Source organism: Schistocerca gregaria, chromosome 4 (genome assembly GCF_023897955.1).
Source record: "Schistocerca gregaria isolate iqSchGreg1 chromosome 4, iqSchGreg1.2, whole genome shotgun sequence".
Taxonomy (NCBI): domain Eukaryota; kingdom Metazoa; phylum Arthropoda; class Insecta; order Orthoptera; family Acrididae; genus Schistocerca; species Schistocerca gregaria.
This window is the reverse complement of record NC_064923.1, coordinates 7,212,532-7,284,620: the sequence shown is the minus strand read 5'-3', so window position 1 is coordinate 7,284,620 and position 72,089 is coordinate 7,212,532. Positions and strand designations below refer to the sequence as shown.

Genomic DNA, 72,089 nt, shown 5'->3' with positions numbered 1-72,089 from the left:
CAGGCTAATATTTTCAGCTATGGCGACCCATTACTGCTTGGCTACACATCTGACACGTAACCGATGTGCTCTCGAAACAACAACACTTGCATTTCAGAACATGTCTTTCACACATGTCTACAAAATCACCTTCACCTTCAAATACAGATTCCTTGCGACTGACAGAGACGTAGGCAAAGTTAACAGTTGCTATTTCCATTAAATATCGTTAATCAGAAAAACGGTAATTTACATCTGCAGCGGAACAAAATTCCGTTCCGCCCAGCGTGTGGCTCGAACCAACGACCCTGGGATTAAGAGCCTGACGCTCTACCGACTGAGCTAGCCAGCTACCGCGGTGAATACCTGCCGGGTAGCACGTGACACAGTACTCGTTTCGGTTGGGTGGTCCCATACAGTTTCTCTCCATGCAGCCTAATGTTTTCCTAACGTCACACTCGTCACGTACTTCACTTTTATGTCATAATCATTTCTGAGAGGTAAAGAAATTGCATGACAACATGCAGAGCTAGTGGCGTCAAAATTAACACACATACTTTATGTGACTCAAAAGCCGAACGAGTTACTTTACGACCTTGTTTTATATGTGCAAGTGCCAGTCAAAACTCGCGGTGTCGGCACTCTGCCGACCATTTCGCTAGTTAACACCGCTCTTGTTGTGTGTGTTTCAAGCTCAAGAGCATCTCCAAGCAAAAAATGGTCAACAGCAACATTCAGACGGTTTCGTACTGCTCAATTGCTACATTAAAACGGTGTTTCTTTTTCAGAACTGGAAAAACACAAGCGCGACAGCATTCGATCCTGTAATCTTCAGATCCGAAGTCCGACATCTTATCCATTAGGCCACATGGTCACTGACGACCAACATTTACATGTATGCGACTCATCTCGAAACGCTCACACCCCTGAGGATTTGTGTTTCCGTTCTACACAGCCGCTGCCCCTTGCTCTTTCCCACCCATTCGTTACATTCAACCTCTTACGAGACCGATAAAATATAGACTGAGAAACAAGACCACACACTTTGTGCATTCGGAATCGAAGGAAGGGCGTCCCTCGCCGCATTTGCTACGATGGCCATTTGCTACTTCTGCAGAAGCGGCGGCGGCGACGACGACGACGACGACGACGACGACGACGACGATGACGACGACCGCGAGAGGCTCTGAGATATGTGAGAAATACATCTGTAAAATGTAATTCAGACTGCCTCGTCCCACCTTCTGCTGTACCGCTTTTTCAAATGCTTTATCTGCGCCATTCGCCTTAATCACATCTGAGAGTAATTCTTAAAAAAACGCCTGTTGCTAATTGTTCGTCATCACAGATACTGTTTGCTATACAGCCACGACGCGCAACTGATTTCCAAAATTCATCTTTCTCCTGTGAGGATGGAACTTACGACCCCTGGATTATTAGACCAGTGCTCTACCACTGAGCTAAAGAGGCGCGGCCTAGCGGTACTCTTGGGTACTTCGTCCTTACGGTCGTCTGCATCATCAGACTTCAGCTGACAACACTTCATATTACAGGCTAATATTTGCAGCTATGGCGACCCATTACTGCTTGGCTACACATCTGACACGTAACCGATGTGCTCTCGAAACAACAACACTTGCATTTCAGAACATGTCTTTCACACATGTCTACAAAATCACCTTCACCTTCAAATACAGATTCCTTGCGACTGACAGAGACGTAGGCAAAGTTAACAGTTGCTATTTCCATTAAATATCGTTAATCAGAAAAACGGTAATTTACATCTGCAGCGGAACAAAATTCCGTTCCGCCCAGCGTGTGGCTCGAACCAACGACCCTGGGATTAAGAGCCTGACGCTCTACCGACTGAGCTAGCCGGCTACCGCGGTGAATACCGGCCGGGTAGCACGTCACACAGTACTCGTTTCGGTTGGGTGGTCCCATACAGTTTCTCTCCATGCAGCCTAATGTTTTCCTAACGTCACACTCGTCACGTACTTCACTTTTATGTCATAAGCATTTCTGAGAGGTAAAGAAATTGCATGACAACATGCAGAGCTAGTGGCGTCAAAATTAACACACATACTTTATGTGACTCAAAAGCCGAACGAGTTACTTTACGACCTTGTTTTATATGTGCAAGTGCCAGTCAAAACTCGCGGTGTCGGCACTCTGCCGACCATTTCGCTAGTTAACACCGGTCTTGTTGTGTGTGTTTCAAGCTCAAGAGCATCTCCAAGCAAAAAATGGTCAACAGCAACATTCAGACGGTTTCGTACTGCTCAATTGCTACATTAAAACGGTGTTTCTTTTTCAGAACTGGAAAAACACAAGCGTGACAGCATTCGAACCTGTAATCTTCAGATCCGAAGTCCGACGTCTTATCCATTAGGCCACATGGTCACTGACAGCCAACATTTACATGTATGCGACTCATCTCGAAACGCTCACACCCCTGAGGATTTGTGTTTTCGTTCTACACAGCCGCTGCCCCTTGCTCTTTCCCACCCATTCGTTACATTCAACCTCTTACGAGACCGATCAAATATAGACTGAGAAACAAGACCACACACTTTGTGCATTCGGAATCGAAGGCAGGGCGTCCCTCGCCGCATTTGCTACGATGGCCATTTGCTACTTCTGCAGAAGCGGCGGCGGGGACGAAAACGACGACGACGACCGCGAGAGGCTCTGAGATATGTGAGAAATACATCTGTAAAATGTAATTCAGACTGCCTCGTCCCACCTTCTGCTGTACCGCTTTTTCAAATGCTTTATCTGCGCCATTCGCCTTAATCACATCTGAGAGTAATTCTTAAAAAAACGCCTGTTGCTAATTGTTCGTCATCACAGATACTGTTTGCTATACAGCCACGACGCGCAACTGATTTCCAAAATTCATCTTTCTCCTGTGAGGATGGAACTTACGACCCCTGGATTATTAGACCAGTGCTCTACCACTGAGCTAAAGAGGCGCGGCCTAGCGGTACTCTTGGGTACTTCGTCCTTACGGTCGTCTGCATCATCAGACTTCAGCTGACAACACTTCATATTACAGGCTAATATTTGCAGCTATGGCGACCCATTACTGCTTGGCTACACATCTGACACGTAACCGATGTGCTCTCGAAACAACAACACTTGCATTTCAGAACATGTCTTTCACACATGTCTACAAAATCACCTTCACCTTCAAATACAGATTCCTTGCGACTGACAGAGACGTCGGCAAAGTTAACAGTTGCTATTTCCATTAAGTATCGTTAATCAGAAAAACGGTAATTTACATCTGCAGCGGAACAAAATTCCGTTCCGCCCAGCGTGTGTCTCGAACCAACGACCCTGGGATTAAGAGCCTGACGCTCTACCGACTGAGCTAGCCGGCTACCGCGGTGAATACCTGCCGGGTAGCACGTCACACAGTACGCGTTTCGGTTGGGTGGTCCCATACAGTTTCTCTCCATGCAGCCTAATGTTTTCCTAACGTCACACTCGTCACGTACTTCACTTTTATGTCATAATCATTTCTGAGAGGTAAAGAAATTGCATGACAACATGCAGAGCTAGTGGCGTCAAAATTAACACACATACTTTATGTGACTCAAAAACCGAACGAGTTACTTTACGACCTTGTTTTATATGTGCAAGTGCCAGTCAAAACTCGCGGTGTCGGCACTCTGCCGACCATTTCGCTAGTTAACACCGGTCTTGTTGTGTGTGTTTCAAGCTCAAGAGCATCTCCAAGCAAAAAATGGTCAACAGCAACATTCAGACGGTTTCGTACTGCTCAATTGCTACATTAAAACGGTGTTTCTTTTTCAGAACTGGAAAAACACAAGCGTGACAGCATTCGAACCTGTAATCTTCAGATCCGAAGTCCGACATCTTATCCATTTTTTTTTTTTTTTTTTTTTTTTTTTATCGGCCTCCTTCCTCCCCTTCAGTCCTGCCTTGCGCTCGCCATAAATCGCCTTCGTCGGCTTCATCTGCCATGATTTCTGAATTACTTATTCTTCTGAACTATTCCGATTTCCAAACCATAGATAATTTTTTTATAGAAAATGATAAAGGAACTCTGGTCCGCTAGAAAAACAGAAGAAAATAAAATAGTCCTTGTCGTAACACTGTTCAGTATACGTCACTGTGACATTTGAAGAAGAAAAGAAAAAAAAACAAAGCAATGTAGAATGAAGGAAAGAAAAAAATACTTCTTTCATCGAAGAACGACTTCTAAAAAATTCGCATATCGTTTCCAGTAATGTCTCGTCTGTGAAAGTATGTGAAACTGTAATGCCAGGTAAAGACAGAACGCCGCCTCACTCTTGGGTTCTTGCGTCTGTAAATAATGAACATAATGACCCTTCAACCAATTGACAGAGTTCCGTTTGGTGTTCGGGTACGGCACTGAATCCGGATACAGGAAATCTTCAGGTTTAATACAAAGCTGGGAAGTCCTCATAATCGTAGCCAGTTTTCGGCGAATGCATGGCCAAACTGCTTGGACAGTGGTGCACAGAAAACGATGTTCATCAGTATCAGGCAAGTTGCACGTTAGGCACAAAGGTGAGTCAGCCAAATGTAGAGCATGAAGTCGTGAATTGGTACTTATTTTACGGTTCACGACCCTGTACGAAGAGGCTTTCACTGACGTTGGTAAATCACGGCTATGTATGTTTTTCCATATCACTGGCCAGCGATGATTGGGGTATTTGTGTTCGATGTTGTTCCTGTTCTTGGTTGCCAGTAGTTTATTATAAACTAACTTCACCACGGGAAGCTCATTTTCTGGGAGAGTTGACCGTACGTAACTGAACTCAATGAAAAAGCTCTTAAAGTGAGTCAGCGCAGGCGGAATATGTTGAACAGAGACGGGAGGCTGCAGGCAGGCCGGCGCTATTTCGGTTAACAAGTGAGCCGTTAGACTGTTCGGTAACGACCTCCACCGTTTGTAGGTGGTGCATACGTACAAAGCTCGTGACTTGGAACGAACATCTGTTAAATTTAAGCCTCCATCGGTCGTGGAGAGAGTGAGCGTATCGTACTTGACTTTAAAAATGTGTCCACGTGTGACAAAATGGCCTAGAGCGGACATCATACGCTTCGCTGTCTCCTGTGGCATGGGCAGTACTTGTGCAACGTAGTTAATCTTTGAGGTGAGGTAGACATTAGCGAAGGTGACTTTCTGCAGTTCATCAAGGCTCCTTAGGTAGTGGGTCTGCATGCAAGCACGCATACTTGCCAGGAGATTCTTATAGTTCACCGCAATTGTGTGCTGTATGTTGCTCCTGTACTCAATACCAAGGCATTTCATTTTAGAAATTAGTTGCAACTGACCGTGATGGTGCAGCGAGATGCCGCGTCCTATGTTCATAATGCCAGATTTCCTGGCATTCAACTTCGCACCCGCAACAAGTTCGTACTTTTTGACGATCTGAAGGGCTTCCTCGACTTCACCTTCGTCCATGACCAAAAATCCGACGTCATCCGCATATGCAGTACAAACAATCTTAATGCCGTGGATGGTTAATCCTTGTAGACGCTGTGTCAAGGTGACAAGCAAAGGCTCAATGGCAATGGCAAACAAGGCCATTGACATAGGGCATCCCTGTCGCACTGAATTAGTAATATTAATTGATGCGCTCAGCTGGCCATTCACCATGAGTCGAGTTACTCCTTTACGAAGGAGCTCATGTATAAGATTGATAAAACGTAGTGGAAATCCCATGGCATGCATCGTCCGGATGAGAAACTGATGGTTTACTCTGTCGAATGCCTTTGAAAAGTCAAGGGAAACTAGCGCACACCGTATCTTGCACGCATCTGCAATGGCTATAACGTCCCTGTATTGAGACAAATTTTGGAAGATCGTCCTACCGACACCTACACTGGTCTGGTACTGACCAATGACAGTATTCATCAACATTTTCAATCTATTAGAAATAATACGTGCTAAAATTTTGTAGTCACTGTTCAGTAAAGTAAGCGGCCGAAAATCGTCAACAGAACTGCACATTGGGCGTTTAGGGATTAAAACCACGATGCCTTCCACGAGAGCCTGAGGAACATTAAAATCAGGCCGTAAAATTTCATTAAACATACTCAACAACTTGGGCTTTAATTTGTCGCAGAAAGTAAGATAAAATTCGGCAGTGAGACCGTCGGGTCCGGGCGATTTATTTTTTGGACTTCGTGATAGCGCAGAATCCAATTCGTCTTCATCAATTTCTCGCATGAGAGTTTCGACTTCAGCAGCACCCAAAGTCCTTTGCAAGTTATTGAGTAATTCATCGTGAGTTCCATCGTCGGTATGTGTCGTTGCCAGGAGATCTGCCAGGTGATTGTGAAGTGCGATCCGTATGTCTTGTTGCCGCGTGAGCGCAACGCCTTCACTCAACTGAAGACGAGTTATTAATCTCCGCCGCCCCCTCTTATTTTCACGAATGACGTGAAACATGGATGTCATTTCGTCGTCTATCATATTCTGGGGCCTGGACCTTATTTGAAAGCCTTCTGCCTGCTGCCGCTGAAGTTTTAATAATTTTGCCTTAATTTTTTTAATCTGCATAAAATTTTCAGGTACAGTCACATCGGACTGGTAAAGCTCCCTGAGACAAGTAAAATAAAACTCAGACGTTTGCCGTTGCCACCAGGATTTGTCCCGAGCGTAGCGTTTAAACATTTTTGATAAAGTTGGTTTGGCATGTGTTATCCACCATTCAGTAACGGAGGCATACTGTGCAACCCGTCGTTCACATGCCTCCCATGTTGCGTTAAAGACACGGTGACAGTCAACATCGTTAAGGAGAGCATTGTTAAGTTTCCAGAAACCTCTGCCGCGAAATGTGCCTTGCTTGACCATGTTAACAGTACAAATATATGCGGCATGATCGGAAAAAATTGTGGGCCAAACTTCGGATTGGAGGACTTGAGTCTTCATACACGCCGATACATAGATTCTGTCTAGCCGGCTTGCAGAGTGGTTCGTGACATGAGTGAACCCAGGTGCCGCTCCGTGCGTATGCTCCCATGTGTCAATGAGGTTCATTTCTTGGACGATACGTTCTAGTTCTCCAGATTTGTTAAAATTAGGCGTCTGGTCTTTTGGACTTAAGACACAATTGAAGTCACCCGCAAAAATTATACGATCGTAGGTTCCCCTAAAAAGAGGGACTATGGCGCTTGTGAAGAACTCAGCCCTAGCACGCCTATTGCTACTGCCGGACGGGGCGTAAACATTGATTATGCGTGTCCGATGGAAAGTGACAGCGATCCCTCTATGATCAGGCAGTTTTTCTGCGTCGGTCGCTACAATCCCTTCTTTTAACAGAATCGCTGTCCCTAAATTCGCACCGCTCCCGGAATTGGAGAGAGTAGTATAACCAGTTATTCGGTCAAGTTCAATCGCAGCGACTTCTTGAAGTAACAGAATATCGATATCCGCTGCGTATACAAAATCTTGTAAATTACGGAGCCGCCAGTACGACTGTATCTTATTGATGTTTAACGTGGCAATTTTATAGGCTTGGGGCTCGTTCATGGGAGAAGGCACATACTATTAATTAAACAGTCTTAGAAGGATGGCTAACGAAATTGAGGCCAAGCGCGTCAGTCGGAGTTCCTGTAGTTCCCGGTACGGTTGGTGTATGCTGCTCTATGGGGGGTGCCGAAGATTCCGTCTCAATGGTCCGCATGACAGCCGCATCATTGCTCGCATCCAATATTTCCATTTCCTGTGCCCAATTCCCAGTGAGAGTGGCCTCTGACAATAGCGATCCTGCGTTTCCTTGAGCGTGGGTATCCGGCAAAACGACTCTACTCGAGGTATCACTATCTTCCACCCGTCGTGGATTCACAGGGGGAGACACTACAGGATCAATGTCCATTCGACCAGACGCAGGGAGACCAACTTCAGAGGGTTCGGAAGTGTTCTGACTCATTTGGCTGCTTATTCGTTTCGCTTTGTCGCGGAGCTGTGGGGCGAGCTGATTGGCTCCTTGATGTGCAAGTCTCCGCTTCTTTTTGGAAGGCTTCCTGTTAGGGTTCGCAGTATCATCAACATCCGAAGTGGACTGTTGACTCTGGGGTTGATCCGCCGGGAACACAGCGTCTGCTTCATCCTCAGTACCAGTGGCATCAACCACTGGGAGGTCATCCGTCGTTACCTCCATCTCTGAGTGTGGTAGCGGCGGTGCCGCGTCAGCACTCGGTTCTTTGACGTTATCGGCCAAAACATCATTCAAACGAGGGGCATCTACAGGCGGGGTCGCGGGTGGAAGACCAGAAGCCGCGACAGCGTATGTCAGTGGCAGTGCCGTCGTCACAGGGGGGCTAGCGGCTTCACCGACAGGTATCTGCGTCACGCGTCTTTGTATACATTCAGAGCGCACGTGGCCGGGCGCACCACAGCCGGCACACGTTTTTGGCTGCCCATCATATATGACAATTCCGCGATGTCCACCTACGTAAATATATGAAGGTATGTGCTTCTGTAGATCGATCTTAACCTGCCTGACGCCGTTAAGCACCGGAAATTTGTGGGCTTTGGACCAACGCTCCGCAAAATTGTTAATGACCCTCCCGTAAGGTGTTAATGCAGAATTTATTTGCGCGGCTGATATTTCAAACGGGAGTTCGAAAATACGTGCCGTTCGGATGCCCAGTCCAGCATGCGTAATGCTGACGTCACTGACGGTACCATCGCTATGTTTAAACTTCAGTACACCTCCACTGGACTCCACAATTCTATCACACAGTTCAGAGGACGTTAATTTCACATAAACAACACTAGTCACGATAGAGAAATTTATCCCTACAATGTCATCAAAAGTAATCTTAGCTGTTTCCTCTAACCATGCTTCAACTTCAAACGAAGTTGGTTTCGAAAAGTTCCTATCAAAGGTAAACTTCAAGGTATCTTTCCTGTTAGTCGGATTCATAATTCCATATCAGATCCTACAGAACGGAACGAATACTAATAAGCAGACGCTGTAAGCACGCGACTCACCGCCTGACGTAAACACTTCCTGCCGCAGCGCGCTGGCCCTGGAGGTCCGCTCACCACCGCTGCCGCAGGCAGACTGTATCCATTAGGCCACATGGTCACTGACGACCAACATTTACATGTATGCGACTCATCTCGAAACGCTCACACCCCTGAGGATTTGTGTTTTCGTTCTACACAGCTGCTGCCCCTTGCTCTTTCCCACCCATTCGTTACATTCAACCTCTTACGAGACCGATCAAATATAGACTGAGAAACAAGACCACACACTTTGTGCATTCGGAATCGAAGGCAGGGCGTCCCTCGCCGCATTTGCTACGATGGCCATTTGCTACTTCTGCAGAAGCGGCGGCGGCGACGACGACGACGACGACGACGACGACGACGACAACCGCGAGAGGCTCTGAGATATGTGAGAAATACATCTGTAAAATGTAATTCAGACTGACTCGTCCCACCTTATGCTGTACCGCTTTGGCAAATACTTTATCTGCGCCATTCGCCTTAATCACATCTGAGAGTAATTCTTAAAACAACGCCTGTTGCTAATTGTTCGTCATCACAGATACTGTTTGCTATACAGCCACGACGCGCAACTGATTTCCAAAATTCATCTTTCTCCTGCGAGGATGGAACTTACGACCCCTGGATTATTAGACCAGTGCTCTACCACTGAGCTAAAGAGGCGCGGCCTAGCGGTACTCTTGGGTACTTCGTCCTTACGGTCGTCTGCATCATCAGACTTCAGCTGACAACACTTCATATTACAGGCTAATATTTGCAGCTATGGCGACCCATTACTGCTTGGCTACACATCTGACACGTAACCGATGTGCTCTCGAAACAACAACACTTGCATTTCAGAACATGTCTTTCACACATGTGTACAAAATCACCTTCACCTTCAAATACAGATTCCTTGCGACTGACAGAGACGTAGGCAAAGTTAAACAGTTGCTATTTCCATTAAATATCGTTAATCAGAAAAACGGTAATTTACATCTGCAGCGGAACAAAATTCCGTTCCGCCCAGCGTGTGGCTCGAACCAACGACCCTGGGATTAAGAGCCTGACGATCTACCGACTGAGCGAGCCGGCTACCGCGGTGAATACCTGCCGGGTAGCACGTGACACAGTACTCATTTCGGTTGGGTGGTCCCATACAGTTTCTCTCCATGCAGCCTAATGTTTTCCTAACGTCACACTCGTCACGTACTTCACTTTTATGTCATAATCATTTCTGAGAGGTAAAGAAATTGCATGACAACATGCAGAGCTAGTGGCGTCAAAATTAACACACATACTTTATGTGACTCAAAAGCCGAACGAGTTACTTTACGACCTTGTTTTATATGTGCAAGTGCCAGTCAAAACTCGCGGTGTCGGCACTCTGCCGACCATTTCGCTAGTTAACACCGGTCTTGTTGTGTGTGTTTCAAGCTCAAGAGCATCTCCAAGCAAAAAATGGTCAACAGCAACATTCAGACGGTTTCGTACTGCTCAATTGCTACATTAAAACGGTGTTTCTTTTTCAGAACTGGAAAAACACAAGCGTGACAGCATTCGAACCTGTAATCTTCAGATCCGAAGTCCGACGTCTTATCCATTAGGCCACATGGTCACTGACGACCAACATTTACATGTATGCGACTCATCTCGAAACGCTCACACCCCTGAGGATTTGTGTTTTCGTTCTACACAGCCGCTGCCCCTTGCTCTTTCCCACCCATTCGTTACATTCAACCTCTTACGAGACCGATCAAATATAGACTGAGAAACAAGACCACACACTTTGTGCATTCGGAATCGAAGGCAGGGCGTCCCTCGCCGCATTTGCTACGATGGCCATTTGCTACTTCTGCAGAAGCGGCGGCGGCGACGACGACGACGACGACGACGACGACCGCGAGATGCTCTGAGATATGTGAGAAATACATCTGTAAAATGTAATTCAGACTGCCTCGTCCCACCTTCTGCTGTACCGCTTTTTCAAATGCTTTATCTGCGCCATTCGCCTTAATCACATCTGAGAGTGATTCTTAAAAAAACGCCTGTTGCTAATTGTTCGTCATCACAGATACTGTTTGCTATACAGCCACGACGCGCTACTGATTTCCAAAATTCATCTTTCTTCTGTGAGGATGGAACTTACGACCCCTGGATTATTAGACCAGTGCTCTACCACCGAGCTAAAGAGGCGCGGCCTAGCGGTACTCTTGGGTACTTCGTCCTTACGGTCGTCTGCATCGTCAGACTTCAGCTGACAACACTTCATATTACAGGCTAATATTTGCAGCTATGGCGACCCATTACTGCTTGGCTACACATCTGACATGTAACCGATGTGCTCTCGAAACAACAACACTTGCATTTCAGAACATGTCTTTCACACATGTCTACAAAATCACCTTCACCTTCAAATACAGATTCTTTGCGACTGACAGAGACGTAGGCAAAGTTAACAGTTGCTATTTCCATTAAATATCGTTAATCAGAAAAACGGTAATTTACATCTGCAGCGGAACAAAATTCCGTTCCGCCCAGCGTGTGGCTCGAACCAACGACCCTGGGATTAAGAGCCTGATGCTCTACCGACTGAGCTAGCCGGCTACTGCGGTGAATACCTGCCGGGTAGCACGTCACACAGTACTCGTTTCGGTTGGGTGGTCCCATACAGTTTCTCTCCATGCAGCCTAATGTTTTCCTAACGTCACACTCGTCACGTACTTCACTTTTATGTCATAATCATTTATGAGAGGTAAAGAAATTGCATGACAACATGCAGAGCTAGTGGCGTCAAAATTAACACACATACTTTATGTGACTCAAAAGCCGAACGAGTTACTTTACGACCTTGTTTTATATGTGCAAGTGCCAGTCAAAACTCGCGGTGTCGGCACTCTGCCGACCATTTCGCTAGTTAACACCGGTCTTGTTGTGTGTGTTTCAAGCTCAAGAGCATCTCCAAGCAAAAAATGGTCAACAGCAACATTCAGACGGTTTCGTACTGCTCAATTGCTACATTAAAACGGTATGTTTCTTTTTCAGAACTGGAAAAACACAAGCGTGACAGCATTCGAACCTGTAATCTTCAGATCCGATGTCCGACGTCTTATCCATTAGGCCACATGGTCACTGACGACCAACATATACATGTATGCGACTCATCTCGAAACGCTCACACCCCTGAGGATTTGTGTTTTCGTTCTACACAGCCGCTGCCCCTTGCTCTTTCCCACCCATTCGTTACATTCAACCTCTTACGAGACCGATCAAATATAGACTGAGAAATAAGACCACTCACTTTGTGCATTCGGAATCGAAGGCAGGGCGTCCCTCGCCGCATTTGCTACGATGGCCATTTGCTACTTCTGCAGAAGCGGCGGCGGCGGCGACGACGACGACGACGACGTCGACGACCGCGAGAGGCTCTGAGACATGTGAGAAATACATCTGTAAAATGTAATTCAGACTGCCTCGTCCCACCTTCTGCTGTACCGCTTTTTCAAATGCTTTATCTGCGCCATTCGCCTTAATCACATCTGAGAGTAATTCTTAAAAAAACGCCTGTTGCTAATTGTTCGTCATCACAGATACTGTTTGCTACACAGCCACGACGCGCAACTCATTTCCAAAATTCATCTTTCTCCTGTGAGGATGGAACTTACGACCGGTGGATTATTAGACCAGTGCTCTACCACCGAGCTAAAGAGGCGCGGCCTAGCGGTACTCTTGGGTACTTCGTCCTTACGGTCGTCTGCATCATCAGACTTCAGCTGACAACACTTCATATTACAGGCTAATATTTGCAGCTATGGCGACCCATTACTGCTTGGCTACACATCTGACACGTAACCGATGTGCTCTCGAAACAACAACACTTGCATTTCAGAACATGTCTTTCACACATGTCTACAAAATCACCTTCACCTTCAAATACAGATTCCTTGAGACTGACAGAGACGTAGGCATAGTTAACAGTTGCTATTTCCATTAAATATCGTTAATCAGAATAACGGTAATTTACATCTGCAGCGGAACAAAATTCCGTTCCACCCAGCGTGTGGCTCGAACCAACGACCCTGGGATTAAGAGCCTGATGCTCTACCGACTGAGCTAGCCGGCTACTGCGGTGAATACCTGCCGGGTAGCACGTCACACAGTACTCGTTTCGGTTGGGTGGTCCCATACAGTTTCTCTCCATGCAGCCTAATGTTTTCCTAACGTCACACTCGTCACGTACTTCACTTTTATGTCATAATCATTTCTGAGAGGTAAAGAAATTGCATGACAACATGCAGAGCTAGTGGCGTCAAAATTAACACACATACTTTATGTGACTCTAAAGCCGAACGAGTTACTTTACGACCTTGTTTTATATGTGCAAGTGCCAGTCAAAACTCGCGGTGTCGGCACTCTGCCGACCATTTCGCTAGTTAACACCAGTCTTGTTGTGTGTGTTTCAAGCTCAAGAGCATCTCCAAGCAAAAAATGGTCAACAGCAACATTCAGACGGTTTCGTACTGCTCAATTGCTACATTAAAACGGTATGTTTCTTTTTCAGAACTGGAAAAACACAAGCGTGACAGCATTCGAACCTGTAATCTTCAGATCCGATGTCCGACGTCTTATCCATTAGGCCACATGGTCACTGACGACCAACATATACATGTATGCGACTCATCTCGAAACGCTCACACCCCTGAGGATTTGTGTTTTCGTTCTACACAGCCGCTGCCCCTTGCTCTTTCCCACCCATTCGTTACATTCAACCTCTTACGAGACCGATCAAGTATAGACTGAGAAATAAGACCACTCTCTTTGTGCATTCGGAATCGAAGGCAGGGCGTCCCTCGCCGCATTTGCTACGATGGCCATTTGCTACTTCTGCAGAAGCGGCGGCGGTGGCGGCGGCGACGACGACGACGACGACGACGACGACGACGACGACGACGACGACGACCGCGAGAGGCTCTGAGATATGTGAGAAATACACCTGTAAAATGTAATTCAGACTGCCTCGTCCCACCTTCTGCTGTACCGCTTTTTCAAATGATTTATCTGCGCCATTCGCCTTAATCACATCTGAGAGTAATTCTTAAAAAAACGCCTGTTGCTAAATGTTCGTCATCACAGATACTGTTTGCTATACAGCCACGACGCGCAACTGATTACCAAAATTCATCTTTCTCCTGTGAGGATGGAACTTAAGACCCCTGGATTATTAGACCAGTGCTCTACCACTGAGCTAAAGAGGCGCGGCCTAGTGGTACTCTTGGGTACTTCGTCCTTACGGTCGTCTGCATCATCAGACTTCAGCTGACAACACTTCATATTACAGGCTAATATTTGCAGCTATGGCGACCCATTACTGCTTGGCTACACATCTGACACGTAACCGATGTGCTCTCGAAACAACAACACTTGCATTTCAGAACATGTCTTTCACACATGTCTACAAAATCACCTTCACCTTCAAATACAGATTCCTTGAGACTGACAGAGACGTAGGCAAAGTTAACAGTTGCTATTTCCATTAAATATCGTTAATCAGAATAACGGTAATTTACATCTGCAGCGGAACAAAATTCCGTTCCGCCCAGCGTGTGGCTCGAACCAACGACCCTGGGATTAAGAGCCTGATGCTCTACCGACTGAGCTAGCCGGCTACCGCAGTGTATACCTGCCGGGTAGCACGTGACACAGTACTCGTTTCGGTTGGGTGGTCCCATACAGTTTCTCTCCATGCAGCCTAATGTTTTCCTAACGTCACACTCGTCACGTACTTCACTTTTATGTCATAATCATTTCTGAGAGGTAAAGAAATTGCATGACAACATGCAGAGCTAGTGGCGTCAAAATTAACACACATACTTTATGTGACTCAAAAGCCGAACGAGTTACTTTACGACCTTGTTTTATATGTGCAAGTGCCAGTCAAAACTCGCGGTGTCGGCACTCTGCCGACCATTTCGCTAGTTAACACCGGTCTTGTTGTGTGTGTTTCAAGCTCAAGAGCATCTCCAAGCAAAAAATGGTCAACAGCAACATTCAGACGGTTTCGTACTGCTCAATTGCTACATTAAAACGGAGTTTCTTTTTCAGAACTGGAAAAACACAAGCGTGACAGCATTCGAACCTGTAATCTTCAGATCCGAAGTCCGACGTCTTTTCCATTAGGCCACATGGTCACTGACGACCAACATTTACATGTATGCGACTCATCTCGAAACTCTCACACCCCTGAGGATTTGTGTTTTCGTTCTACACAGCCGCTGCCTCTTGCTCTTTTCCACCCATTCGTTACATTCAACCTCTTACGAGACCGATCAAATATAGACTGAGAAACAAGACCACACACTTTGTGCATTCGGAATCGAAGGCAGGGCGTCCCTCGCCGCATTTGCTACGATGGCCATTTGCTACTTCTGCAGAAGCGGCGGCGGCGACGACGACGACGACGACGACGACCGCGAGAGGCTCTGAGATATGTGAGAAATACATCTGTAAAATGTAATTCAGACTGCCTCGTCCCACCTTCTGCTGTACCGCTTTTTCAAATGCTTTATCTGCGCCATTCGCCTTAATCACATCTGAGAGTAATTCTTAAAAAAACGCCTGTTGCTAATTGTTCGTCATCACAGATACTGTTTGCTATACAGCCACGACGCGCAACTGATTTCCAAAATTCATCTTTCTCCTGTGAGGATGGAACTTACGACCCCTGGATTATTAGACCAGTGCTCTACCACTGAGCTAAAGAGGCGCGGCCTAGCGGTACTCTTGGGTACTTCGTCCTTACGGTCGTCTGCATCATCAGACTTCAGCTGACAACACTTCACATTACATTCTAATATTTGCAGCTATGGCGACCCATTACTGCTTGGCTACACATCTGACACGTAACCGATGTGCTCTCGAAACAACAACACTTGCATTTCAGAACATGTCTTTCACACATGTCTACAAAATCACCTTCACCTTCAAATACAGATTCCTTGTGACTGACAGAGACGTAGGCAAAGTTAACAGTTGCTATTTCCATTAAATATCGTTAATCAGAAAAACGGTAATTTACATCTGCAGCGGAACAAATTTCCGTTCCGCCCAGCGTGTGGCTCGAACCAACGACCCTGGGATTAAGAGCCTGACGCTCTACCGACTGAGCTAGCCGGCTACCGCGGTGAATACCTGCCGGGTAGCACGTCACACAGTACTCGTTTCGGTTGGGTGGTCCCATACAGTTTCTCTCCATGCAGCCTAATGTTTTCCTAACGTCACACTCGTCACGTACTTCACTTTTATGTCATAATCATTTCTGAGAGGTAAAGAAATTGCATGACAACATGCAGAGCTAGTGGCGTCAAAATTAACACACATACTTTATGTGACTCAAAAGCCGAACGAGTTACTTTACGACCTTGTTTTATATGTGCAAGTGCCAGTCAAAACTCGCGGTGTCGGCACTCTGCCGACCATTTCGCTAGTTAACACCGGTCTTGTTGTGTGTGTTTCAAGCTCAAGAGCATCTCCAAGCAAAAAATGGTCAACAGCAACATTCAGACGGTTTCGTACTGCTCAATTGCTACATTAAAACGGAGTTTCTTTTTCAGAACTGGAAATACACAAGTGTGACAGCATTCGAACCTGTAATCTTCAGATCCGAAGTCCGACGTCTTATCCATTAGGCTACATGGTCACTGACGACCAACATTTACATATATGCGACTCATCTCGAAACGCTCACACCCCTGAGGATTTGTGTTTTCGTTCTACACAGCCGCTGCCTCTTGCTCTTTCCCACCCATTCGTTACATTCAACCTCTTACGAGACCGATCAAATATAGACTGAGAAACAAGACCACACACTTTGTGCATTCGGAATCGAAGGCAGGGCGTCCCTCGCCGCATTTGCTACGATGGCCATTTGCTACTTCTGCAGAAGCGGCGGCGGCGGCGGCGGCGGCGACGACGACGACGACGACGACGACGACGACGACGACGACGACGACGACCGCGAGAGGCTCTGAGATATGTGAGAAATACATCTGTAAAATGTAATTCAGACTGCCTCGTCCCACCTTCTGCTGTACCGCTTTTTCAAATGCTTTATCTGCGCCATTCGCCTTAATCACATCTGAGAGTAATTCTTAAAAAATCGCCTGTTGCTAATTGTTCGTCATCACAGATACTGTTTGCTATACAGCCACGACGCGCAACTGATTTCCAAAACTCATCTTCCTCCTGTGAGGATGGAACTTACGACCCCTGGATTATTAGACCAGTGCTCTACCACTGAGCTAAAGAGGCGCGGCCTAGCGGTACTCTTGGGTACTTCGTCCTTACGGTCGTCTGCATCATCAGACTTCAGCTGACAACACTTCATATTACAGGCTAATATTTGCAGCTATGGCGACCCATTACTGCTTGGCTACACATCTGACACGTAACCGATGTGCTCTCGAAACAACAACACTTGCATTTCAGAACATGTCCTTCACACATGTCTACAAAATCACCTTCACCTTCAAATACAGATTCCTTGCGACTGACAGAGACGTAGGCAAAGTTAACAGATGCTATTTCCATTAAATATCGTTAATCAGAAAAACGGTAATTTACATCTGCAGCGGAACAAAATTCCGTTCCGCCCAGCGTGTGGCTCGAACCAACGACCCTGGGATTGAGAGCCTGTCGCTCTACCGACTGAGCTAGCCGGCTACCGCGGTGAATACCTGCCGGGTAGCACGTGACACAGTACTCGTTTCGGTTGGGTGGTCCCATACAGTTTCTCTCCATGCAGCCTAATGTTTTCCTAACGTCACACTCGTCACGTACTTCACTTTTATGTCATAATCATTTCTGAGAGGTAAAGAAATTGCATGACAACATGCAGAGCTAGTGGCGTCAAAATTAACACACATACTTTATGTGACTCAAAAGCCGAACGAGTTACTTTACGACCTTGTTTTATATGTGCAAGTGCCAGTCAAAACTCGCGGTGTCGGCACTCTGCCGACCATTTCGCTAGTTAACACCGGTCTTGTTGTGTGTGTTTCAAGCTCAAGAGCATCTCCAAGCAAAAAATGGTCAACAGCAACATTCAGACGGTTTCGTACTGCTCAATTGCTACATTAAAACGGTATGTTTCTTTTTCAGAACTGGAAAAACACAAGCGTGACAGCATTCGAACCTGTAATCTTCAGATCCGATGTCCGACGTCTTATCCATTAGGCCACATGGTCACTGACGACCAACATATACATGTATGCGACTCATCTCGAAACGCTCACACCCCTGAGGATTTGTGTTTTCGTTCTACACAGCCGCTGCCCCTTGCTCTTTCCCACCCATTCGTTACATTCAACCTCTTACGAGACCGATCAAATATAGACTGAGAAATAAGACCACTCACTTTGTGCATTCGGAATCGAAGGCAGGGCGTCCCTCGCCGCATTTGCTACGATGGCCATTTGCTACTTCCGCAGAAGCGGCGGCGGCGGCGACGACGACGACGACGACGACGACGACGACGACGGCGACGTCGACGACCGCGAGAGGCTCTGAGACATGTGAGAAATACATCTGTAAAATGTAATTCAGACTGCCTCGTCCCACCTTCTGCTGTACCGCTTTTTCAAATGCTTTATCTGCGCCATTCGCCTTAATCACATCTGAGAGTAATTCTTAAAAAAACGCCTGTTGCTAATTGTTCGTCATCACAGATACTGTTTGCTATACAGCCACGACGCGCAACTGATTTCCAAAATTCATCTTTCTCCTGTGAGGATGGAACTTACGACCCCTGGATTATTAGACCAGTGCTCTACCACCGAGCTAAAGAGGCGCGGCCTAGCGGTACTCTTGGGTACTTCGTCCTTACGGTCGTCTGCATCATCAGACTTCAGCTGACAACACTTCATATTACAGGCTAATATTTGCAGCTATGGCGACCCATTACTGCTTGGCTACACATCTGACACGTAACCGATGTGCTCTCGAAACAACAACACTTGCATTTCAGAACATGTCTTTCACACATGTCTACAAAATCACCTTCACCTTCAAATACAGATTCCTTGAGACTGACAGAGACGTAGGCAAAGTTAACAGTTGCTATTTCCATTAAATATCGTTAATCAGAATAACGGTAATTTACATCTGCAGCGGAACAAAATTCCGTTCCGCCCAGCGTGTGGCGCGAACCAACGACCCTGGGATTAAGAGCCTGATGCTCTACCGACTGAGCTAGCCGGCTACTGCGGTGAATACCTGCCGGGTAGCACGTCACACAGTACTCGTTTCGGTTGGGTGGTCCCATACAGTTTCTCTCCATGCAGCCTAATGTTTTCCTAACGTCACACTCGTCACGTACTTCACTTTTATGTCATAATCATTTCTGAGAGGTAAAGAAATTGCATGACAACATGCAGAGCTAGTGGCGTCAAAATTAACACACATACTTTATGTGACTCAAAAGCCGAACGAGTTACTTTACGACCTTGTTTTATATGTGCAAGTGCCAGTCAAAACTCGCGGTGTCGGCACTCTGCCGACCATTTCGCTAGTTAACACCGGTCTTGTTGTGTGTGTTTCAAGCTCAAGAGCATCTCCAAGCAAAAAATGGTCAACAGCAACATTCAGACGGTTTCGTACTGCTCAATTGCTACATTAAAACGGTATGTTTCTTTTTCAGAACTGGAAAAGCACAAGCGTGACAGCATTCGAACCTGTAATCTTCAGATCCGATGTCCGACGTCTTATCCATTAGGCCACATGGTCACTGACGACCAACATATACATGTATGCGACTCATCTCGAAACGCTCACACCCCTGAGGATTTGTGTTTTCGTTCTACACAGCCGCTGCCCCTTGCTCTTTCCCACCCATTCGTTACATTCAACCTCTTACGAGACCGATCAAGTATAGACTGAGAAACAAGACCACTCACTTTGTGCATTCGGAATCGAAGGCAGGGCGTCCCTCGCCGCATTTGCTACGATGGCCATTTGCTACTTCTGCAGAAGCGGCGGCGGCGGCGACGACGACGACGACGACGACGACAACGACGACGACCGCGAGAGGCTCTGAGACATGTGAGAAATACATCTGTAAAATGTAATTCAGACTGCCTCGTCCCACCTTCTGCTGTACCGCTTTTTCAATTGCTTTATCTGCGCCATTCGCCTTAATCACATCTGAGAGTAATTCTTAAAAAAACGCCTGTTGCTAATTGTTCGTCATCACAGATACTGTTTGCTATACAGCCACGACGCGCAACTGATTTCCAAAATTCATCTTTCTCCTGTGAGGATGGAACTTACGACCCCTGGATTATTAGACCAGTGCTCTACCACCGAGCTAAAGAGGCGCGGCCTAGCGGTACTCTTGGGTACTTCGTCCTTACGGTCGTCTGCATCATCAGACTTCAGCTGACAACACTTCATATTACAGGCTAATATTTGCAGCTATGGCGACCCATTACTGCTTGGCTACACATCTGACACGTAACCGATGTGCTCTCGAAACAAGAACACTTGCATTTCAGAACATGTCTTTCACACATGTCTACAAAATCACCTTCACCTTCAAATACAGATTCCTTGAGACTGACAGAGACGTAGGCAAAGTTAACAGTTGCTATTTCCATTAAATATCGTTAATCAGAATAACGGTAATTTACATCTGCAGCGGAACAAAATTCCGTTCCGCCCAGCGTGTGGCTCGAACCAACGACCCTGGGATTAAGAGCCTGATGCTCTACCGACTGAGCTAGCCGGCTACTGCGGTGAATACCTGCCGGGTAGCACGTCACACAGTACTCGTTTCGGTTGGGTGGTCCCATACAGTTTCTCTCCATGCAGCCTAATGTTTTCCTAACGTCACACTCGTCACGTACTTCACTTTTATGTCATAATCATTTCTGAGAGGTAAAGAAATTGCATGACAACATGCAGAGCTAGTGGCGTCAAAATTAACACACATACTTTATGTGACTCAAAAGCCGAACGAGTTACTTTACGACCTTGTTTTATATGTGCAAGTGCCAGTCAAAACTCGCGGTGTCGGCACTCTGCCGACCATTTCGCTAGTTAACACCGGTCTTGTTGTGTGTGTTTCAAGCTCAAGAGCATCTCCAAGCAAAAAATGGTCAACAGCAACATTCAGACGGTTTCGTACTGCTCAATTGCTACATTAAAACGGTATGTTTCTTTTTCAGAACTGGAAAAACACAAGCGTGACAGCATTCGAACCTGTAATCTTCAGATCCGATGTCCGACGTCTTATCCATTAGGCCACATGGTCACTGACGACCAACATATACATGTATGCGACTCATCTCGAAACGCTCACACCCCTGAGGATTTGTGTTTTCGTTCTACACAGCCGCTGCCCCTTGCTCTTTCCCACCCATTCGTTACATTCAACCTCTTACGAGACCGATCAAGTATAGACTGAGAAACAAGACCACTCACTTTGTGCATTCGGAATCGAAGGCAGGGCGTCCCTCGCCGCATTTGCTACGATGGCCATTTGCTACTTCTGCAGAAGCGGCGGCGGCGACGACGACGACGACGACGACGACGACGACGACCGCGAGAGGCTCTGAGATATGTGAGAAATACATCTGTAAAATGTAATTCAGACTGCCTCGTCCCACCTTCTGCTGTACCGCTTTTTCAAATGATTTATCCGCGCCATTCGCCTTAATCACATCTGAGAGTAATTCTTAAAAAAACGCCTGTTGCTAAATGTTCGTCATCACAGATACTGTTTGCTATACAGCCACGACGCGCAACTGATTTCCAAAATTCATCTTTCTCCTGTGAGGATGGAACTTAAGACCCCTGGATTATTAGACCAGTGCTCAACCACCGAGCTAAAGAGGCGCGGCCTAGCGGTACTCTTGGGTACTTCGTCCTTAAGGTCGTCTGCATCATCAGACTTCAGCTGACAACACTTCATATTACAGGCTAATATTTGCAGCTATGGCGACCCAATACTGCTTGGCTACACATCTGACACGTAACCGATGTGCTCTCGAAACAACAACACTTGCATTTCAGAACATGTCTTTCACACATGTCTACAAAATCACCTTCACCTTCAAATACAGATTCCTTGAGACTGACAGAGACGTAGGCAAAGTTAACAGTTGCTATTTCCATTAAATATCGTTAATCAGAATAACGGTAATTTACATCTGCAGCGGAACAAAATTCCGTTCCGCCCAGCGTGTGGCTCGAACCAACGACCCTGGGATTAAGAGCCTGATGCTGTACCGACTGAGCTAGCCGGCTACCGCAGTGAATACCTGCCGGGTAGCACGTGACACAGTACTCGTTTCGGTTGGGTGGTCCCATACAGTTTCTCTCCATGCAGCCTAATGTTTTCCTAACGTCACACTCGTCACGTACTTCACTTTTATGTCATAATCATTTCTGAGAGGTAAAGAAATTGCATGACAACATGCAGAGCTAGTGGCGTCAAAATTAACACACATACTTTATGTGACTCAAAAGCCGAACGAGTTACTTTACGACCTTGTTTTATATGTGCAAGTGCCAGTCAAAACTCGCGGTGTCGGCACTCTGCCGACCATTTCGCTAGTTAACACCGGTCTTGTTGTGTGTGTTTCAAGCTCAAGAACATCTCCAAGCAAAAAATGGTCAACAGCAACATTCAGACGGTTTCGTACTGCTCAATTGCTACATTAAAACGGAGTTTCTTTTTCAGAACTGGAAAAACACAAGCGTGACAGCATTCGAACCTGTAATCTTCAGATCCGAAGTCCGACGTCTTATCCATTAGGCCACATGGTCACTGACGACCAACATTTACATGTATGCGACTCATCTCGAAACGCTCACACCCCTGAGGATTTGTGTTTTCGTTCTACACAGCCGCTGCCTCTTGCTCTTTTCCACCCATTCGTTACATTCAACCTCTTACGAGACCGATCAAATATAGACTGAGAAACAAGACCACACACTTTGTGCATTCGGAATCGAAGGCAGGGCGTCCCTCGCCGCATTTGCTACGATGGCCATTTGCTACTTATGCAGAAGCGGCGGCGGCGGCGGCGACGACGACGACGACGACGACGACGACCGCGAGAGGCTCTGAGATATGTGAGAAATACATCTGTAAAATGTAATTCAGACTGCCTCGTCCCACCTTCTGCTGTACCGCTTTTTCAAATGCTTTATCTGCGCCATTCGCCTTAATCACATCTGAGAGTAATTCTTAAAAAAACGCCTGTTGCTAATTGTTCGTCATCACAGATACTGTTTGCTATACAGCCACGACGCGCAACTGATTACCAAAATTCATCTTTCTCCTGTGAGGATGGAACTTACGACCCCTGGATTATTAGACCAGTGCTCTACCACTGGGCTAAAGAAGCGCGGCCTAGCGGTACTCTTGGGTACTTCGTCCTTACGGTCGTCTGCATCATCAGACTTCAGCTGACAACACTTCACATTACAGGCTAATATTTGCAGCTATGGCGACCCATTACTGCTTGGCTACACATCTGACACGTAACCGATGTGCTCTCGAAACAACAACACTTGCATTTCAGAACATGTCTTTCACACATGTCTACAAAATCACCTTCACCTTCAAATACAGATTCCTTGTGACTGACAGAGACGTAGGCAAAGTTAACAGTTGCTATTTCCATTAAATATCGTTAATCAGAAAAACGGTAATTTACATCTGCAGCGGAACAAAATTCCGTTCCGCCCAGCGTGTGGCTCGAACCAACGACCCTGGGATTAAGAGCCTGACGCTCTACCGACTGAGCTAGCCGGCTACCGCGGTGAATACCTGCCGGGTAGCACGTCACACAGTACTCGTTTCGGTTGGGTGGTCCCATACAGTTTCTCTCCATGCAGCCTAATGTTTTCCTAACGTCACACTCGTCACGTACTTCACTTTTATGTCATAATCATTTCTGAGAGGTAAAGAAATTGCATGACAACATGCAGAGCTAGTGGCGTCAAAATTAACACACATACTTTATGTGACTCAAAAGCCGAACGAGTTACTTTACGACCTTGTTTTATATGTGCAAGTGCCAGTCAAAACTCGCGGTGTCGGCACTCTGCCGACCATTTCGCTAGTTAACACCGGTCTTGTTGTGTGTGTTTCAAGCTCAAGAGCATCTCCAAGCAAAAAATGGTCAACAGCAACATTCAGACGGTTTCGTACTGCTCAATTGCTACATTAAAACGGAGTTTCTTTTTCAGAACTGGAAAGACACAAGTGTGACAGCATTCGAACCTGTAAGCTTCAGATCCGAAGTCCGACGTCTTATCCATTAGGCTACATGGTCACTGACGACCAACATTTACATATATGCGACTCATCTCGAAACGCTCACACCCCTGAGGATTTGTGTTTTCGTTCTACACAGCCGCTGCCTCTTGCTCTTTCCCACCCATTCGTTACATTCAACCTCTTACGAGACCGATCAAATATAGACTGAGAAACAAGACCACACACTTTGTGCATTCGGAATCGAAGGCAGGGCGTCCCTCGCCGCATTTGCTACGATGGCCATTTGCTACTTCTGCAGAAGCGGCGACGACGACGACGACGACGACGACGACGACGACCGCGAGAGGCTCTGAGATATGTGAGAAATACATCTGTAAAATGTAATTCAGACTGCCTCGTCCCACCTTCTGCTGTACCGCTTTTTCAAATGCTTTATCTGCGCCATTCGCCTTAATCACATCTGAGAGTAATTCTTAAAAAAACGCCTGTTGCTAATTGTTCGTCATCACAGATACTGTTTGCTATACAGCCACGACGCGCAACTGATTTCCAAAACTCATCTTTCTCCTGTGAGGATGGAACTTACGACCCCTGGATTATTAGACCAGTGCTCTACCACTGAGCTAAAGAGGCGCGGCCTAGCGGTACTCTTGGGTACTTCGTCCTTACGGTCGTCTGCATCATCAGACTTCAGCTGACAACACTTCATATTACAGGCTAATATTTGCAGCTATGGCGACCCATTACTGCTTGGCTACACATCTGACACGTAACCGATGTGCTCTCGAAACAACAACACTTGCATTTCAGAACATGTCTTTCACACATGTCTACAAAATCACCTTCACCTTCAAATACAGATTCCTTGCGACTGACAGAGACGTAGGCAAAGTTAACAGTTGCTATTTCCATTAAATATCGTTAATCAGAAAAACGGTAATTTACATCTGCAGCGGAACAAAATTCCGTTCCGCCCAGCGTGTGGCTCGAACCAACGACCCTGGGATTAAGAGCCTGACGCTCTACCGACTGGGCTAGCCGGCTACCGCGGTGAATACCTGCCGGGTAGCACGTCACACAGTACTCGTTTCGGTTGGGTGGTCCCATACAGTTTCTCTCCATGCAGCCTAATGTTTTCCTAACGTCACACTCGTCACGTACTTCACTTTTATGTCATAATCATTTCTGAGAGGTAAAGAAATTGCATGACAACATGCAGAGCTAGTGGCGTCAAAATTAACACACATACTTTATGTGACTCAAAAGCCGAACGAGTTACTTTACGACCTTGTTTTATATGTGCAAGTGCCAGTCAAAACTCGCGGTGTCGGCACTCTGCCGACCATTTCGCTAGTTAACACCGGTCTTGTTGTGTGTGTTTCAAGCTCAAGAACATCTCCAAGCAAAAAATGGTCAACAGCAACATTCAGACGGTTTCGTACTGCTCAATTGCTACATTAAAACGGAGTTTCTTTTTCAGAACTGGAAAAACACAAGCGTGACAGCATTCGAACCTGTAATCTTCAGATCCGAAGTCCGACGTCTTTTCCATTAGGCCACATGGTCACTGACGACCAACATTTACATGTATGCGACTCATCTCGAAACTCTCACACCCCTGAGGATTTGTGTTTTCGTTCTACACAGCCGCTGCCTCTTGCTCTTTTCCACCCATTCGTTACATTCAACCTCTTACGAGACCGATCAAATATAGACTGAGAAACAAGACCACACACTTTGTGCATTCGGAATCGAAGGCAGGGCGTCCCTCGCCGCATTTGCTACGATGGCCATTTGCTACTTCTGCAGAAGCGGCGGCGGCGGCGACGACGACGACGACGACGACGACGACGACGACGACCGCGAGAGGCTCTGAGATATGTGAGAAATACATCTGTAAAATGTAATTCAGACTGCCTCGTCCCACCTTCTGCTGTACCGCTTTTTCAAATGCTTTATCTGCGCCATTCGCCTTAATCACATCTGAGAGTAATTCTTAAAAAAACGCCTGTTGCTAATTGTTCGTCATCACAGATACTGTTTGCTATACAGCCACGACGCGCAACTGATTACCAAAATTCATCTTTCTCCTGTGAGGATGGAACTTACGACCCCTGGATTATTAGACCAGTGCTCTACCACTGGGCTAAAGAAGCGCGGCCTAGCGGTACTCTTGGGTACTTCGTCCTTACGGTCGTCTGCATCATCAGACTTCAGCTGACAACACTTCACATTACAGGCTAATATTTGCAGCTATGGCGACCCATTACTGCTTGGCTACACATCTGACACGTAACCGATGTGCTCTCGAAACAACAACACTTGCATTTCAGAACATGTCTTTCACACATGTCTACAAAATCACCTTCACCTTCAAATACAGATTCCTTGTGACTGACAGAGACGTAGGCAAAGTTAACAGTTGCTATTTCCATTAAATATCGTTAATCAGAAAAACGGTAATTTACATCTGCAGCGGAACAAAATTCCGTTCCGCCCAGCGTGTGGCTCGAACCAACGACCCTGGGATTAAGAGCCTGACGCTCTACCGACTGAGCTAGCCGGCTACCGCGGTGAATACCTGCCGGGTAGCACGTCACACAGTACTCGTTTCGGTTGGGTGGTCCCATACAGTTTCTCTCCATGCAGCCTAATGTTTTCCTAACGTCACACTCGTCACGTACTTCACTTTTATGTCATAATCATTTCTGAGAGGTAAAGAAATTGCATGACAACATGCAGAGCTAGTGGCGTCAAAATTAACACACATACTTTATGTGACTCAAAAGCCGAACGAGTTACTTTACGACCTTGTTTTATATGTGCAAGTGCCAGTCAAAACTCGCGGTGTCGGCACTCTGCCGACCATTTCGCTAGTTAACACCGGTCTTGTTGTGTGTGTTTCAAGCTCAAGAGCATCTCCAAGCAAAAAATGGTCAACAGCAACATTCAGACGGTTTCGTACTGCTCAATTGCTACATTAAAACGGAGTTTCTTTTTCAGAACTGGAAAGACACAAGTGTGACAGCATTCGAACCTGTAAGCTTCAGATCCGAAGTCCGACGTCTTATCCATTAGGCTACATGGTCACTGACGACCAACATTTACATATATGCGACTCATCTCGAAACGCTCACACCCCTGAGGATTTGTGTTTTCGTTCTACACAGCCGCTGCCTCTTGCTCTTTCCCACCCATTCGTTACATTCAACCTCTTACGAGACCGATCAAATATAGACTGAGAAACAAGACCACACACTTTGTGCATTCGGAATCGAAGGCAGGGCGTCCCTCGCCGCATTTGCTACGATGGCCATTTGCTACTTCTGCAGAAGCGGCGACGACGACGACGACGACGACCGCGAGAGGCTCTGAGATATGTGAGAAATACATCTGTAAAATGTAATTCAGACTGCCTCGTCCCACCTTCTGCTGTACCGCTTTTTCAAATGCTTTATCTGCGCCATTCGCCTTAATCACATCTGAGAGTAATTCTTAAAAAAACGCCTGTTGCTAATTGTTCGTCATCACAGATACTGTTTGCTATACAGCCACGACGCGCAACTGATTTCCAAAACTCATCTTTCTCCTGTGAGGATGGAACTTACGACCCCTGGATTATTAGACCAGTGCTCTACCACTGAGCTAAAGAGGCGCGGCCTAGCGGTACTCTTGGGTACTTCGTCCTTACGGTCGTCTGCATCATCAGACTTCAGCTGACAACACTTCATATTACAGGCTAATATTTGCAGCTATGGCGACCCATTACTGCTTGGCTACACATCTGACACGTAACCGATGTGCTCTCGAAACAACAACACTTGCATTTCAGAACATGTCTTTCACACATGTCTACAAAATCACCTTCACCTTCAAATACAGATTCCTTGCGACTGACAGAGACGTAGGCAAAGTTAACAGTTGCTATTTCCATTAAATATCGTTAATCAGAAAAACGGTAATTTACATCTGCAGCGGAACAAAATTCCGTTCCGCCCAGCGTGTGGCTCGAACCAACGACCCTGGGATTAAGAGCCTGACGCTCTACCGACTGGGCTAGCCGGCTACCGCGGTGAATACCTGCCGGGTAGCACGTCACACAGTACTCGTTTCGGTTGGGTGGTCCCATACAGTTTCTCTCCATGCAGCCTAATGTTTTCCTAACGTCACACTCGTCACGTACTTCACTTTTATGTCATAATCATTTCTGAGAGGTAAAGAAATTGCATGACAACATGCAGAGCTAGTGGCGTCAAAATTAACACACATACTTTATGTGACTCAAAAGCCGAACGAGTTACTTTACGACGTTGTTTTATATGTGCAAGTGCCAGTCAAAACTCGCGGTGTCGGCACTCTGCCGACCATTTCGCTAGTTAACACCGGTCTTGTTGTGTGTGTTTCAAGCTCAAGAGCATCTCCAAGCAAAAAATGGTCAACAGCAACATTCAGACGGTTTCGTACTGCTCAATTGCTACATTAAAACGGAGTTTCTTTTTCAGAACTGGAAAGACACAAGTGTGACAGCATTCGAACCTGTAATCTTCAGATCCGAAGTCCGACGTCTTATCCATTAGGCCACATGGTCACTGACGACCAACATTTACATGTATGCGACTCATCTCGAAACGATCACACCCCTGAGGATTTGTGTTTTCGTTCTACACAGACGCTGCCTCTTGCTCTTTCCCACCCATTCGTTACATTCAACCTCTTACGAGACCGATCAAATATAGACTGAGAAACAAGACCACACACTTTGTGCATTCGGAATCGAAGGCAGGGCGTCCCTCGCCGCATTTGCTACGATGGCCATTTGCTACTTCTGCAGAAGCGGCGGCGGGGACGACGACGACGACCGCGAGAGGCTCTGAGATATGTGAGAAATACATCTGTAAAATGTAATTCAGACTGCCTCGTCCCACCTTCTGCTGTACCGCTTTTTCAAATGCTTTATCTGCGCCATTCGCCTTAATCACATCTGAGAGTAATTCTTAAAAAAACGCCTGTTGCTAATTGTTCGTCATCACAGATACTGTTTGCTATACAGCCACGACGCGCAACTGATTTCCAAAACTCATCTTTCTCCTGTGAGGATGGAACTTACGACCCCTGGATTATTAGACCAGTGCTCTACCACTGAGCTAAAGAGGCGCGGCCTAGCGGTACTCTTGGGTACTTCGTCCTTACGGTCGTCTGCATCATCAGACTTCAGCTGACAACACTTCATATTACAGGCTAATATTTGCAGCTATGGCGACCCATTACTGCTTGGCTACACATCTGACACGTAACCGATGTGCTCTCGAAACAACAACACTTGCATTTCAGAACATGTCTTTCACACATGTCTACAAAATCACCTTCACCTTCAAATACAGATTCCTTGCGACTGACAGAGACGTAGGCAAAGTTAACAGTTGCTATTTCCATTAAATATCGTTAATCAGAAAAACGGTAATTTACATCTGCAGCGGAACAAAATTCCGTTCCGCCCAGCGTGTGGCTCGAACCAACGACCCTGGGATTAAGAGCCTGACGCTCTACCGACTGGGCTAGCCGGCTACCGCGGTGAATACCTGCCGGGTAGCACGTCACACAGTACTCGTTTCGGTTGGGTGGTCCCATACAGTTTCTCTCCATGCAGCCTAATGTTTTCCTAACGTCACACTCGTCACGTACTTCACTTTTATGTCATAATCATTTCTGAGAGGTAAAGAAATTGCATGACAACATGCAGAGCTAGTGGCGTCAAAATTAACACACATACTTTATGTGACTCAAAGGCCGAACGAGTTACTTTACGACGTTGTTTTATATGTGCAAGTGCCAGTCAAAACTCGCGGTGTCGGCACTCTGCCGACCATTTCGCTAGTTAACACCGGTCTTGTTGTGTGTGTTTCAAGCTCAAGAGCATCTCCAAGCAAAAAATGGTCAACAGCAACATTCAGACGGTTTCGTACTGCTCAATTGCTACATTAAAACGGAGTTTCTTTTTCAGAACTGGAAAGACACAAGTGTGACAGCATTCGAACCTGTAATCTTCAGATCCGAAGTCCGACGTCTTATCCATTAGGCCACATGGTCACTGACGACCAACATTTACATGTATGCGACTCATCTCGAAACGATCACACCCCTGAGGATTTGTGTTTTCGTTCTACACAGACGCTGCCTCTTGCTCTTTCCCACCCATTCGTTACATTCAACCTCTTACGAGACCGATCAAATATAGACTGAGAAACAAGACCACACACTTTGTGCATTCGGAATCGAAGGCAGGGCGTCCCTCGCCGCATTTGCTACGATGGCCATTTGCTACTTCTGCAGAAGCGGCGGCGGCGGCGACGACGACGACGACGACGACGACGACGACCGCGAGAGGCTCTGAGATATGTGAGAAATACATCTGTAAAATGTAATTCAGACTGCCTCGTCCCACCTTCTGCTGTACCGCTTTTTCAAATGCTTTATCTGCGCCATTCGCCTTAATCACATCTGAGAGTAATTCTTAAAAAAACGCCTGTTGCTAATTGTTCGTCATCACAGATACTGTTTGCTATACAGCCACGACGCGCAACTGATTTCCAAAATTCATCTTTCTCCTGTGAGGATGGAACTTACGACCCCTGGATTATTAGACCAGTGCTCTACCACTGAGCTAAAGAGGCGCGGCCTAGCGGTACTCTTGGGTACTTCGTCCTTACGGTCGTCTGCATCATCAGACTTCAGCTGACAACACTTCATATTACAGGCTAATATTTGCAGCTATGGCGACCCATTACTGCTTGGCTACACATCTGACACGTAACCGATGTGCTCTCGAAACAACAACACTTGCATTTCAGAACATGTCTTTCACACATGTCTACAAAATCACCTTCACCTTCAAATACAGATTCCTTGCGACTGACAGAGACGTAGGCAAAGTTAACAGTTGCTATTTCCATTAAATATCGTTAATCAGAAAACGGTAATTTACATCTGCAGCGGAACAAAATTCCGTTCCGCCCAGCGTGTGGCTCGAACCAACGACCCTGGGATTAAGAGCCTGACGCTCTACCGACTGAGCTAGCCGGCTACCGCGGTGAATACCTGCCGGGTAGCACGTCACACAGTACTCGTTTCGGTTGGGTGGTCCCATACAGTTTCTCTCCATGCATCCTAATGTTTTCCTAACGTCACACTCGTCACGTACTTCACTTTTATGTCATAATCATTTCTGAGAGGTAAAGAAATTGCATGACAACATGCAGAGCTAGTGGCGTCAAAATTAACACACATACTTTATGTGACTCAAAAGCCGAACGAGTTACTTTACGACCTTGTTTTATATGTGCAAGTGCCAGTCAAAACTCGCGGTGTCGGCACTCTGCCGACCATTTCGCTAGTTAACACCGGTCTTGTTGTGTGTGTTTCAAGCTCAAGAGCATCTCCAAGCAAAAAATGGTCAACAGCAACATTCAGACGGTTTCGTACTGCTCAATTGCTACATTAAAACGGAGTTTCTTTTTCAGAACTGGAAAGACACAAGTGTGACAGCATTCGAACCTGTAATCTTCAGATCCGAAGTCCGACGTCTTATCCATTAGGCCACATGGTCACTGACGACCAACATTTACATGTATGCGACTCATCTCGAAACGATCACACCCCTGAGGATTTGTGTTTTCGTTCTACACAGACGCTGCCTCTTGCTCTTTCCCACCCATTCGTTACATTCAACCTCTTACGAGACCGATCAAATATAGACTGAGAAACAAGACCACACACTTTGTGCATTCGGAATCGAAGGCAGGGCGTCCCTCGCCGCATTTGCTACGATGGCCATTTGCTACTTCTGCAGAAGCGGCGGCGGCGGCAACGACGACGACGACGACGACCGCGAGAGGCTCTGAGATATGTGAGAAATACATCTGTAAAATGTAATTCAGACTGCCTCGTCCCACCTTCTGCTGTACCGCTTTTTCAAATGCTTTATCTGCGCCATTCGCCTTAATCACATCTGAGAGTAATTCTTAAAAAAACGCCTGTTGCTAATTGTTCGTCATCACAGATACTGTTTGCTATACAGCCACGACGCGCAACTGATTTCCAAAATTCATCTTTCTCCTGTGAGGATGGAACTTACGACCCCTGGATTATTAGACCAGTGCTCTACCACTGAGCTAAAGAGGCGCGGCCTAGCGGTACTCTTGGGTACTTCGTCCTTACGGTCGTCTGCATCATCAGACTTCAGCTGACAACACTTCATATTACAGGCTAATATTTGCAGCTATGGCGACCCATTACTGCTTGGCTACACATCTGACACGTAACCGATGTGCTCTCGAAACAACAACACTTGCATTTCAGAACATGTCTTTCACACATGTCTACAAAATCACCTTCACCTTCAAATACAGATTCCTTGCGACTGACAGAGACGTAGGCAAAGTTAACAGTTGCTATTTCCATTAAATATCGTTAATCAGAAAACGGTAATTTACATCTGCAGCGGAACAAAATTCCGTTCCGCCCAGCGTGTGGCTCGAACCAACGACCCTGGGATTAAGAGCCTGACGCTCTACCGACTGAGCTAGCCGGCTACCGCGGTGAATACCTGCCGGGTAGCACGTCACACAGTACTCGTTTCGGTTGGGTGGTCCCATACAGTTTCTCTCCATGCATCCTAATGTTTTCCTAACGTCACACTCGTCACGTACTTCACTTTTATGTCATAATCATTTCTGAGAGGTAAAGAAATTGCATGACAACATGCAGAGCTAGTGGCGTCAAAATTAACACACATACTTTATGTGACTCAAAAGCCGAACGAGTTACTTTACGACCTTGTTTTATATGTGCAAGTGCCAGTCAAAACTCGCGGTGTCGGCACTCTGCCGACCATTTCGCTAGTTAACACCGGTCTTGTTGTGTGTGTTTCAAGCTCAAGAGCATCTCCAAGCAAAAAATGGTCAACAGCAACATTCAGACGGTTTCGTACTGCTAAATTGCTACATTAAAACGGAGTTTCTTTTTCAGAACTGGAAAAACACAAGCGTGACAGCATTCGAACCTGTAATCTTCAGATCCGAAGCCCGACGTCTTATCCATTAGGCCACATGGTCACTGACGACCAACATTTACATGTATGCGACTCATCTCGAAACGCTCACACCCCTGAGGATTTGTGTTTTCGTTCTACACAGACGCTGCCTCTTGCTCTTTCCCACCCATTCGTTACATTCAACCTCTTACGAGACCGATCAAATATAGACTGAGAAACAAGACCACACACTTTGTGCATTCGGAATCGAAGGCAGGGCGTCCCTCGCCGCATTTGCTACGATGGCCATTTGCTACTTCTGCAGAAGCGGCGGCGGCGGCGACGACGACGACGACGACGACGACGACGACCGCGAGAGGCTCTGAGATATGTGAGAAATACATCTGTAAAATGTAATTCAGACTGCCTCGTCCCACCTTCTGCTGTACCGCTTTTTCAAATGCTTTATCTGCGCCATTCGCCTTAATCACATCTGAGAGTAATTCTTAAAAAAACGCCTGTTGCTAATTGTTCGTCATCACAGATACTGTTTGCTATACAGCCACGACGCGCAACTGATTTCCAAAATTCATCTTTCTCCTGTGAGGATGGAACTTACGACCCCTGGATTATTAGACCAGTGCTCTACCACTGAGCTAAAGAGGCGCGGCCTAGCGGTACTCTTGGGTACTTCGTCCTTACGGTCGTCTGCATCATCAGACTTCAGCTGACAACACTTCATATTACAGGCTAATATTTGCAGCTATGGCGACCCATTACTGCTTGGCTACACATCTGACACGTAACCGATGTGCTCTCGAAACAACAACACTTGCATTTCAGAACATGTCTTTCACACATGTCTACAAAATCACCTTCACCTTCAAATACAGATTCCTTGCGACTGACAGAGACGTAGGCAAAGTTAACAGTTGCTATTTCCATTAAATATCGTTAATCAGAAAACGGTAATTTACATCTGCAGCGGAACAAAATTCCGTTCCGCCCAGCGTGTGGCTCGAACCAACCACCCTGGGATTAAGAGCCTGACGCTCTACCGACTGAGCTAGCCGGCTACCGCAGTGAATACCTGCCGGGTAGCACGTCACACAGTACTCGTTTCGGTTGGGTGGTCCCATACAGTTTCTCTCCATGCATCCTAATGTTTTCCTAACGTCACACTCGTCACGTACTTCACCTTTATGTCATAATCATTTCTGAGAGGTAAAGAAATTGCATGACAACATGCAGAGCTAGTGGCGTCAAAATTAACACACATACTTTATGTGACTCAAAAGCCGAACGAGTTACTTTACGACCTTGTTTTATATGTGCAAGTGCCAGTCAAAACTCGCGGTGTCGGCACTCTGCCGACCATTTCGCTAGTTAACACCGGTCTTGTTGTGTGTGTTTCAAGCTCAAGAGCATCTCCAAGCAAAAAATGGTCAACAGCAACATTCAGACGGTTTCGTACTGCTAAATTGCTACATTAAAACGGAGTTTCTTTTTCAGAACTGGAAAAACACAAGCGTGACAGCATTCGAACCTGTAATCTTCAGATCCGAAGCCCGACGTCTTATCCATTAGGCCACATGGTCACTGACGACCAACATTTACATGTATGCGACTCATCTCGAAACGCTCACACCCCTGAGGATTTGTGTTTTCGTTCTACACAGACGCTGCCTCTTGCTCTTTCCCACCCATTCGTTACATTCAACCTCTTACGAGACCGATCAAATATAGACTGAGAAACAAGACCACACACTTTGTGCATTCGGAATCGAAGGCAGGGCGTCCCTCGCCGCATTTGCTACGATGGCCATTTGCTACTTCTGCAGAAGCGGCGGCGGCGGCGGCGGCGGCGGCGACGACGACGACGACGACGACGACGACGACGACCGCGAGAGGCTCTGAGATATGTGAGAAATACATCTGTAAAATGTAATTCAGACTGCCTCGTCCCACCTTCTGCTGTACCGCTTTTTCAAATGCTTTATCTGCGCCATTCGCCTTAATCACATCTGAGAGTAATTCTTAAAAAAACGCCTGTTGCTAATTGTTCGTCATCACAGATACTGTTTGCTATACAGCCACGACGCGCAACTGATTTCCAAAATTCATCTTTCTCCTGTGAGGATGGAACTTACGACCCCTGGATTATTAGACCAGTGCTCTACCACTGAGCTAAAGAAGCGCGGCCTAGCGGTACTCTTGGGTACTTCGTCCTTACGGTCGTCTGCATCATCAGACTTCAGCTGACAACACTTCACATTACAGGCTAATATTTGCAGCTATGGCGACCCATTACTGCTTGGCTACACATCTGACACGTAACCGATGTGCTCTCGAAACAACAACACTTGCATTTCAGAACATGTCTTTCACACATGTCTACAAAATCACCTTCACCTTCAAATACAGATTCCTTGTGACTGACAGAGACGTAGGCAAAGTTAACAGTTGCTATTTCCATTAAATATCGTTAATCAGAAAAACGGTAATTTACATCTGCAGCGGAACAAAATTCCGTTCCGCCCAACGTGTGGCTCGAATCAACGACCCTGGGATTGAGAGCCTGTCGCTCTACCTACTGAGCTAGCCGGCTACCCCGGTGAATACCTACCGGGTAGCACGTGACACAGTACTCGTTTCGGTTGGGTGGTCCCATACAGTTTCTCTCCATGCAGCCTAATGTTTTCCTAACGTCACACTCGTCACGTACTTCACTTTTATGTCATAATCATTTATGAGAGGTAAAGAAATTGCATGACAACATGCAGAGCTAGTGGCGTCAAAATTAACACACATACTTTATGTGACTCAAAAGCCGAACGAGTTACTTTACGACCTTGTTTTATATGTGCAAGTGCCAGTCAAAACTCGCGGTGTCGGCACTCTGCCGACCATTTCGCTAGTTAACACCGGTCTTGTTGTGTGTGTTTCAAGCTCAAGAGCATCTCCAAGCAAAAAATGGTCAACAGCAACATTCAGACGGTTTCGTACTGCTCAATTGCTACATTAAAACGGTATGTTTCTTTTTCAGAACTGGAAAAACACAAGCGTGACAGCATTCGAACCTGTAATCTTCAGATCCGAAGTCCGACGTCTTATCCATTAGGCCACATGGTCACTGACGACCAACATATACATGTATGCGACTCATCTCGAAACGCTCACACCCCTGAGGATTTGTGTTTTCGTTCTACACAGCCGCTGCCCCTTGCTCTTTCCCACCCATTCGTTACATTCAACCTCTTACGAGACCGATCAAATATAGACTGAGAAACAAGACCACACACTTTGTGCATTCGGAATCGAAGGCAGGGCGTCCCTCGCCGCATTTGCTACGATGGCCATTTGCTACTTCTGCAGAAGCGGCGGCGGCGGTGACGACGACGACGACGACGACGACGACGACGGCGAGAGGCTCTGAGATATGTGAGAAATACATCTGTAAAATGTAATTCAGACTGCCTCGTCCCACCTTCTGCTGTACCGCTTTTTCAAATGCTTTATCTGCGCCATTCGCCTTAATCACATCTGAGAGTAATTCTTAAAAAAACGCCTGTTGCTAATTGTTCGTCATCACAGATACTGTTTGCTATACAGCCACGACGCGCAACTCATTTCCAAAATTCTTCTTTCTCCTGTGAGGATGGAACTTACGACCCCTGGATTATTAGACCAGTGCTCTACCACTGCGCTAAAGAGGCGCGGCCTAGCGGTACTCTTGGGTACTTCGTCCTTACGGTCGTCTGCATCATCAGACTTCAGCTGACAACACTTCATATTACAGGCTAATATTAGCAGCTATGGCGACCCATTACTGCTTGGCTACACATCTGACACGTAACCGATGTGCTCTCGAAACAACAACACTTGCATTTCAGAACATGTCTTTCACACATGTCTACAAAATCACCTTCACCTTCAAATACAGATTCCTTGCGACTGACAGAGACGTAGGCAAAGTTAACAGTTGCTATTTCCATTAAATATCGTTAATCAGAAAAACGGTAATTTACATCTGCATCGGAACAAAATTCCGTTCCGCCCAGCGTGTGGGTCGAACCAACGACCCTGGGATTGAGAGCCTGACGCTCTACCGACTGAGCTAGCCGGCTACCCCGGTGAATACCTGCCGGGTAGCACGTCACACAGTACTCGTTTCGGTTGGGTGGTCCCATACAGTTTCTCTCCATGCAGCCTAATGTTTTCCTAACGTCACACTCGTCACGTAATTCACTTTTATGTCATAATCATTTCTGAGAGGTAAAGAAATTGCATGACAACATGCAGAGATAGTGGTGTCAAAATTAACACACATACTTTATGTGACTCAAAAGCCGAACGAGTTACTTTACGACCTTGTTTTATATGTGCAAGTGCCAGTCAAAACTCGCGGTGTCGGCACTCTGCCGACCATTTCACTAGTTAACACCGGTCTTGTTGTGTGTGTTTCAAGCTCAAGAGCATCTCCAAGCAAAAAATGGTCAACAGCAACATTCAGACGGTTTCGTACTGCTCAATTGCTACATTAAAACGTTATGTTTCTTTTTCAGAACTGGAAAAACACAAGCGTGACAGCATTCGAACCTGTAATATTCAGATCCGATGTCCGACGTCTTATCCATTAGGCCACATGGTCACTGACGACCAACATATACATGTATGCGAGTCATCTCGAAACGCTCACACCCCTGAGGATTTGTGTTTTCGTTCTACACAGCCGCTGCCCCTTGCTCTTTCCCACCCATTCGTTACATTCAACCTCTTACGAGACCGATCAAATATAGACTGAGAAACAAGACCACACACTTTGTGCATTCGGAATCGAAGGCAGGGCGTCTCTCGCCGCATTTGCTACGATGGCCATTTGCTACTTCTGCAGAAGCGGCGGCGGCGGCGGCGGCGGCGACGACGACGACGACGACGACGGCGAGAGGCTCTGAGATATGTGAGAAATACATCTGTAAAATGTAATTCAGACTGCCTCGTCCCACCTTCTGCTGTACCGCTTTTTCAAATGCTTTATCTGCGCCATTCGCCTTAATCACATCTGAGAGTAATTCTTAAAAAAACGCCTGTTGCTAATTGTTCGTCATCACAGATACTATTTGCTATACAGCCACGACGCACAACTGATTTCCAAAATTCATCTTTCTCCTGTGAGGATGGAACTTACGACCCCTGGATTATTAGATCAGTGCTCTACCACTGAGCTAAAGAGGCGCGGTCTAGCGGTACTCTTGGGTACTTCGTCCTTACGGTCGTCTGCATCATCAGACTTCAGCTGACAACACTTCATATTACAGGCTAATATTTGCAGCTATGGCGACCCATTTCTGCTTGGCTACACATCTGACACGTAACCGATGTGCTCTCGAAACAACAACACTTGCATTTCAGAACATGTCTTTCACACATGTCTACAAAATCACCTTCACCTTCAAATACAGATTCCTTGCGACTGACAGAGACGTAGGCAAAGTTAACAGTTGCTATTTCCATTAAATATCGTTAATCAGAAAAACGTTAATTTACATATGTAGCGGAACAAAATTCCGTTCCGCCCAACGTGTGGCTCGAATCAACGACCCTGGGATTGAGAGCCTGTCGCTCTACCTACTGAGCTAGCCGGCTACCCCGGTGAATACCTACCGGGTAGCACGTGACACAGTACTCGTTTCGGTTGGGTGGTCCCATACAGTTTCTCTCCATGCAGCCTAATGTTTTCCTAACGTCACACTCGTCACGTACTTCACTTTTATGTCATAATCATTTCTGAGAGGTAAAGAAATTGCATGACAACATGCAGAGCTAGTGGCGTCAAAATTAACACACATACTTTATGTGACTCAAAAGCCGAACGAGTTACTTTACGACCTTGTTTTATATGTGCAAGTGCCAGTCAAAACTCGCGGTGTCGGCACTCTGCCGACCATTACGCTAGTTAACACCGGTCTTGTTGTGTGTGTTTCAAGCTCAAGAGCATCTCCAAGCAAAAAATGGTCAACAGCAACATTCAGACGGTTTCGTACTGCTCAATTGCTACATTAAAACGGTATGTTTCTTTTTCAGAACTGGAAAAACACAAGCGTGACAGCATTCGAACCTGTAATCTTCAGATCCGAAGTCCGACGTCTTATCCATTAGGCCACATGGTCACTGACGACCAACATATACATGTATGCGACTCATCTCGAAACGCTCACACCCCTGAGGATTTGTGTTTTCGTTCTACACAGCCGCTGCCCCTTGCTCTTTCCCACCCATTCGTTACATTCAACCTCTTACGAGACCGATCAAATATAGACTGAGAAACAAGACCACACACTTTGTGCATTCGGAATCGAAGGCAGGGCGTCCCTCGCCGCATTTGCTACGATGGCCATTTGCTACTTCTGCAGAAGCGGCGGCGGCGGTGACGACGACGACGACGACGACGACGACGACGACAACGACGGCGAGAGGCTCTGAGATATGTGAGAAATACATCTGTAAAATGTAATTCAGACTGCCTCGTCCCACCTTCTGCTGTACCGCTTTTTCAAATGCTTTATCTGCACCATTCGCCTTAATCACATCTGAGAGTAATTCTTAAAAAAACGCCTGTTGCTAATTGTTCGTCATCACAGATACTGTTTGCTATACAGCCACGACGCGCAACTCATTTCCAAAATTCATCTTTCTCCTGTGAGGATGGAACTTACGACCCCTGGATTATTAGACCAGTGCTCTACCACTGAGCTAAAGAGGCGCGGCCTAGCGGTACTCTTGGGTACTTCGTCCTTACGGTCGTCTGCATCATCAGACTTCAGCTGACAACACTTCATATTACAGGCTAATATTTGCAGCTATGGCGACCCATTACTGCTTGGCTACACATCTGACACGTAACCGATGTGCTCTCCAAACAACAACACTTGCATTTCAGAACATGTCTTTCACACATGTCTACAAAATCACCTTCACCTTCAAATACAGATTCCTTGCGACTGACAGAGACGTAGGCAAAGTTAACAGTTGCTATTTCCATTAAATATCGTTAATCAGAAAAACGGTAATTTACATCTGCAGCGGAACAAAATTCCGTTCCGCTCAGCGTGTGGGTCGAACCAACGACCCTGGGATTGAGAGCCTGACGCTCTACCGAGTGAGCTAGCCGGCTACCGCGGTGAATACCTGCCGGGTAGCACGTGACACAGTACTCGTTTCGGTTGGGTGGTCCCATACAGTTTCTCGCCATGCAGCCTAATGTTTTCCTAACGTCACACTCGTCACGTACTTCACTTTTATGTCATAATCATTTCTGAGAGGTAAAGAAATTGCATGACAACATGCAGAGCTAGTGGCGTCAAAATTAACACACATACTTTATGTGACTCAAAAGCCGAACGAGTTACTTTACAACCTTGTTTTATATGTGCAAGTGCCAGTCAAAACTCGCGATGTCGGCACTCTGCCGACCATTTCGATAGTTAACACCGGTCTTGTTGTGTGTGTTTCAAGCTCAAGAGCATCTCCAAGCAAAAAATGGTCAACAGCAACATTCAGACGGTTTCGTACTGCTCAATTGCTACATTAAAACGATATGTTTCTTTTTCAGAACTGGAAAAACACAAGCGTGACAGCATTCGAACCTGTAATCTTCAGATCCGATGTCCGACGTCTTGTCCATTTGGCCACATGGTCACTGACGACCAACATTTACTTGTATGCGACTCATCTCGAAACGCTCACACCCCTGAGGAGTTGTGTTTTCGTTCTACACAGCCGCTGCCCCTTGCTCTTTCCCACCCATTCGTTACATTCAACCTCTAACGAGACCGATCAAATATAGACTGAGAAACAAGACCACACACTTTGTGCATTCGGAATCGAAGGCAGGGCGTCCCTCGCCGCATTTGCTACGATGGCCATTTGCTACTTCTGCAGAAGCGGCGGCGGCGGCGACGACGACGACGACGACGACGACGACCGCGAGAGGCTCTGAGATATGTGAGAAATACATCTGTAAAATGTAATTCAGACTGCCTCGTCCCACCTTCTGCTGTACCGCTTTGGCAAATGCTTTATCTGCGCCATTCGCCTTAATCACATCTGAGAGTAATTCTTAAAAAAACGCCTGTCGCTAATTGTTCGTCATCACAGATACTGTTTGCTATACAGCCACGACGCGCAACTGATTTCCAAAATTCTTCTTTCTCCTGTGAGGATGGAACTTACGACCCCTGGATTATTAGACCAGTGCTCTACCACTGGGCTAAAGAGGCGCGGCCTAGCGGTACTCTTGGGTACTTCGTCCTTACGGTCGTCTGCATCATCAGACTTCAGCTGACAACACTTCATATTACAGGCTAATATTAGCAGCTATGGCGACCCATTACTGCTTGGCTACACATCTGACACGTAACCGATGTGCTCTCGAAACAACAACACTTGCATTTCAGAACATGTCTTTCACACATGTCTACAAAATCACCTTCACCTTCAAATACAGATTCCTTGCGACTGACAGAGACGTAGGCAAAGTTAACAGTTGCTATTTCCATTAAATATCGTTAATCAGAAAAACGGTAATTTACATCTGCAGCGGAACAAAATTCCGTTCCGCCCAGCGTGTGGCTCGAACCAACGACCCTGGGATTGAGAGCCTGACGCTCTACCGACTGAGCTAGCCGGCTACCCCGGTGAATACCTACCGGGTAGCACGTGACACAGTACTCGTTTCGGTTGGGTGGTCCCATACAGTTTCTCTCCATGCAGCCTAATGTTTTCCTAACGTCACACTCGTCACGTACTTCACTTTTATGTCATAATCATTTCTGAGAGGTAAAGAAATTGCATGACAACATGCAGAGCTAGTGGCGTCAAAATTAACACACATACTTTATGTGACTCAAAAGCCGAACGAGTTACTTTACGACCTTGTTTTATATGTGCAAGTGCCAGTCAAAACTCGCGGTGTCGGCACTCTGCCGACCATTTCGCTAGTTAACACCGGTCTTGTTGTGTGTGTTTCAAGCTCAAGAGCATCTCCAAGCAAAAAATGGTCAATAGCAACATTCAGACGGTTTCGTACTGCTCAATTGCTACATTAAAACGGTATGTTTCTTTTTCAGAACTGGAAAAACACAAGCGTGACAGCATTCGAACCTGTAATCTTCAGATCCGAAGTCCGACGTCTTATCCATTAGGCCACATGGTCACTGACGACCAACATATACATGTATGCGACTCATCTCGAAACGCTCACACCCCTGAGGATTTGTGTTTTCGTTCTACACAGCCGCTGCCCCTTGCTCTTTCCCACCCATTCGTTACATTCAACCTCTTACGAGACCGATCAAATATAGACTGAGAAACAAGACCACACACTTTGTGCATTCGGAATCGAAGGCAGGGCGTCCCTCGCCGCATTTGCTACGATGGCCATTTGCTACTTCTGCAGAAGCGGCGGCGGCGGTGACGACGACGACGACGACGACGACGACGACGGCGAGAGGCTCTGAGATATGTGAGAAATACATCTGTAAAATGTAATTCAGACTGCCTCGTCCCACCTTCTGCTGTACCGCTTTTTCAAATGCTTTATCTGCGCCATTCGCCTTAATCACATCTGAGAGTAATTCTTAAAAAAACGCCTGTTGCTAATTGTTCGTCATCACAGATACTGTTTGCTATACAGCCACGACGCGCAACTCATTTCCAAAATTCTTCTTTCTCCTGTGAGGATGGAACTTACGACCCCTGGATTATTAGACCAGTGCTCTACCACTGCGCTAAAGAGGCGCGGCCTAGCGGTACTCTTGGGTACTTCGTCCTTACGGTCGTCTGCATCATCAGACTTCAGCTGACAACACTTCATATTACAGGCTAATATTAGCAGCTATGGCGACCCATTACTGCTTGGCTACACATCTGACACGTAACCGATGTGCTCTCGAAACAACAACACTTGCATTTCAGAACATGTCTTTCACACATGTCTACAAAATCACCTTCACCTTCAAATACAGATTCCTTGCGACTGACAGAGACGTAGGCAAAGTTAACAGTTGCTATTTCCATTAAATATCGTTAATCAGAAAAACGGTAATTTACATCTGCATCGGAACAAAATTCCGTTCCGCCCAGCGTGTGGGTCGAACCAACGACCCTGGGATTGAGAGCCTGACGCTCTACCGACTGAGCTAGCCGGCTACCCCGGTGAATACCTGCCGGGTAGCACGTCACACAGTACTCGTTTCGGTTGGGTGGTCCCATACAGTTTCTCTCCATGCAGCCTAATGTTTTCCTAACGTCACACTCGTCACGTAATTCACTTTTATGTCATAATCATTTCTGAGAGGTAAAGAAATTGCATGACAACATGCAGAGATAGTGGTGTCAAAATTAACACACATACTTTATGTGACTCAAAAGCCGAACGAGTTACTTTACGACCTTGTTTTATATGTGCAAGTGCCAGTCAAAACTCGCGGTGTCGGCACTCTGCCGACCATTTCACTAGTTAACACCGGTCTTGTTGTGTGTGTTTCAAGCTCAAGAGCATCTCCAAGCAAAAAATGGTCAACAGCAACATTCAGACGGTTTCGTACTGCTCAATTGCTACATTAAAACGTTATGTTTCCTTTTCAGAACTGGAAAAACACAAGCGTGACAGCATTCGAACCTGTAATATTCAGATCCGATGTCCGACGTCTTATCCATTAGGCCACATGGTCACTGACGACCAACATATACATGTATGCGAGTCATCTCGAAACGCTCACACCCCTGAGGATTTGTGTTTTCGTTCTACACAGCCGCTGCCCCTTGCTCTTTCCCACCCATTCGTTACATTCAACCTCTTACGAGACCGATCAAATATAGACTGAGAAACAAGACCACACACTTTGTGCATTCGGAATCGAAGGCAGGGCGTCTCTCGCCGCATTTGCTACGATGGCCATTTGCTACTTCTGCAGAAGCGGCGGCGGCGGCGGCGGCGGCGACGACGACGACGACGACGGCGAGAGGCTCTGAGATATGTGAGAAATACATCTGTAAAATGTAATTCAGACTGCCTCGTCCCACCTTCTGCTGTACCGCTTTTTCAAATGCTTTATCTGCGCCATTCGCCTTAATCACATCTGAGAGTAATTCTTAAAAAAACGCCTGTTGCTAATTGTTCGTCATCACAGATACTATTTGCTATACAGCCACGACGCACAACTGATTTCCAAAATTCATCTTTCTCCTGTGAGGATGGAACTTACGACCCCTGGATTATTAGATCAGTGCTCTACCACTGAGCTAAAGAGGCGCGGTCTAGCGGTACTCTTGGGTACTTCGTCCTTACGGTCGTCTGCATCATCAGACTTCAGCTGACAACACTTCATATTACAGGCTAATATTTGCAGCTATGGCGACCCATTTCTGCTTGGCTACACATCTGACACGTAACCGATGTGCTCTCGAAACAACAACACTTGCATTTCAGAACATGTCTTTCACACATGTCTACAAAATCACCTTCACCTTCAAATACAGATTCCTTGCGACTGACAGAGACGTAGGCAAAGTTAACAGTTGCTATTTCCATTAAATATCGTTAATCAGAAAAACGTTAATTTACATATGTAGCGGAACAAAATTCCGTTCCGCCCAACGTGTGGCTCGAATCAACGACCCTGGGATTGAGAGCCTGTCGCTCTACCTACTGAGCTAGCCGGCTACCCCGGTGAATACCTACCGGGTAGCACGTGACACAGTACTCGTTTCGGTTGGGTGGTCCCATACAGTTTCTCTCCATGCAGCCTAATGTTTTCCTAACGTCACACTCGTCACGTACTTCACTTTTATGTCATAATCATTTCTGAGAGGTAAAGAAATTGCATGACAACATGCAGAGCTAGTGGCGTCAAAATTAACACACATACTTTATGTGACTCAAAAGCCGAACGAGTTACTTTACGACCTTGTTTTATATGTGCAAGTGCCAGTCAAAACTCGCGGTGTCGGCACTCTGCCGACCATTTCGCTAGTTAACACCGGTCTTGTTGTGTGTGTTTCAAGCTCAAGAGCATCTCCAAGCAAAAAATGGTCAACAGCAACATTCAGACGGTTTCGTACTGCTCAATTGCTACCTTAAAACGGTATGTTTCTTTTTCAGAACTGGAAAAACACAAGCGTGACAGCATTCGAACCTGTAATCTTCAGATCCGAAGTCCGACGTCTTATCCTTTAGGCCACATGGTCACTGACGACCAACATATACATGTATGCGACTCATCTCGAAACGCTCACACCCCTGAGGATTTGTGTTTTCGTTCTACACAGCCGCTGCCCCTTGCTCTTTCCCACCCATTCGTTACATTCAACCTCTTACGAGACCGATCAAATATAGACTGAGAAACAAGACCACACACTTTGTGCATTCGGAATCGAAGGCAGGGCGTCCCTCGCCGCATTTGCTACGATGGCCATTTGCTACTTCTGCAGAAGCGGCGGCGGCGGTGACGACGACGACGACGACGACGACGACGACGACAACGACGGCGAGAGGCTCTGAGATATGTGAGAAATACATCTGTAAAATGTAATTCAGACTGCCTCGTCCCACCTTCTGCTGTACCGCTTTTTCAAATGCTTTATCTGCGCCATTCGCCTTAATCACATCTGAGAGTAATTCTTAAAAAAACGCCTGTTGCTAATTGTTCGTCATCACAGATACTGTTTGCTATACAGCCACGACGCGCAACTGATTTCCAAAATTCATCTTTCTCCTGTGAGGATGGAACTTACGACCCCTGGATTATTAGACCAGTGCTCTACCACTGAGCTAAAGAGGCGCGGCCTAGCGGTACTCTTGGGTACTTCGTCCTTACGGTCGTCTGCATCATCAGACTTCAGCTGACAACACTTCATATTACAGGCTAATATTTGCAGCTATGGCGACCCATTACTGCTTGGCTACACATCTGACACGTAACCGATGTGCTCTCCAAACAACAACACTTGCATTTCAGAACATGTCTTTCACACATGTCTACAAAATCACCTTCACCTTCAAATACAGATTCCTTGCGACTGACAGAGACGTAGGCAAAGTTAACAGTTGCTATTTCCATTAAATATCGTTAATCAGAAAAACGGTAATTTACATCTGCATCGGAACAAAATTCCGTTCCGCTCAGCGTGTGGGTCGAACCAACGACCCTGGGATTGAGAGCCTGACGCTCTACCGAGTGAGCTAGCCGGCTACCGCGGTGAATACCTGCCGGGTAGCACGTGACACAGTACTCGTTTCGGTTGGGTGGTCCCATACAGTTTCTCGCCATGCAGCCTAATGTTTTCCTAACGTCACACTCGTCACGTACTTCACTTTTATGTCATAATCATTTCTGAGAGGTAAAGAAATTGCATGACAACATGCAGAGCTAGTGGCGTCAAAATTAACACACATACTTTATGTGACTCAAAAGCCGAACGAGTTACTTTACAACCTTGTTTTATATGTGCAAGTGCCAGTCAAAACTCGCGATGTCGGCACTCTGCCGACCATTTCGATAGTTAACACCGGTCTTGTTGTGTGTGTTTCAAGCTCAAGAGCATCTCCAAGCAAAAAATGGTCAACAGCAACATTCAGACGGTTTCGTACTGCTCAATTGCTACATTAAAACGATATGTTTCTTTTTCAGAACTGGAAAAACACAAGCGTGACAGCATTCGAACCTGTAATCTTCAGATCCGATGTCCGACGTCTTGTCCATTTGGCCACATGGTCACTGACGACCAACATTTACTTGTATGCGACTCATCTCGAAACGCTCACACCCCTGAGGAGTTGTGTTTTCGTTCTACACAGCCGCTGCCCCTTGCTCTTTCCCACCCATTCGTTACATTCAACCTCTAACGAGACCGATCAAATATAGACTGAGAAACAAGACCACACACTTTGTGCATTCGGAATCGAAGGCAGGGCGTCCCTCGCCGCATTTGCTACGATGGCCATTTGCTACTTCTGCAGAAGCGGCGGCGGCGGCGACGACGACGACGACGACGACGACGACCGCGAGAGGCTCTGAGATATGTGAGAAATACATCTGTAAAATGTAATTCAGACTGCCTCGTCCCACCTTCTGCTGTACCGCTTTGGCAAATGCTTTATCTGCGCCATTCGCCTTAATCACATCTGAGAGTAATTCTTAAAAAAACGCCTGTCGCTAATTGTTCGTCATCACAGATACTGTTTGCTATACAGCCACGACGCGCAACTGATTTCCAAAATTCTTCTTTCTCCTGTGAGGATGGAACTTACGACCCCTGGTTTATTAGACCAGTGCTCTACCACTGGGCTAAAGAGGCGCGGCCTAGCGGTACTCTTGGGTACTTCGTCCTTACGGTCGTCTGCATCATCAGACTTCAGCTGACAACACTTCATATTACAGGCTAATATTAGCAGCTATGGCGACCCATTACTGCTTGGCTACACATCTGACACGTAACCGATGTGCTCTCGAAACAACAACACTTGCATTTCAGAACATGTCTTTCACACATGTCTACAAAATCACCTTCACCTTCAAATACAGATTCCTTGCGACTGACAGAGACGTAGGCAAAGTTAACAGTTGCTATTTCCATTAAATATCGTTAATCAGAAAAACGGTAATTTACATCTGCAGCGGAACAAAATTCCGTTCCGCCCAGCGTGTGGCTCGAACCAACGACCCTGGGATTGAGAGCCTGACGCTCTACCGACTGAGCTAGCCGGCTACCGCGGTGAATACCTGCCGGGTAGCACGTCACACAGTACTCGTTTCGGTTGGGTGGTCCCATACAGTTTCTCTCCATGCAGCCTAATGTTTTCCTAACGTCACACTCGTCACGTACTTCACTTTTATGTCATAATCATTTCTGAGAGGTAAAGAAATTGCATGACAACATGCAGAGCTAGTGGCGTCAAAATTAACACACATACTTTATGTGACTCAAAAGCCGAACGAGTTACTTTACGACCTTGTTTTATATGTGCAAGTGCCAGTCAAAACTCGCGGTGTCGGCACTCTGCCGACCATTTCGCTAGTTAACACCGGTCTTGTTGTGTGTGTTTCAAGCTCAAGAGCATCTCCAAGCAAAAAATGGTCAACAGCAACATTCAGACGGTTTCGTACTGCTCAATTGCTACATTAAAACGGTATGTTTCTTTTTCAGAACTGGAAAAACACAAGCGTGACAGCATTCGAACCTGTAATCTTCAGATCCGAAGTCCGACGTCTTATCCATTAGGCCACATGGTCACTGACGACCAACATATACATGTATGCGACTCATCTCGAAACGCTCACACCCCTGAGGATTTGTGTTTTCGTTCTACACAGCCGCTGCCCCTTGCTCTTTCCCACCCATTCGTTACATTCAACCTCTTACGAGACCGATCAAATATAGACTGAGAAACAAGACCACACACTTTGTGCATTCGGAATCGAAGGCAGGGCGTCCCTCGCCGCATTTGCTACGATGGCCATTTGCTACTTCTGCAGAAGCGGCGGCGGCGGCGACGACGACGACGACGACGACGACCGCGAGAGGCTCTGAGATATGTGAGAAATACATCTGTAAAATGTAATTCAGACTGCCTCGTCCCACCTTCTGCTGTACCGCTTTGGCAAATGCTTTATCTGCGCCATTCGCCTTAATCACATCTGAGAGTAATTCTTAAAAAAACGCCTGTCGCTAATTGTTCGTCATCACAGATACTGTTTGCTATACAGCCACGACGCGCAACTGATTTCCAAAATTCTTCTTTCTCCTGTGAGGATGGAACTTACGACCCCTGGATTATTAGACCAGTGCTCTACCACTGGGCTAAAGAGGCGCGGCCTAGCGGTACTCTTGGGTACTTCGTCCTTACGGTCGTCTGCATCATCAGACTTCAGCTGACAACACTTCATATTACAGGCTAATATTAGCAGCTATGGCGACCCATTACTGCTTGGCTACACATCTGACACGTAACCGATGTGCTCTCGAAACAACAACACTTGCATTTCAGAACATGTCTTTCACACATGTCTACAAAATCACCTTCACCTTCAAATACAGATTCCTTGCGACTGACAGAGACGTAGGCAAAGTTAACAGTTGCTATTTCCATTAAATATCGTTAATCAGAAAAACGGTAATTTACATCTGCAGCGGAACAAAATTCCGTTCCGCCCAGCGTGTGGCTCGAACCAACGACCCTGGGATTGAGAGCCTGACGCTCTACCGACTGAGCTAGCCGGCTACCCCGGTGAATACCTACCGGGTAGCACGTGACACAGTACTCGTTTCGGTTGGGTGGTCCCATACAGTTTCTCTCCATGCAGCCTAATGTTTTCCTAACGTCACACTCGTCACGTACTTCACTTTTATGTCATAATCATTTCTGAGAGGTAAAGAAATTGCATGACAACATGCAGAGCTAGTGGCGTCAAAATTAACACACATACTTTATGTGACTCAAAAGCCGAACGAGTTACTTTACGACCTTGTTTTATATGTGCAAGTGCCAGTCAAAACTCGCGGTGTCGGCACTCTGCCGACCATTTCGCTAGTTAACACCGGTCTTGTTGTGTGTGTTTCAAGCTCAAGAGCATCTCCAAGCAAAAAATGGTCAACAGCAACATTCAGACGGTTTCGTACTGCTCAATTGCTACATTAAAACGGTATGTTTCTTTTTCAGAACTGGAAAAACACAAGCGTGACAGCATTCGAACCTGTAATCTTCAGATCCGAAGTCCGACGTCTTATCCATTAGGCCACATGGTCACTGACGACCAACATATACATGTATGCGACTCATCTCGAAACGCTCACACCCCTGAGGATTTGTGTTTTCGTTCTACACAGCCGCTGCCCCTTGCTCTTTCCCACCCATTCGTTACATTCAACCTCTTACGAGACCGATCAAATATAGACTGAGAAACAAGACCACACACTTTGTGCATTCGGAATCGAAGGCAGGGCGTCCCTCGCCGCATTTGCTACGATGGCCATTTGCTACTTCTGCAGAAGCGGCGGCGGCGGCGACGACGACGACGACGACGACGACGACGACGACGACGACGACGACCGCGAGAGGCTCTGAGATATGTGAGAAATACATCTGTAAAATGTAATTCAGACTGCCTCGTCCCACCTTCTGCTGTACCGCTTTGGCAAATGCTTTATCTGCGCCATTCGCCTTAATCACATCTGAGAGTAATTCTTAAAAAAACGCCTGTTGCTAATTGTTCGTCATCACAGATACTGTTTGCTATACAGCCACGACGCGCAACTGATTTCCAAAATTCTTCTTTCTCCTGTGAGGATGGAACTTACGACCCCTGGATTATTAGACCAGTGCTCTACCACTGCGCTAAAGAGGCGCGGCCTAGCGGTACTCTTGGGTACTTCGTCCTTACGGTCGTCTGCATCATCAGACTTCAGCTGACAACACTTCATATTACAGGCTAATATTAGCAGCTATGGCGACCCATTACTGCTTGGCTACACATCTGACACGTAACCGATGTGCTCTCGAAACAACAACACTTGCATTTCAGAACATGTCTTTCACACATGTCTACAAAATCACCTTCACCTTCAAATACAGATTCCTTGCGACTGACAGAGACGTAGGCAAAGTTAACAGTTGCTATTTCCATTAAATATCGTTAATCAGAAAAACGGTAATTTACATCTGCAGCGGAACAAAATTCCGTTCCGCCCAGCGTGTGGCTCGAACCAACGACCCTGGGATTGAGAGCCTGACGCTCTACCGACTGAGCTAGCCGGCTACCGCGGTGAATACCTGCCGGGTAGCACGTCACACAGTACTCGTTTCGGTTGGGTGGTCCCATACAGTTTCTCTCCATGCAGCCTAATGTTTTCCTAACGTCACACTCGTCACGTACTTCACTTTTATGTCATAATCATTTCTGAGAGGTAAAGAAATTGCATGACAACATGCAGAGCTAGCGGCTTCAAAATTAACACACATACTTTATGTGACTCAAAAGCCGAACGAGTTACTTTACGACTTTGTTTTATATGTGCAAGTGCCAGTCATAACTCGCGGTGTCGGCACTCTGCCGACCATTTCGCTAGTTAACACCGGTCTTGTTGTGTGTGTTTCAAGCTCAAGAGCATCTCCCAGCAAAAAATGGTCAACAGCAACATTCAGACGGTTTCGTACTGCTCAATTGCTACATTAAAACTGTATGTTTCTTTTTCAGAACTGGAAAAACACAAGCGTGGCAGCATTCGAACCTGTAATCTTCAGATCCGAAGTCCGACGTCTTATCCATTAGGCCACATGGTCACTGACGACCAACATTTACAGGTATGCGACTCATCTCGAAACGCTCACACCCCTGAGGATTTGTGTTTTCGTTCTACACAGCCGCTGCCCCTTGCTCTTTCCCCCCCATTCGTTACATTCAACCTCTTACGAGACCGATCAAATATAGACTGAGAAACAAGACCACACACTTTGTGCATTCGGAATCGAAGGCAGGGCGTCCCTCGCCGCATTTGCTACGATGGCCATTTGCTACTTCTGCAGAAGCGGCGGCGGCGGTGACGACGACGACGACGACGACGACGACGAGAGGCTCTGAGATATGTGAGAAATACATCTGTAAAATGTAATTCAGACTGCCTCGTCCCACCTTCTGCTGTACCGCTTTTTCAAATGCTTTATCTGCGCCATTCGCCTTATTCACATCTGAGAGTAATTCTTAAAAAAACGCCTGTTGCTAATTGTTCGTCATCACAGATACTGTTTGCTATACAGCCACGACGCGCAACTGATTTCCAAAATTCATCTTTCTCCTGTGAGGATGGAACTTACGACCCCTGGATTATTAGACCAGTGCTCTACCACTGAGCTAAAGAGGCGCGGCCTAGCGGTACTCTTGGGTACTTCGTCCTTACGGTCGTCTGCATCATCAGACTTCAGCTGACAACACTTCATATTACAGGCTAATATTTGCAGCTATGGCGACCCATTACTGCTTGGCTACACATCTGACACGTAACCGATGTGCTCTCCAAACAACAACACTTGCATTTCAGAACATGTCTTTCACACATGTCTACAAAATCACCTTCACCTTCAAATACAGATTCCTTGCGACTGACAGAGACGTAGGCAAAGTTAACAGTTGCTATTTCCATTAAATATCGTTAATCAGAAAAACGGTAATTTACATCTGCATCGGAACAAAATTCCGTTCCGCTCAGCGTGTGGGTCGAACCAACGACCCTGGGATTGAGAGCCTGACGCTCTACCGAGTGAGCTAGCCGGCTACCGCGGTGAATACCTGCCGGGTAGCACGTCACACAGTACTCGTTTCGGTTGGGTGGTCCCATACAGTTTCTCTCCATGCAGCCTAATGTTTTCCTAACGTCACACTCATCACGTACTTCACTTTTATGTCATAATCATTTCTGAGAGGTAAAGAAATTGCATGACAACATGCAGAGCTAGTGGCGTCAAAATTAACACACATACTTTATGTGACTCAAAAGCCGAACGAGTTACTTTACAACCTTGTTTTATATGTGCAAGTGCCAGTCAAAACTCGCGATGTCGGCACTCTGCCGACCATTTCGATAGTTAACACCGGTCTTGTTGTGTGTGTTTCAAGCTCAAGAGCATCTCCAAGCAAAAAATGGTCAACAGCAACATTCAGAGGGTTTCGTACTGCTCAATTGCTACATTAAAACGATATGTTTCTTTTTCAGAACTGGAAAAACACAAGCGTGACAGCATTCGAACCTGTAATCTTCAGATCCGATGTCCGGCGTCTTGTCCATTTGGCCACATGGTCACTGACGACCAACATTTACTTGTATGCGACTCATCTCGAAACGCTCACACCCCTGAGGAGTTGTGTTTTCGTTCTACACAGCCGCTGCCCCTTGCTCTTTCCCACCCATTCGTTACATTCAACCTCTAACGAGACCGATCAAATATAGACTGAGAAACAAGACCACACACTTTGTGCATTCGGAATCGAAGGCAGGGCGTCCCTCGCCGCATTTGCTACGATGGCCATTTGCTACTTCTGCAGAAGCGGCGGCGGCGGCGACGACGACGACGACGACGACGACGACGACGACGACGACGACGGCGAGAGGCTCTGAGATATGTGAGAAATACATCTGTAAAATGTAATTCAGACTGCCTCGTCCCACATTCTGCTGTACCGCTTTTTCAAATGCTTTATCTGCGCCATTCGCCTTAATCACATCTGAGAGTAATTCTTAAAAAAACGCCTGTTGCTAATTGTTCGTCATCACAGATACTGTTTGCTATACAGCCACGACGCGCAACTGATTTCCAAAATTCATCTTTCTCCTGTGAGGATGGAACTTACAACCCCTGGATCATTAGACCAGTGCTCTACCACTGAGCTAAAGAGGCGCGGCCTAGCGGTACTCTTGGGTACTTCGTCCTTACGGTCGTCTGCATCATCAGACTTCAGCTGACAACACTTCATATTACAGGCTAATATTTGCAGCAATGGCGACCCATTACTGCTTGGCTACACATCTGACACGTAACCGATGTGCTCTCGAAACAACAACACTTGCATTTCAGAACATGTCTTTCACACATGTCTACAAAATCACCTTCACCTTCAAATACAGATTCCTTGCGACTGACAGAGACGTAGGCATAGTTAACAGTTGCTATTTCCATTAAATATCGTTAATCAGAAAAACGGTAATTTACATCTGCAGCGGAACAAAATTCCGTTCCGCCCAGCGTGTGGCTCGAACCAACGACCCTGGGATTGAGAGCCTGACGCTCTACCGACTGAGCTAGCCGGCTACCGCGGTGAATACCTGCCGGGTAGCACGTCACACAGTACTCGTTTCGGTTGGGTGGTCCCATACAGCTTCTCTCCATGCAGCCTAATGTTTTCCTAACGTCACACTCGTCACGTACTTCACTTTTATGTCATAATCATTTCTGAGAGGTAAAGAAATTGGATGACAACATGCAGAGCTAGCGGCTTCAAAATTAACACACATACTTTATGTGACTCAAAAGAAGAACGAGTTACTTTACGACCTTGTTTTATATGTGCAAGTGCCAGTCAAAACTCGCGGTGTCGGCACTCTGCCGACCATTTCGCTAGTTAACACCGGTCTTGTTGTGTGTGTTTCAAGCTCAAGAGCATCTCCAAGCAAAAAATGGTCAACAGCAACATTCAGACGGTTTCGTACTGCTCAATTGCTACATTAAAACGATATGTTTCTTTTTCAGAACTGGAAAAACACAAGCGTGACAGCATTCGAACCTGTAATCTTCAGATCCGATGTCCGACGTCTTGTCCATTTGGCCACATGGTCACTGACGACCAACATTTACTTGTATGCGACTCATCTCGAAACGCTCACACCCCTGAGGAGTTGTGTTTTCGTTCTACACAGCCGCTGCCCCTTGCTCTTTCCCACCCATTCGTTACATTCAACCTCTAACGAGACCGATCAAATATAGACTGAGAAACAAGACCACACACTTTGTGCATTCGGAATCGAAGGCAGGGCGTCCCTCGCCGCATTTGCTACGATGGCCATTTGCTACTTCTGCAGAAGCGGCGGCGGCGGCGACGACGACGACGACGACGACCGCGAGAGGCTCTGAGATATGTGAGAAATACATCTGTAAAATGTAATTCAGACTGCCTCGTCCCACCTTCTGCTGTACCGCTTTGGCAAATGCTTTATCTGCGCCATTCGCCTTAATCACATCTGAGAGTAATTCTTAAAAAAACGCCTGTCGCTAATTGTTCGTCATCACAGATACTGTTTGCTATACAGCCACGACGCGCAACTGATTTCCAAAATTCTTCTTTCTCCTGTGAGGATGGAACTTACGACCCCTGGATTATTAGACCAGTGCTCTACCACTGCGCTAAAGAGGCGCGGCCTAGCGGTACTCTTGGGTACTTCGTCCTTACGGTCGTCTGCATCATCAGACTTCAGCTGACAACACTTCATATTACAGGCTAATATTAGCAGCTATGGCGACCCATTACTGCTTGGCTACACATCTGACACGTAACCGATGTGCTCTCGAAACAACAACACTTGCATTTCAGAACATGTCTTTCACACATGTCTACAAAATCACCTTCACCTTCAAATACAGATTCCTTGCGACTGACAGAGACGTAGGCAAAGTTAACAGTTGCTATTTCCATTAAATATCGTTAATCAGAAAAACGGTAATTTACATCTGCAGCGGAACAAAATTCCGTTCCGCCCAGCGTGTGGCTCGAACCAACGACCCTGGGATTGAGAGCCTGACGCTCTACCGACTGAGCTAGCCGGCTACCCCGTTGAATACCTACCGGGTAGCACGTGACACAGTACTCGTTTCGGTTGGGTGGTCCCATACAGTTTCTCTCCATGCAGCCTAATGTTTTCCTAACGTCACACTCGTCACGTACTTCACTTTTATGTCATAATCATTTCTGAGAGGTAAAGAAATTGGATGACAACATGCAGAGCTAGCGGCTTCAAAATTAACACACATACTTTATGTGACTCAAAAGAAGAACGAGTTACTTTACGACCTTGTTTTATATGTGCAAGTGCCAGTCAAAACTCGCGGTGTCGGCACTCTGCCGACCATTTCGCTAGTTAACACCGGTCTTGTTGTGTGTGTTTCAAGCTCAAGAGCATCTCCAAGCAAAAAATGGTCAACAGCAACATTCAGACGGTTTCGTACTGCTCAATTGCTACATTAAAACGATATGTTTCTTTTTCAGAACTGGAAAAACACAAGCGTGACAGCATTCGAACCTGTAATCTTCAGATCCGATGTCCGACGTCTTGTCCATTTGGCCACATGGTCACTGACGACCAACATTTACTTGTATGCGACTCATCTCGAAACGCTCACACCCCTGAGGAGTTGTGTTTTCGTTCTACACAGCCGCTGCCCCTTGCTCTTTCCCACCCATTCGTTACATTCAACCTCTAACGAGACCGATCAAATATAGACTGAGAAACAAGACCACACACTTTGTGCATTCGGAATCGAAGGCAGGGCGTCCCTCGCCGCATTTGCTACGATGGCCATTTGCTACTTCTGCAGAAGCGGCGGCGGCGGCGACGACGACGACGACGACGACGACCGCGAGAGGCTCTGAGATATGTGAGAAATACATCTGTAAAATGTAATTCAGACTGCCTCGTCCCACCTTCTGCTGTACCGCTTTGGCAAATGCTTTATCTGCGCCATTCGCCTTAATCACATCTGAGAGTAATTCTTAAAAAAACGCCTGTCGCTAATTGTTCGTCATCACAGATACTGTTTGCTATACAGCCACGACGCGCAACTGATTTCCAAAATTCTTCTTTCTCCTGTGAGGATGGAACTTACGACCCCTGGATTATTAGACCAGTGCTCTACCACTGCGCTAAAGAGGCGCGGCCTAGCGGTACTCTTGGGTACTTCGTCCTTACGGTCGTCTGCATCATCAGACTTCAGCTGACAACACTTCATATTACAGGCTAATATTAGCAGCTATGGCGACCCATTACTGCTTGGCTACACATCTGACACGTAACCGATGTGCTCTCGAAACAACAACACTTGCATTTCAGAACATGTCTTTCACACATGTCTACAAAATCACCTTCACCTTCAAATACAGATTCCTTGCGACTGACAGAGACGTAGGCAAAGTTAACAGTTGCTATTTCCATTAAATATCGTTAATCAGAAAAACGGTAATTTACATCTGCAGCGGAACAAAATTCCGTTCCGCCCAGCGTGTGGCTCGAACCAACGACACTGGGATTGAGAGCCTGACGCTCTACCGACTGAGCTAGCCGGCTACCCCGGTGAATACCTACCGGGTAGCACGTGACACAGTACTCGTTTCGGTTGGGTGGTCCCATACAGTTTCTCTCCATGCAGCCTAATGTTTTCCTAACGTCACACTCGTCACGTACTTCACTTTTATGTCATAATCATTTCTGAGAGGTAAAGAAATTGCATGACAACATGCAGAGCTAGTGGCGTCAAAATTAACACACATACTTTATGTGACTCAAAAGCCGAACGAGTTACTTTACGACCTTGTTTTATATGTGCAAGTGCCAGTCAAAACTCGCGGTGTCGGCACTCTGCCGACCATTTCGCTAGTTAACACCGGTCTTGTTGTGTGTGTTTCAAGCTCAAGAGCATCTCCAAGCAAAAAATGGTCAACAGCAACATTCAGACGGTTTCGTACTGCTCAATTGCTACATTAAAACGGTATGTTTCTTTTTCAGAACTGGAAAAACACAAGCGTGACAGCATTCGAACCTGTAATCTTCAGATCCGAAGTCCGACGTCTTATCCATTAGGCCACATGGTCACTGACGACCAACATATACATGTATGCGACTCATCTCGAAACGCTCACACCCCTGAGGATTTGTGTTTTCGTTCTACACAGCCGCTGCCCCTTGCTCTTTCCCACCCATTCGTTACATTCAACCTCTTACGAGACCGATCAAATATAGACTGAGAAACAAGACCACACACTTTGTGCATTCGGAATCGAAGGCAGGGCGTCCCTCGCCGCATTTGCTACGATGGCCATTTGCTACTTCTGCAGAAGCGGCGGCGGCGGCGACGACGACGACGACGACGACGACGACGACGACCGCGAGAGGCTCTGAGATATGTGAGAAATACATCTGTAAAATGTAATTCAGACTGCCTCGTCCCACCTTCTGCTGTACCGCTTTGGCAAATGCTTTATCTGCGCCATTCGCCTTAATCACATCTGAGAGTAATTCTTAAAAAAACGCCTGTTGCTAATTGTTCGTCATCACAGATACTGTTTGCTATACAGCCACGACGCGCAACTGATTTCCAAAATTCTTCTTTCTCCTGTGAGGATGGAACTTACGACCCCTGGATTATTAGACCAGTGCTCTACCACTGCGCTAAAGAGGCGCGGCCTAGCGGTACTCTTGGGTACTTCGTCCTTACGGTCGTCTGCATCATCAGACTTCAGCTGACAACACTTCATATTACAGGCTAATATTAGCAGCTATGGCGACCCATTACTGCTTGGCTACACATCTGACACGTAACCGATGTGCTCTCGAAACAACAACACTTGCATTTCAGAACATGTCTTTCACACATGTCTACAAAATCACCTTCACCTTCAAATACAGATTCCTTGCGACTGACAGAGACGTAGGCAAAGTTAACAGTTGCTATTTCCATTAAATATCGTTAATCAGAAAAACGGTAATTTACATCTGCAGCGGAACAAAATTCCGTTCCGCCCAGCGTGTGGCTCGAACCAACGACCCTGGGATTGAGAGCCTGACGCTCTACCGACTGAGCTAGCCGGCTACCGCGGTGAATACCTGCCGGGTAGCACGTCACACAGTACTCGTTTCGGTTGGGTGGTCCCATACAGTTTCTCTCCATGCAGCCTAATGTTTTCCTAACGTCACACTCGTCACGTACTTCACTTTTATGTCATAATCATTTCTGAGAGGTAAAGAAATTGCATGACAACATGCAGAGCTAGCGGCTTCAAAATTAACACACATACTTTATGTGACTCAAAAGCCGAACGAGTTACTTTACGACTTTGTTTTATATGTGCAAGTGCCAGTCATAACTCGCGGTGTCGGCACTCTGCCGACCATTTCGCTAGTTAACACCGGTCTTGTTGTGTGTGTTTCAAGCTCAAGAGCATCTCCAAGCAAAAAATGGTCAACAGCAACATTCAGACGGTTTCGTACTGCTCAATTGCTACATTAAAACTGTATGTTTCTTTTTCAGAACTGGAAAAACACAAGCGTGGCAGCATTCGAACCTGTAATCTTCAGATCCGAAGTCCGACGTCTTATCCATTAGGCCACATGGTCACTGACGACCAACATTTACAGGTATGCGACTCATCTCGAAACGCTCACACCCCTGAGGATTTGTGTTTTCGTTCTACACAGCCGCTGCCCCTTGCTCTTTCCCCCCCATTCGTTACATTCAACCTCTTACGAGACCGATCAAATATAGACTGAGAAACAAGACCACACACTTTGTGCATTCGGAATCGAAGGCAGGGCGTCCCTCGCCGCATTTGCTACGATGGCCATTTGCTACTTCTGCAGAAGCGGCGGCGGCGGTGACGACGACGACGACGACGACGACGACGACGACGGCGAGAGGCTCTGAGATATGTGAGAAATACATCTGTAAAATGTAATTCAGACTGCCTCGTCCCACCTTCTGCTGTACCGCTTTTTCAAATGCTTTATCTGCGCCATTCGCCTTATTCACATCTGAGAGTAATTCTTAAAAAAACGCCTGTTGCTAATTGTTCGTCATCACAGATACTGTTTGCTATACAGCCACGACGCGCAACTGATTTCCAAAATTCATCTTTCTCCTGTGAGGATGGAACTTACGACCCCTGGATTATTAGACCAGTGCTCTACCACTGAGCTAAAGAGGCGCGGCCTAGCGGTACTCTTGGGTACTTCGTCCTTACGGTCGTCTGCATCATCAGACTTCAGCTGACAACACTTCATATTACAGGCTAATATTTGCAGCTATGGCGACCCATTACTGCTTGGCTACACATCTGACACGTAACCGATGTGCTCTCCAAACAACAACACTTGCATTTCAGAACATGTCTTTCACACATGTCTACAAAATCACCTTCACCTTCAAATACAGATTCCTTGCGACTGACAGAGACGTAGGCAAAGTTAACAGTTGCTATTTCCATTAAATATCGTTAATCAGAAAAACGGTAATTTACATCTGCATCGGAACAAAATTCCGTTCCGCTCAGCGTGTGGGTCGAACCAACGACCCTGGGATTGAGAGCCTGACGCTCTACCGAGTGAGCTAGCCGGCTACCGCGGTGAATACCTGCCGGGTAGCACGTCACACAGTACTCGTTTCGGTTGGGTGGTCCCATACAGTTTCTCTCCATGCAGCCTAATGTTTTCCTAACGTCACACTCATCACGTACTTCACTTTTATGTCATAATCATTTCTGAGAGGTAAAGAAATTGCATGACAACATGCAGAGCTAGTGGCGTCAAAATTAACACACATACTTTATGTGACTCAAAAGCCGAACGAGTTACTTTACAACCTTGTTTTATATGTGCAAGTGCCAGTCAAAACTCGCGATGTCGGCACTCTGCCGACCATTTCGATAGTTAACACCGGTCTTGTTGTGTGTGTTTCAAGCTCAAGAGCATCTCCAAGCAAAAAATGGTCAACAGCAACATTCAGACGGTTTCGTACTGCTCAATTGCTACATTAAAACGATATGTTTCTTTTTCAGAACTGGAAAAACACAAGCGTGACAGCATTCGAACCTGTAATCTTCAGATCCGATGTCCGACGTCTTGTCCATTTGGCCACATGGTCACTGACGACCAACATTTACTTGTATGCGACTCATCTCGAAACGCTCACACCCCTGAGGAGTTGTGTTTTCGTTCTACACAGCCGCTGCCCCTTGCTCTTTCCCACCCATTCGTTACATTCAACCTCTAACGAGACCGATCAAATATAGACTGAGAAACAAGACCACACACTTTGTGCATTCGGAATCGAAGGCAGGGCGTCCCTCGCCGCATTTGCTACGATGGCCATTTGCTACTTCTGCAGAAGCGGCGGCGGCGGCGACGACGACGACGACGACGACGACGACGACGGCGAGAGGCTCTGAGATATGTGAGAAATACATCTGTAAAATGTAATTCAGACTGCCTCGTCCCACATTCTGCTGTACCGCTTTTTCAAATGCTTTATCTGCGCCATTCGCCTTAATCACATCTGAGAGTAATTCTTAAAAAAACGCCTGTTGCTAATTGTTCGTCATCACAGATACTGTTTGCTATACAGCCACGACGCGCAACTGATTTCCAAAATTCTTCTTTCTCCTGTGAGGATGGAACTTACAACCCCTGGATCATTAGACCAGTGCTCTACCACTGAGCTAAAGAGGCGCGGCCTAGCGGTACTCTTGGGTACTTCGTCCTTACGGTCGTCTGCATCATCAGACTTCAGCTGACAACACTTCATATTACAGGCTAATATTTGCAGCAATGGCGACCCATTACTGCTTGGCTACACATCTGACACGTAACCGATGTGCTCTCGAAACAACAACACTTGCATTTCAGAACATGTCTTTCACACATGTCTACAAAATCACCTTCACCTTCAAATACAGATTCCTTGCGACTGACAGAGACGTAGGCATAGTTAACAGTTGCTATTTCCATTAAATATCGTTAATCAGAAAAACGGTAATTTACATCTGCAGCGGAACAAAATTCCGTTCCGCCCAGCGTGTGGCTCGAACCAACGACCCTGGGATTGAGAGCCTGACGCTCTACCGACTGAGCTAGCCGGCTACCGCGGTGAATACCTGCCGGGTAGCACGTCACACAGTACTCGTTTCGGTTGGGTGGTCCCATACAGCTTCTCTCCATGCAGCCTAATGTTTTCCTAACGTCACACTCGTCACGTACTTCACTTTTATGTCATAATCATTTCTGAGAGGTAAAGAAATTGGATGACAACATGCAGAGCTAGCGGCTTCAAAATTAACACACATACTTTATGTGACTCAAAAGCCGAACGAGTTACTTTACGACCTTGTTTTATATGTGCAAGTGCCAGTCAAAACTCGCGGTGTCGGCACTCTGCCGACCATTTCGCTAGTTAACACCGGTCTTGTTGAGTGTGTTTCAAGCTCAAGAGCATCTCCAAGCAAAAAATGGTCAACAGCAACATTCAGACGGTTACGTACTGCTCAATTGCTACATTAAAACGATATGTTTCTTTTTCAGAACTGGAAAAACACAAGCGTGACAGCATTCGAACCTGTAATCTTCAGATCCGATGTCCGACGTCTTGTCCATTTGGCCACATGGTCACTGACGACCAACATTTACTTGTATGCGACTCATCTCGAAACGCTCACACCCCTGAGGAGTTGTGTTTTCGTTCTACACAGCCGATGCCCCTTGCTCTTTCCCACCCATTCGTTACATTCAACCTCTAACGAGACCGATCAAATATAGACTGAGAAACAAGACCACACACTTTGTGCATTCGGAATCGAAGGCAGGGCGTCCCTCGCCGCATTTGCTACGATGGCCATTTGCTACTTCTGCAGAAGCGGCGGCGGCGACGACGACGACGACGACGACCGCGAGAGGCTCTGAGATATGTGAGAAATACATCTGTAAAATGTAATTCAGACTGCCTCGTCCCACCTTCTGCTGTACCGCTTTGGCAAATGCTTTATCTGCGCCATTCGCCTTAATCACATCTGAGAGTAATTCTTAAAAAAACGCCTGTTGCTAATTGTTCGTCATCACAGATACTGTTTGCTATACAGCCACGACGCGCAACTGATTTCCAAAATTCTTCTTTCTCCTGTGAGGATGGAACTTACGACCCCTGGATTATTAGACCAGTGCTCTACCACTGCGCTAAATAGGCGCGGCCTAGCGGTACTCTTGGGTACTTCGTCCTTACGGTCGTCTGCATCATCAGACTTCAGCTGACAACACTTCATATTACAGGCTAATATTAGCAGCTATGGCGACCCATTACTGCTTGGCTACACATCTGACACGTAACCGATGTGCTCTCGAAACAACAACACTTGCATTTCAGAACATGTCTTTCACACATGTCTACAAAATCACCTTCACCTTCAAATACAGATTCCTTGCGACTGACAGAGCCGTAGGCAAAGTTAACAGTTGCTATTTCCATTAAATATCGTTAATCAGAAAAACGGTAATTTACATCTGCAGCGGAACAAAATTCCGTTCCGCCCAGCGTGTGGCTCGAACCAACGACCCTGGGATTGAGAGCCTGACGCTCTACCGACTGAGCTAGCCGGCTACCGCGGTGAATACCTGCCGGGTAGCACGTCACACAGTACTCGTTTCGGTTGGGTGGTCCCATACAGTTTCTCTCCATGCAGCCTAATGTTTTCCTAACGTCACACTCGTCACGTAATTCACTTTTATGTCATAATCATTTCTGAGAGGTAAAGAAATTGCATGACAACATGCAGAGATAGTGGTGTCAAAATTAACACACATACTTTATGTGACTCAAAAGCCGAACGAGTTACTTTACGACCTTGTCTTATATGTGCAAGTGCCAGTCAAAACTCGCGGTGTCGGCACTCTGCAGACCATTTCACTAGTTAACACCGGTCTTGTTGTGTGTGTTTCAAGCTCAAGAGCATCTCCAAGCAAAAAATGGTCAACAGCAACATTCAGACGGTTTCGTACTGCTCAATTGCTACATTAAAACGTTATGTTTCTTTTTCAGAACTGGAAAAACACAAGCGTGACAGCATTCGAACCTGTAATATTCAGTTCCGATGTCCGACGTCTTATCCATTAGGCCACATGGTCACTGACGACCAACATATACATGTATGCGAGTCATCTCGAAACGCTCACACCCCTGAGGATTTGTGTTTTCGTTCTACACAGCCGCTGCCCCTTGCTCTTTCCCACCCATTCGTTACATTCAACCTCTTACGAGACCGATCAAATATAGACTGAGAAACAAGACCACACACTTTGTGCATTCGGAATCGAAGGCAGGGCGTCTCTCGCCGCATTTGCTACGATGGCCATTTGCTACTTCTGCAGAAGCGGCGGCGGCGGCGACGGCGACGACGACGACGACGACGACGGCGAGAGGCTCTGAGATATGTGAGAAATACATCTGTAAAATGTAATTCAGACTGCCTCGTCCCACATTCTGCTGTACCGCTTCTTCAAATGCTTTATCTGCGCCATTCGCCTTAATCACATCTGAGAGTAATTCTTAAAAAAACGCCTGTTGCTAATTGTTCGTCATCACAGATACTGTTTGCTATACAGCCACGACGCGCAACTGATTTCCAAAATTCATCTTTCTCCTGTGAGGATGGAACTTACAACCCCTGGATCATTAGACCAGTGCTCTACCACTGAGCTAAAGAGGCGCGGCCTAGCGGTACTCTTGGGTACTTCGTCCTTACGGTCGTCTGCATCATCAGACTTCAGCTGACAACACTTCATATTACAGGCTAATATTTGCAGCAATGGCGACCCATTACTGCTTGGCTACACATCTGACACGTAACCGATGTGCTCTCGAAACAACAACACTTGCATTTCAGAACATGTCTTTCACACATGTCTACAAAATCACCTTCACCTTCAAATACAGATTCCTTGCGACTGACAGAGACGTAGGCATAGTTAACAGTTGCTATTTCCATTAAATATCGTTAATCAGAAAAACGGTAATTTACATCTGCAGCGGAACAAAATTCCGTTCCGCCCAGCGTGTGGCTCGAACCAACGACCCTGGGATTGAGAGCCTGACGCTCTACCGACTGAGCTAGCCGGCTACCGCGGTGAATACCTGCCGGGTAGCACGTCACACAGTACTCGTTTCGGTTGGGTGGTCCCATACAGCTTCTCTCCATGCAGCCTAATGTTTTCCTAACGTCACACTCGTCACGTACTTCACTTTTATGTCATAATCATTTCTGAGAGGTAAAGAAATTGGATGACAACATGCAGAGCTAGCGGCTTCAAAATTAACACACATACTTTATGTGACTCAAAAGCCGAACGAGTTACTTTACGACCTTGTTTTATATGTGCAAGTGCCAGTCAAAACTCGCGGTGTCGGCACTCTGCCGACCATTTCGCTAGTTAACACCGGTCTTGTGTTGTGTGTTTCAAGCTCAAGAGCATCTCCAAGCAAAAAATGGTCAACAGCAACATTCAGACGGTTTCGTACTGCTCAATTGCTACATTATAACGGTATGTTTCTTTTTCAGAACTGGAAAAACACAAGCGTGACAGCATTCGAACCTGTAATCTTCTGATCCGAAGTCCGACGTCTTATCCATTAGGCAACATGGTCACTGACGACCAACATTTACATGTATGCGACTCATCTCGAAACGCTCACACCCCTGAGGAGTTGTGTTTTCGTTCTACACAGCCGCTGCCCCTTGCTCTTTCCCACCCATTCGTTACATTCTACCTCTTACGAGACCGATCACATATAGACTGAGAAACAAGACCACACACTTTGTGCATTCGGAATCGAAGGCAGGGCGTCCCTCGCCGCATTTGCTACGATGGCCATTTGCTACTTCTGCAGAAGCGGCGGCGACGACGACGACGACGACGACGACGACGACGACGACGACGACGACGACCGCGAGAGGCTCTGAGATATGTGAGAAATACATCTGTAAATTGTAATTAAGACTGCCTCGTCCCACCTTCTGCTGTACCGCTTTTTCAAATGCTTTATCTGCGCCATTCGCCTTAATCACATCTGAGAGAAATTCTTAAAAAAACGCCTGTTGCTAATTGTTCGTCATCACAGATACTGTTTGCTATACAGCCACGACGCGCAACTGATTTCCAAAATTCTTCTTTCTCTTGTGAAGATGGAACTTACGACCCCTGGATTATTAGACCAGTGCTCTACCACTGAGCTAAAGAGGCGCGGCCTAGCGGTACTCTTGGGTACTTCGTCCTTACGGTCGTCTGCATCATCAGACTTCAGCTGACAACACTTCATATTACAGGCTAATATTAGCAGCTATGGCGACCCATTACTGCTTGGCTACACATCTGACACGTAACCGATGTGCTCTCGAAACAACAACACTTGCATTTCAGAACATGTCTTTCACACATGTCTACAAAATCACCTTCACCTTCAAATACAGATTCCTTGCGACTGACAGAGCCGTAGGCAAAGTTAACAGTTGCTATTTCCATTAAATATCGTTAATCAGAAAAACGGTAATTTACATCTGCAGCGGAACAAAATTCCGTTCCGCCCAGCGTGTGGCTCGAACCAACGACCCTGGGATTGAGAGCCTGACGCTCTACCGACTGAGCTAGCCGGCTACCGCGGTGAATACCTGCCGGGTAGCACGTCACACAGTACTCGTTTCGGTTGGGTGGTCCCATACAGTTTCTCTCCATGCAGCCTAATGTTTTCCTAACGTCACACTCGTCACGTACTTCACTTTTATGTCATAATCATTTCTGAGAGGTAAAGAAATTGCATGACAACATGCAGAGATAGTGGCGTCAAAATTAACACACATACTTTATGTGACTCAAAAGCCGAACGAGTTACTTTCCGACGTTGTTTTAGATGTGCAAGTGCCAGTCAAAACTCGCGGTGTCGGCACTCTGCCGACCATTTCGCTAGTTAACACCGGTCTTGTTGGGTGTGTTTCAAGCTCAAGAGCATCTCCAAGCAAAAAATGGTCAACAGCAACATTCAGACGGTTTCGTACTGCTCAATTGCTACATTAAAACGTTATGTTTCTTTTTCAGAACTGGAAAAACACAAGCGTGACAGCATTCGAACCTGTAATATTCAGTTCCGATGTCCGACGTCTTATCCATTAGGCCACATGGTCACTGACGACCAACATATACATGTATGCGAGTCATCTCGAAACGCTCACACCCCTGAGGATTTGTGTTTTCGTTCTACACAGCCGCTGCCCCTTGCTCTTTCCCACCCATTCGTTACATTCAACCTCTTACGAGACCGATCAAATATAGACTGAGAAACAAGACCACACACTTTGTGCATTCGGAATCGAAGGCAGGGCGTCTCTCGCCGCATTTGCTACGATGGCCATTTGCTACTTCTGCAGAAGCGGCGGCGGCGGCGACGGCGACGACGACGACGACGACGACGGCGAGAGGCTCTGAGATATGTGAGAAATACATCTGTAAAATGTAATTCAGACTGCCTCGTCCCACCTTCTGCTGTACCGCTTTTTCAAATGCTTTATCTGCGCCATTCGCCTTAATCACATCTGAGAGTAATTCTTAAAAAAACGCCTGTTGCTAATTGTTCGTCATCACAGATACTGTTTGCTATACAGCCACGATGCGCAACTGATTTCCAAAATTCATCTTTCTCCTGTGAGGATGGAACTTACAACCCCTGGATTATTAGACCAGTGCTCTACCACTGATCTAAAGAGGCGCGGCCTAGCGGTACTCTTGGGTACTTCGTCCTTACGGTCGTCTGCATCATCAGACTTCAGCTGACAACACTTCATATTACAGGCTAATATTTGCAGCAATGGCGACCCATTACTGCTTGGCTACACATCTGACACGTAACCGATGTGCTCTCGAAACAACAACACTTGCATTTCAGAACATGTCTTTCACACATGTCTACAAAATCACCTTCACCTTCAAATACAGATTCCTTGCGACTGACAGAGACGTAGGCATAGTTAACAGTTGCTATTTCCATTAAATATCGTTAATCAGAAAAACGGTAATTTACATCTGCAGCGGAACAAAATTCCGTTCCGCCCAGCGTGTGGCTCGAACCAACGACCCTGGGATTGAGAGCCTGACGCTCTACCGACTGAGCTAGCCGGCTACCGCGGTGAATACCTGCCGGGTAGCACGTCACACAGTACTCGTTTCGGTTGGGTGGTCCCATACAGCTTCTCTCCATGCAGCCTAATGTTTTCCTAACGTCACACTCGTCACGTACTTCACTTTTATGTCATAATCATTTCTGAGAGGTAAAGAAATTGGATGACAACATGCAGAGCTAGCGGCTTCAAAATTAACACACATACTTTATGTGACTCAAAAGCCGAACGAGTTACTTTACGACCTTGTTTTATATGTGCAAGTGCCAGTCAAAACTCGCGGTGTCGGCACTCTGCCGACCATTTCGCTAGTTAACACCGGTCTTGTGTTGTGTGTTTCAAGCTCAAGAGCATCTCCAAGCAAAAAATGGTCAACAGCAACATTCAGACGGTTTCGTACTGCTCAATTGCTACATTAAAACGGTATGTTTCTTTTTCAGAACTGGAAAAACACAAGCGTGACAGCATTCGAACCTGTAATCTTCTGATCCGAAGTCCGACGTCTTATCCATTAGGCCACATGGTCACTGACGACCAACATTTACATGTATGCGACTCATCTCGAAACGCTCACACCCCTGAGGAGTTGTGTTTTCGTTCTACACAGCCGCTGCCCCTTGCTCTTTCCCACCCATTCGTTACATTCTACCTCTTACGAGACCGATCACATATAGACTGAGAAACAAGACCACACACTTTGTGCATTCGGAATCGAAGGCAGGGCGTCCCTCGCCGCATTTGCTACGATGGCCATTTGCTACTTCTGCAGAAGCGGCGGCGACGACGACGACGACGACGACGACCGCGAGAGGCTCTGAGATATGTGAGAAATACATCTGTAAATTGTAATTCAGACTGCCTCGTCCCACCTTCTGCTGTACCGCTTTTTCAAATGCTTTATCTGCGCCATTCGCCTTAATCACATCTGAGAGAAATTCTTAAAAAAACGCCTGTTGCTAATTGTTCGTCATCACAGATACTGTTTGCTATACAGCCACGACGCGCAACTGATTTCCAAAATTCTTCTTTCTCTTGTGAAGATGGAACTTACGACCCCTGGATTATTAGACCAGTGCTCTACCACTGAGCTAAAGAGGCGCGGCCTAGCGGTACTCTTGGGTACTTCGTCCTTACGGTCGTCTGCATCGTCAGACTTCAGCTGACAACACTTCATATTACAGGCTAATATTAGCAGCTATGGCGACCCATTACTGCTTGGCTACACATCTGACACGTAACCGATGTGCTCTCGAAACAACAACACTTGCATTTCAGAACATGTCTTTCACACATGTCTACAAAATCACCTTCACCTTCAAATACAGATTCCTTGCGACTGACAGAGCCGTAGGCAAAGTTAACAGTTGCTATTTCCATTAAATATCGTTAATCAGAAAAACGGTAATTTACATCTGCAGCGGAACAAAATTCCGTTCCGCCCAGCGTGTGGCTCGAACCAACGACCCTGGGATTGAGAGCCTGACGCTCTACCGACTGAGCTAGCCGGCTACCGCGGTGAATACCTGCCGGGTAGCACGTCACACAGTACTCGTTTCGGTTGGGTGGTCCCATACAGTTTCTCTCCATGCAGCCTAATGTTTTCCTAACGTCACACTCGTCACGTACTTCACTTTTATGTCATAATCATTTCTGAGAGGTAAAGAAATTGCATGACAACATGCAGAGATAGTGGCGTCAAAATTAACACACATACTTTATGTGACTCAAAAGCCGAACGAGTTACTTTCCGACGTTGTTTTAGATGTGCAAGTGCCAGTCAAAACTCGCGGTGTCGGCACTCTGCCGACCATTTCGCTAGTTAACACCGGTCTTGTTGGGTGTGTTTCAAGCTCAAGAGCATCTCCAAGCAAAAAATGGTCAACAGCAACATTCAGACGGTTTCGTACTGCTCAATTGCTACATTAAAACGTTATGTTTCTTTTTCAGAACTGGAAAAACACAAGCGTGACAGCATTCGAACCTGTAATATTCAGTTCCGATGTCCGACGTCTTATCCATTAGGCCACATGGTCACTGACGACCAACATATACATGTATGCGAGTCATCTCGAAACGCTCACACCCCTGAGGATTTGTGTTTTCGTTCTACACAGCCGCTGCCCCTTGCTCTTTCCCACCCATTCGTTACATTCAACCTCTTACGAGACCGATCAAATATAGACTGAGAAACAAGACCACACACTTTGTGCATTCGGAATCGAAGGCAGGGCGTCTCTCGCCGCATTTGCTACGATGGCCATTTGCTACTTCTGCAGAAGCGGCGGCGGCGGCGACGGCGACGACGACGACGACGACGACGGCGAGAGGCTCTGAGATATGTGAGAAATACATCTGTAAAATGTAATTCAGACTGCCTCGTCCCACCTTCTGCTGTACCGCTTTTTCAAATGCTTTATCTGCGCCATTCGCCTTAATCACATCTGAGAGTAATTCTTAAAAAAACGCCTGTTGCTAATTGTTCGTCATCACAGATACTGTTTGCTATACAGCCACGATGCGCAACTGATTTCCAAAATTCATCTTTCTCCTGTGAGGATGGAACTTACAACCCCTGGATTATTAGACCAGTGCTCTACCACTGATCTAAAGAGGCGCGGCCTAGCGGTACTCTTGGGTACTTCGTCCTTACGGTCGTCTGCATCATCAGACTTCAGCTGACAACACTTCATATTACAGGCTAATATTTGCAGCAATGGCGACCCATTACTGCTTGGCTACACATCTGACACGTAACCGATGTGCTCTCGAAACAACAACACTTGCATTTCAGAACATGTCTTTCACACATGTCTACAAAATCACCTTCACCTTCAAATACAGATTCCTTGCGACTGACAGAGACGTAGGCATAGTTAACAGTTGCTATTTCCATTAAATATCGTTAATCAGAAAAACGGTAATTTACATCTGCAGCGGAACAAAATTCCGTTCCGCCCAGCGTGTGGCTCGAACCAACGACCCTGGGATTGAGAGCCTGACGCTCTACCGACTGAGCTAGCCGGCTACCGCGGAGAATACCTGCCGGGTAGCACGTCACACAGTACTCGTTTCGGTTGGGTGGTCCCATACAGCTTCTCTCCATGCAGCCTAATGTTTTCCTAACGTCACACTCGTCACGTACTTCACTTTTATGTCATAATCATTTCTGAGAGGTAAAGAAATTGGATGACATTATGCAGAGCTAGCGGCTTCAAAATTAACACACATACTTTATGTGACTCAAAAGCCGAACGAGTTACTTTACGACCTTGTTTTATATGTGCAAGTGCCAGTCAAAACTCGCGGTGTCGGCACTCTGCCGACCATTTCGCTAGTTAACACCGGTCTTGTTGTGTGTGTTTCAAGCTCAAGAGCATCTCCAAGCAAAAAATGGTCAACAGCAACATTCAGACGGTTTCGTACTGCTCAATTGCTACATTAAAACGGTATGTTTCTTTTTCAGAACTGGAAAAACACAAGCGTGACAGCATTCGAAGCTGTAATCTTCAGATCCGAAGTCCGACGTCTTATCCATTAGGCCACATGGTCACTGACGACCAACATTTACATGTATGCGACTCATCTCGAAACGCTCACACCCCTGAGGAGTTGTGTTTTCGTTCTACACGGCCGCTGCCCCTTGCTCTTTCCCACCCATTCGTTACATTCTACCTCTTACGAGACCGATCACATATAGACTGAGAAACAAGACCACACACTTTGTGCATTCGGAATCGAAGGCAGGGCGTCCCTCGCCGCATTTGCTACGATGGCCATTTGCTACTTCTGCAGAAGCGGCGGCGGCGGCGGCGGCGGCGGCGACGACGACGACGACGACGACGACGACGACGACCGCGAGAGGCTCTGAGATATGTGAGAAATACATCTGTAAAATGTAATTCAGACTGCCTCGTCCCACCTTCTGCTGTACCGCTTTTTCAAATGCTTTATCTGCGCCATTCGCCTTAATCACATTTGAGAGAAATTCTTAAAAAAACGCCTGTTGCTAATTGTTCGTCATCACAGATACTGTTTGCTATACAGCCACGACGCGCAACTGATTTACAAAATTCTTCTTTCTCTTGTGAAGATGGAACTTACGACCCCTGGATTATTAGACCAGTGCTCTACCACTGAGCTAAAGAGGCGCGGCCTAGCGGTACTCTTGGGTACTTCGTCCTTACGGTCGTCTGCATCGTCAGACTTCAGCTGACAACACTTCATATTACAGGCTAATATTAGCAGCTATGGCGACCCATTACTGCTTGGCTACACATCTGA

At 46.4% G+C, this 72,089-nt stretch overlaps 1 non-coding gene across 1 annotated transcript; it reads right to left on the bottom strand.

Annotated features, from left to right (window-relative positions):
• Positions 1-17,218: 17,218 nt before the first annotated feature.
• On the bottom strand, positions 17,219-17,290 carry Trnai-aau (transfer RNA isoleucine (anticodon AAU)). Its single transcript has one exon. It is a non-coding gene; the product is annotated as a tRNA-Ile (tRNA).
• Positions 17,291-72,089: the final 54,799 nt, after the last annotated feature.